Below are 72,089 nucleotides of genomic sequence, written 5' to 3' on the forward strand. Positions count from 1 at the left end.
ATAGGCGCTGCAATGTAGATTACAGTACAAAAATGCTCATTTTTTTAAAAATAAAAACGTTACTGTAATCTACATTGCAGCGCCGATCTGCTGCAATAGCAGATAGGGGCTGCAAAATCTGGTGACAGAGCCTCTTTAAGCCAGGAAAACAACAGATATACTATTGGAGGTCTATGCATTGAAGGGATTCCCTAGCCAAAGGAGAATCCCGAGTCTTACCCTGCCTGTTGAATGCAGACGCTGATACAGTTGCCTGGCAGTTGACTACACTGCAGGAGCTTTAAAAAACAGCGATGGCCATACCGAAAAGTAGTACCCTGCTCAAGCCCAGAGTGACGTGAAGAGATCCCTCATTGCAGATTTACAGCAAGGCAAGCGTAATCTCGTTTTAAATGACAGTTTACAGCGTAATCTCGTGAGATTACGCTTGCCTTGCTGTAAATCTCACACAAACGTTACTGAGGTGTCGGGATTCTGAATAGACATCACGTCCTGGCTGGTAGTGATGTATATTCACTGTCAGGACACTTGAGTAACGATAATTTGTGTGTGTATGTGGCTGCATATAGTGATCTAGTAAGTGAATGGGGAGAAGTGTATGACACTGATTGGTCAGCGTCATGTACTTCTCTCCACAACACACACTTGGTCAAAAAGTAAAACACGCCCAGTTGTCCATCAAGAAAGTAATTAGCAAAAAGCTAATATAGGTCATAACTCCGTCAAAAATGATTGTTTTTCTAAATAAAAAAACTGCTGTAATCTACATTACAGCGCCGATCACATTATGTACAAGATAGGGCACTTATAAAGTGGTGACAGAGCCTCTTTAAAGGGGTTCTCCATTTTAGACTATCCCTATTTGTTATAAGTGTCCCTTGACAATATGCTGGTCACAATTGTCCCCCTACTGGGACCCCCAGCGGGCAGATGTAATCTGTTGGGAAACCAGTCAGTAAGTGCTCAGTTTCCCCGTAGCGCCACCACAGGGGAAATAAAGCATTACACAGTGCTCATTCAAATCAATGGGTGGTCTGTGTAATGCAGCTCAGGACAGGTCCTCCAGAGTGAGAGACACTTTTTAACTGCTTTCCACCCTGGCCAAGAGATGAGGATCCTGAACAGAGGACCCCCCTCTATTAACTCACGACCTTCGAATAGAGAGTTATGAAAAGCGGTTTTATAAGCCAGTCAACCACTTTAAATGTTTTCTTTTTCCTGATAGGACGGCCCTTACAGAGGATCTAAGTGATCGCATCCTTGTTATTCATACATACACATATATATATATATATATATATATTTACATAAGCTGCCGTCACTAATCCTTAGCAAGGCAGGTCTAACCAGAGAAAGCTGGGGCAGCACCACACTCATACATACAGCAAACTCAATCTAGTTCTGCTCATGAGTCAGTTGTATTTTTGGGCCAAATATTTTTTTCTGTAAGAAACGGCAGTTTTTATTAAGGTGACGGATCCACTTTAAGACAAATGTATCAAAAAAAGTTATTACGCAGATTTTAAAAAGTGATTAAAATAAATACTTGTTCAAATTAACACAGCTGTGATTCACTGTGCAATCACAAAACAACATGGCATGTAGACAAAAGAAGGAAATTTTATTTCCCCTGAAGCTAGGGTAAAACAGAAATCCATGGGATCAAAATGTATCTACACAGGAGAATAAAGATGAAACATATTAAAAGAAAAAAAAATATATAACAGAAATTGTTACTATAAAGAAGCGTCAGGTGATCTAGAACATCTTCCTTTCCGGTGCAGCGTCAGCAAGTCTGGCTTGTCTTGAAATTGATAAGGTCACATCTATTTTCTCATTCTTCACACAAGGCTTTTCTTCAGTTGAACCTTTAAAAGTGATGGCCAAAATGAAACAGAAAAAGTAATACAATTGTGTGAAGGGCAATAACAGTCCAAAATAGAGTAAACTAACTGCCCAACATTACCCTAAATTCAACAAAAAAAATGACTAATATAAAAATAGAAAGGGGATTTTGTATCCAGTGACACGCAGCAGAGAACATGATTTTAAAGTGTAAGTTCAGACTCAATGAGATTGGATGAAAGCCGTCTCCATGGCAACAACTACAAACTGACACTATTCCTATTGCAATGTACAGATGTAGCAATCCTAATATTGACTAAGTTATCACGCTGAGGCAAGTTATCACTTAAAGAGGCTCCGTCACCATATTTTGAAAAACGATGTGTTTTCACCACTTCATTAGCGATGTTAGATTTATGCTAATGAGTGTCTTAATGCCCAAGTGGGCGTGTTTTTACTTTAAACCCAGTGGGCGTTGTACAGAGGAGTGTATGACGCTGACCAATCAGCATCATGCACTCCTCTCCATTCATTTAGTCTGCGCATAGGGATCCTTTTAGATCACTGTGCTGTCTTATACTAACACATTAACGATACTGAAGTGTTTAGACAGTGAATAGACATTCCACGGGATGTCTATTCACAATCTCTGCACTTCGTTACTGTTTCTGTGGTAGTTACAGCAGAGCAAGCATAATCTCGCAAGATTACGCTGTAAATGACAGGTTACACCGAGATCACGCTTTGCTCTGCTGTAACTACCATAGAAACAGTAACGAAGTGCAGAGATTGTGAATAGACATCCCGTGGAGTGTCTATTCACTGTCTAAACACTTCAGTATCGTTAATGTGTTAGTATAAGACAGTGCATAGCGATCTAAAAGGATCCCTATGCGCTGCCTAAATTAATGGAGAGGAGTGTATAACCCTGATTGGTCAGCGTCATACACTCCTCTGTACAACGCCCACTTGGTCTGAAGTAAAAATATGCCCACTTGGGCATTAAGACACTCATTAGAATAAATCTAAAAATCACTAATAAAGTGGTGAAAATAGATTGTTTTTTTTAAATAAAAAGCACTGCTGTCAGCTACATTATAGCGCCGATCTCCTTATGTAGGAGATAGGGCACTTATAATGTGGTGACAGGGCCTCTATAAGCCATTGAAAAAGTCAAGTTAAAGCTTCTTGCCGCTGTGTATAATGAATGATCGCTTGTAGTCTGTTGCTAAGGAGGAATCTGCTTCCAGAAGTATCAAAGCTCCACAAGACTGCACTGACGATTTAAAAAAAAAAAAACTAAATCTATATATTTAAATAGAATGATCACTGGCCAATTCCACAAAACTTCTGCAAGATTCACAAATATGTCTCTTATTTAAAATAAAGCAAGATAAATGGATGGGGGGGGGGGGGGGAGACATGATATGTCCAATAAAAAAATAAATATTCCATGATGTCACTGGACAGGACCATATCAATTAAAAGTCTGTTGGATTCTCCTTAATGGCAAGTTGGAGAAGGGTCCAGAACCAAAGCGTCTTCTCATAACAGCTCAGAGATAACACCTCCACCTAAAAGATAAACAACATGGAAGTAGAAAGTGACAATTGAAGGTGCGCCTCCGTCTTTTTATTAACATTGGCGGTGAAGTCTTCAAATGTAAAATCGTAGGTCCATATAATATACGCTCATTCCATTTTCGTTCTCACTATTTTAGTTTGTTTTTACGAAGGTGGTAGATTTTACACTTGAAAACGATACAACCAGTGTTAATCGAAGATGGAGCATCGCTTTAAATTAAAGGAGTGAGCAGGAGGGATAAAGCAGCAAAGCACAGAAGCATCTGGATCCCACTGATGATCACAAACACTGAATGTGGACACGCGTCTATGAAGTCTAGTGACAAGTCTACATCGGTAACGTTTGTGTGAGATTTACAGTTCCGAAGTGTCAGGATTCTGAATAGACATCCTCGAGAAAGAAAAATACAGTTTGTTTAAATTAAAAAAAAAAAAAGAAGAAAGGACAATGGGTTTTCCCAGTCTCTACATTGGAGAATAGCACGGACCCTGCTGTACTACAGAACGGGTAAGGAGGGGTCCATAACCCTAGAAACATCAATACCCAAGTTTGAGTGTCCTGGGAAAATACCTGCCTTTTTTGTATTAAATCAATACTATTTTGGAGCATTGTATTTACCCTGTGAACGAATCTAGGGGTTATTTGCATAACTATATCCATTGATTGCGCAGTTTACCAATACAGAAAAACGAAATAGGGAGAAATGTTCCTGCAATAAGGAGAAATAGGTGTTGTGAAACGTCTTCATTAGTGGGCTTTTGTCTGCACACTTTTCTTTTTATAAGATTTTAGTAAAAGTTATATTTTATCTAAACTCTAGTGCTACCGCAGTAGATGAAATATAGAATGATTTCAAATATCTATGGTGGCCAGTGTCGCGCTGATGCCCGATCTTATACCCCTTATGGAACACACACTGCACATTTTGTGTCGCCAAATTCGGAGAGCCAGAACTTTTTGTGACGGAGCGGTTATTATTGGTACAATTTTGGGGTACATGCAAATTTTTGATCACTTTTTATTCTATTTCTTGAGAGACGTGGTGAACGAGAAACAGAAATTCCGCTATTGTTTTTTTAGGACGTTCACTGTGCACTATAATTGACATTTATTTAATTCTGCAGGTCGATGCTATTACGGCGATACCATGTGTATGTTCTTTTTTTTATATATTTTATGGTGTTTGCACAATAAAATCACTTTTTTTCAAAAAATCATTTTGTTTTTGTGTTGCCATATTCTAAGAGCAATAACTTTTTTATTTTTCCATCAAGAAAGCTGTGTGAGGGCTTGTTTTTTGCAGAACGAACTGTACGTTTTATTGATAGCATTTGGGTAAATGCGACTTTTTGATTCCTTTGTTGGGAGGTATAGTAACAAAAAAATAGCGACTCTGGTATGATTTTTTTTTACAGCATTCACCGCGTGGGATAAATAAGATATTTTTATAGTTCAGGCCGTTACGGTCGTGGCGATACCAATTATGTATAATTTATTTTTTTCTAATAATGATGGATTTGGTAAGCGATAAAGGGCGATTTTTAATTGCCTTTTTTTTTTTAGTCCCACTAGACTGGACTTATGTATGGCAGTGTATTATACCAGTCAGTTTCACACTGAGAGGCAGCGCATTAGGTCCTGCCTCTGGGGCCTAATCACATGCCGTAGATGGCAGACCCAGAGGCCAATTTTTGGTCTACGGTTTCCATAGCAACCATCGGCGCATCGCAAGGGTGCCGGTGTTTTAACCCCTTAGATGCGGCGGGGACCACGGTGAACCGATCCCGATGTCTTCTCTAAGTACTAAAGCTGCTAGTAGCAGCCCGTGCTGAGATATCCCGGGCTGCGGGGAATCGCTGTGCGCAATGTAAGGAGAACACTTGAATTAACAGGCTGCAGGCACATGCCCCAGCGCTGCAGCCCGTTAATTTACGCGGGCTGGTCGGGAAGGGGTTAAACTGATGCCTACAATCAGGACAGGGAGGAGAAAGGAAGCTGAATTATCAGTTTTAATTTCCTGTCAAGCGCTAATGCTGGAGCGTGGAGAATTGAGTAATACACTAGAGACTGGGGAAGATTTATAAAGAGTTTCCATGCAAATTGCGACTTTTCTACACCAGACAAGAGTGGCATAGAGTGCTTAATAAATGGCACTCTAGGTAGAATATTAAATAGTTTAAAAGGGATGCTGACATTAACCCTGTCTCAGCTCTAGACCATCAGGGGTGCTGTCTATTGTATGAAGAGCCGATGCCAGCGAGGAAGTTAATCATTGCATTCAGGTGTTTCAGTCCGTCCCATTACCACAGGTCTTATAAAATCAAGCATCTCGCCATGCTGTCTGAATTTAGAACTACGAATTCTTTCACAAATGTTTGTAGAGCTCACTGAATTAGAGCGTGGTACTGTAATAAGATGCCACCGTTGCAACCAGTCCGTTCGCCTTTCCTCCTAGATATTCCACGATCAACTGTAAGTGGTTTTATTGCAAAGTGGAACCACAGGAACTCAGTCACGAAGTGGCAGACCACATAAAGTTACATAGCGGGTCACCGAGTGCGTAGGCGCATAAGTAGGCATGGGCGATTATGACCTAAATCAAAATCACAATTAATTTAACCTCGATTACTGAACACTTATTTAGACCACACCCCTTCTTGCATGCAACGCCCCCTATTTGCATGCTATTCCATTAAATTAATACTTATCCCTGCTGTATGCTACGGTATATAATATACCCCCTGACACTGCCCCAACAGTACTCCCCAGACATTAGAATGCCTCATAGCTGCCCCCAGACATTATAATGCCCCTATAACTGACTCCACAGCAGAATGCCCCATAGCTGCCCCCACACATTATGATGCGCATATAACTGCCTCCACGCAGTATAATGCCCCTATAGTTGGCCTCCACACATTATGCCCCCCATAGCAGCCACCACATAGTATAATGCCCCCATACATGTTCTCCACACAGTATAATGAATCTTAACTGCCCTCCACCCAGTTTAATGCACCCCCATAACTGCCAGTCACACAGTATAATGCACCCATAACTGCCCTGCCCACATTATAATGCCCCCATACATGACTTCCACGCAGTATAATGCCCTTTTAAGTACCCTCACACAGTATACTGTCCGCATAGCTGCACCTCACAGTATAAAGTCCCCCAAAGCTGCCCCCACTCTGTATAATGCCCCCACAGCTGCCCCAATAGTGCGTTATAAAAATAATAATATACATACTTATCCTAACCCCGTTTCAATGATGAGTGGAGGAGATCCCTCTGCTTCTCTGGTTCGCGCAGCTCGGCGCAGACAGGGGAGATAACGTCACTGCTCGCGTCCAGCAATAAATAGTGAATGGTAGAGCAGCGACCTTTTGGTCCCCTCCTCTACCATTGGATTCAACTGTATCTGCGTCCTAAATATGCAGATACAGTTTAAACCGGGAGAAAATAATTGATAAAACCAAAATCTGCAAGATGACGATTACGCTGAATTTTGATTAATTGCCCAGCCCTAGCGCATAATGCATAAAAGTCGCCAACGCTCTGCTGAGTCAATAACTGGAGTTCCAAACCTTCTCTGGCATTAACATCAGCACAAAAACTGTGCGCCAGGAGCTTCATGGCATGGTCTAGTATCTGCATGCAAGCCTTACATCACCAAGCATCGGATGGAGTGGTGTAAAACACGCAGCCACTGGACTCTGGAGCAGTGGAAATGTGCTCTGTGGAGTGAGAAATCAGCCTTCTCGATTTGGTAGTCTGATGTACAATTTTGGGTTTGGCAAATACCAGGAGAACATTACCGGATTGCATTGTGCCAACTGTAAAGTTTGGTAGAGGAGGGATAATGCTATGGGGTTGTTTTTCAGGGATTGGCCTAGGCCCCTTCGTTCCAGTGAAGGGAAATGGTATGCTGCAGAATTAAGGATTCATTTTGGACAATAGTACACTTCCAACTTTGTGGGAACAGTTTGTAGAAGGCCCTTTTCTGTTCCAGCATGACTATGTCACAAAGGCAATGTCCATAAAGTCATGGTTGGGTGAGTTTGATGTGGAAGAACTTGACTGGCCCGCACAGAGCCCGGACCTCAACCCCATCCAACACCTTAGGGATAAACGAGAACGGTGATTGCAAGCCGGGCCCTCTCATCCAGCGTCAATGTCTAACCTCACAAATGCTTCTGGATAAATGGGGAAAAATTCCCACACACTTGCACAAAATCTTGAGGAAAACCTTCCCAGAATAGTGGAAGCAGTTTTAGCTGCAAAGGGCGACAAACTTCATATCTATGGATTTAGAATGGGATGTCTCAAAAGCTGGTGTACTTTTGCCCATATAGTGTATATATATATATATATATATATATATATATATATATATATATATATATATATATATATATATGAACATATACACACATATATTGTATTAACCACGAAGCATAAAATGTCCTACAGGTCATAAATAAACTGACCACAAATTGTATTAATGTGTGCTACAAGCACAAATCCCTGTGCAGTTTCTAGTTGCGGTTTTGTGTTTTCCAAACTATGGGAAAGGTGAAATTAATAATTTAAGTGATTAAGGAAGGTTTTCTTTGTGCGGTTGGCTGCATGCAGTTTGTGTACAGCCACATACATTTTTATAAAAATGATTTAAAAGAAAAAGCACAGGGGAAGCAACGTGTGTCCTAATGTAACTAATACCAATGCAATTTTAAAGACGTAATGAACACCAGCTTAAATACCGCATGTTTAAAATTGGAAAAACCGCCTGAAGTGTGCTGCATGCATTTTTTTTGCAGCGGAAAAAATTGCATACAGCAGACATGTTGGCTGCAATGTGTGGCCTTACCCATAAGGCTATTAAATTGTTTGCATCTTTTTCTCCCTCTCCGCCCCCGTTTGCACTCCTTTTACACACCATACACATTTGTTCTTAAATACAAGGTAGTAGAAAGAGAGGAGATATTCTGGGGGTATATAGATAGAAAGAAGCGACCAATTATGGCTGTCTAATATTTAAAAATACTGCTGAAAAATAAAAGTTAGATAATAGGCAAATAGGAAGATTTTCTATATAAAAAGATTATACTAACGCCTCTGCGGTTCATTACGCTGGTTACCTATTACTTCAAAAATAAAAAGTTTAGTTACTATTCCACAAAGCTCTCCACAATGTTGGACCCTCCTACATGACCATTTTTCTCTGTCTAGTACCCTACCTGCGCTCATTATTCAGCCAGTGACCCAACGCTACAGTCCCGTCCCCCCCCCCCCCGCCCCGCCCATTTCTGGGATTTCACCCATGCTGAACCTGTATTCTGGGTCAGAAAGTCTCATATAGTCTTACATTAACGGTTTAAAACGCACATTCTCTTAATGTCAGGTTCTAAACCGATTGCAAACGGACATATTTAGCAGTAATCTGCATATTGACTTTTTTTGGCACAGAGCTTGACATTCCCTGCCTCATTAATTATATTTCCTCTCTGTGTGTAGAGGCATCATGGTGGCTTAGTGGTTAGCACGGTCGCCTTGTAGCAATAGGGACCTAAATTCAAATCCAACCAAGGGTTTGATTTTCTCCAAATACTCAAGATTCCACCTACATTCCGAAAACATACTGGTAGGTTAATTGGTCTTTTTTATTAAATTGGCCATAGCGTGCGAGTAAGATTAGGAAATTAAACTGGGGGCGAATGCAATCTGGGTACAATGACACCTCCCTATTCTTTTTTTGTAAGATGCTTCTCAATATTTGTCATTTTACAGGATTCCTGTTCCCTTGATTGTTAAGCCAATTTAGTGCTACATCAATAAAAGGCTATTACATTAGCAGCTTTTTTTTTAAATAAGATTTACTTTAATAAGATTGAAACTTTAGGTTTACTCCTCTGTTAAGAAAACCATTGAATAAAAACCATCTCCCATTCCTATAATATATATGTGTACAAAAAGCAAGGCAACAGGATCCAGAAGGGTTTTCAGCCACTTTCTACAAATAGAACTGATTTAGTGCAGTCAAGGATGATACTTGAGTCTTAAACCAATCATTAACAGGGGAACATGTGATTGGAGAGATTTACAGGCTATAGATAATGTGTGCTCCTTGCTGAAAATTAAATTTTTGTACTCACCGCAATATATTTTTCTCGTTGTATTAATAGGGGAAACACAGCACCATGGGTATAAGCCCTTGCCAGGAGTCGTCTGACACTTGGTAGAAAGAAGTCTTGGCACTGCCCAGGCCGGCCATACCCTGTTCACAGACACTGGCTTAATCATTTTGTGCAAAAATAAGTAGAACAAGACAAAGAACAAGCAACATGTCCACGGTCCCAGGGGGAAAACCAACCAGAACAGCAAGTACTACAGGTCCCAGGCCTTAAACAAACCAAAGAGAGGGCAGATTCTGTGTCACCAATGAATACAACAAGAAAAAGATTTTACGGTGAGTACAAATATCCAATTTTCTTGTTTATATCATTTAGGGGAAACCGTATCATGGGACGTCCTTAAGTAGTCCCAGAGGGTGAGAAGAAATTAAACGAAAATCACAGGAATGCAACCGGCCTAACATACAGCTGCCTCTTGAACCCAGACTTGAACCCAAAGAATGAATCTGGTAAAATTTGGTGAAGATGTGCACCGAAGCCCAGGTAGCTGCCTTGCAGACCTGAGCAACTGAAGCTTGATGCCTGACTTTATCCTGGGCCGATTGTCTTCCGAAATCACAGATTAGATCCAATGTGCAGCCGGATCGACGCAATTTGCTCTTACCACGTCAAAGCCCGTTGTCTCAAATGAGATGGGGAAGGGTAGAAAGAAGAGAGGACAATCTCTTTAATAATATGAAATCCAAGACAACCTTTGGGAGGAAGGATGGCCAGCAAACTACCTTCCACAATGGAGGACAGTGTCTGGTCCTGGTTGGAAGTAGTTTCTCCATTGATGACTAACAGGGGACCCTAGAAGGGAACCTGAAGATGAGCAGGACTTGTGCCTGGTACTTTTGCGTCCCTTATGCGATCTACCACGACAGGTAGACAGAGAAGTATGCACAGGGATAAGAAATTGGGGTATTAAGCTTGGCTGCTGGGAAGGCAGGCGCTCCAAAGACTCAACCATGGTTTGTGAGGTCTGGAAATCACCTAAGGCCTGAGTAAAAAGACCTGGCCCATTCAGGGTTACCACAGTCTAGTGTGGGTACTGGGTTGTAGGGCACTGCGGACAGAACGGGGCAGAATCTAGCAGGCAGAATTGGGTAGACTGGCCGCGTGTAAACTTGTTATTACACCTGCCACATTTAAGTAAGCAGGGCCGCCTGTGCCAGCTGCCTGGCGGAATCCTCTAGAGATGAGGACATGTCACAAGGCAGCAGGGAACAGACAACTCACAACAACAAAAAATGTCAGTGTCAATGAGAGAGAGTGACCCCTGGGCAGAGCTGCAATGATCATAAAATGACACATTTAGAGGAAAATCAGCATAAAAAAAGCCCTAAGGCTGCCCATCAGACCACTGGTTAGGGGTCCTTTGGCAGAGGAATAAAGGCTGAGAAGCAGAAGCTCCGGTCAGTGGCGCTGATGCAATGGAGCCGGAACAAAGGAACGACACAGGAAAAATAAACCTAATCCTCAGCAAAGCTCGCTCTGGAGATTAAACCGCCTCTAGGAAAAGACTCCCTCTCAGCAGCTAATGAGATGTTGTCGGCTGGCTGATCGGCCCGTCTGGGACACATGACAAAAAAAATGTGGCTTAGCGCTGAAACAGACCAGGGGCTTAAGTTGAAAACCCAGCCTGCAGCGCTGAGGGTAGGAGTGGAACGACAACGCAGGAGAAGCATGGAGCTCATTCCCACATCGATTTAAAAAAAAAACACTATCCAAGGCTCCTAGGATAGCAACGGACAAGCAGCTCATCTAGAAGTGTTCACAGGGTCACCTCTTTAATACCTCACACATATAGTGGGATTCTTGGCACTCCATCTACGGATGCAGATTAGTCTAAGTAACCAGCGGTGAAGGAAGACCGTGCAAAGAACTACCTGGTTACTGGCAACCGCAGGGGGGTTGACTAGGTTGGTGATCAAGATGGCAACCCACCTGCAGCAAAAGTGGAAAAATAATGAATAAAACTCAAATAAAAAATAGCAGCAGATCTGAATATCAGGTCATGTCTGTCTCCTAAAGACACTAGGCTAAAACAAATTAAGCAAGTGTCTGTGGAAAGGGTATGGCCTGCCTGGGCGGTGCCAAGACTTCTTCCTATCTTCAGCCTTCTAGTGGCAGGGGCCTATACCTATGTTGCGGTGTCCCCCAATGATATAAATGAGGAATGGGAAATATCAACAATTGTGGAAATTTAAATGTATATATTTTTTTTTTTCTACACATAATATCCAACCTTTCTACTTTCCCAATGAGCATCTCAACAAATATATCATTCTATTATTTGTTTACTTAGTCTTGTGACGTTGCAAATGGTTTCCACCTGGTGTGAAAGGTTTAAGACGAGCGTGCGACGAGACAACGGCTGCAAGAAGCCAGAGCCACAGGAAGCGGAGGGGAGGATCTGCACCTATTTGTACAGTGCTTACCTGTCAGCACTTGTGGCAGCTCACTCTGAGCTTTGCCCTTCATTGCTGAATCCAAAGGCATGCCCCTGTCTACCTTGAAGTTTTTCGATTTAAATGGAGAGTCTCCCTCTTTACCTTTAGCTCCTTTTGGTCGTCCGGATTGCTTCTTCTTGGATTTACTGTCCCCCTTAACTCCCAGTAGCGGGTGAACTTCTGTCAGGGATAAATTTGGAGAAATTAAGAGAATTGTAACACGTAAAAAAAAAAGAAAAAAAAAAAAAGTTTCAAAAAAAGGGACACGGTCACCTCCGAAAACCACTAAATTACAGTAATTCGTAAATTGTTTTAAAGACACTGATTCCGAATCTGTAATTTTCGTCTGACTACTTGCTTGCATTCCTCCGATGTAAGCCCACATGATTAGGAGTCCTAATAGCCCTCTCCATTATATCGCCGAGCTTAGGAGTCCTCTCTATGCATCATAATGTAGCGCACGGCATGTTTGCGGGATTACAGCAGGGGAATGTAATTACTAGTTACTGTAGTTTAGGGGTTTTCGGAGGTGACCGTCTCTTTAAAGGGTAAATAAACTTTCAAACTTCTGACATGTCATAGTGACGTCAGAAGTTTTGATCGGTGGGGTCTGAGCACAGAGACCGCCGCGGATCGCTAAAGTGAAGATGCAGAAGCTCTCCGGTAAGCGATGAGCCGTTTAGTTTCTGATCGGCTTTTCTCGGAAAGCCGATCAGAAACCAAGCGGAGGGGGTCTCAGTGCTCGGACCCTTACCGATCAAACCTTTTGACATGTTACTATGACACGTCAGAAGTTTGTTAAAAGCTTAGTTACCCTTTAAAATTAGGGCTGGGCGATTATGATCTAAATCACGATTAATTGAACATCTAACATCATTACTAAAGGATTTTAGGCCACACCCCTTTTTGCATGCCACGCCATTAATATAGATCCCCTGTGCCTGCTGTATACTACTATATATAATATTCTCCCAGATACTGCCCCTCATACAGTATGTCCTTATAGCTGCCCCAAACAGTATAATGTCCCTATAGCTGCACCCATGCAGTATAATGACCCCATGCAGTAGAATGCCCTCATACAGCCCCAATAGTGCCTAATAAAATACATACTCATCTAACCCTGTTCCAACGCATATTTTCAGGTTCCACTACACTTCTGGCATATACCGGCGTTTCAGGCATCCTATTGGTTCACTGTGTCCTCATTGCCCACCCCAATTACCTTTTGTTTCGTCCCAATGCCCACGCAAAAAAGGCGAGAAGACAGTGCCCGCCCTAATGGAATATACACGGGATGATGCGGTTTATATACAGGAATGATGGTGGACAGGTATGATGGGGGTCCATGTATCGAACCCCTATCATCCCTATACATTACCTTCATCATTCCTGTATATTACCCCCATCATTTCCGTATATAACCCCCCAGCATCCCTGTATAGTACCCTCATCATTCCTGTATACAGGATTGATGGGGCTAATATACAGTGATGATAGGGGATATACATAAGGATGATGGGGGTTATATACAGGGACTCCCATCATCCCTGTACTGACTTTCCCCTGCCCTACTATTGGATTGAACTGTATCTGCATCCTGAGGACGTAGATACAGCTCAAACCGGGAAAAAAACAAACGGAAATGCGCAAGATAACCTCGGTTATATGCGCTGAATTCCCGTATCGTTTTTTTTCCGAATAATTGCCCAGTTCTACTTTAAAGCATCTTTACAAGCAAATAACCCCTTAAATAGCCCTTTAAAGAAAGATAATTTTGGCCTTAATACGAACCTCGGGTGCACAGTAAAAATTTCACTATACATGCAGAATGTAAAGTGAACATTACTGCTGCGCCCTCCTTTTCAATATTGCTGCCGCAGTTTAACCCATTCCCAGTTACCTCTTCATGTATGTAAAATGGCCGCCAGCTTCTCAGACTACTCTATGCACAGTGTGCATCAGTAGGCTGAGATACAATCCTGCAATCGGAGCACTGATAATGACAAGGAATAAAGTGAACCACAGCAGCAGCATTAAAAAGTATGGCACCGGGTACGTGAACTATACATTCTGCATGTATAGTGCAATTTTTTTCTGTGAACTGGAGGGTTGCTTTAAAGGGGTTTTCCCCATGAGAGACATTTATGACATTTACACAGGATATGTCATAAATGTCAGATAGATGCGGGTCCCAGCTCTGGGATTGTCACCTAACTCCAGAACGGGGCCCCCTAAACCCCGTTCAGCCATTGTGTGTTGCGGCTGAATGTGTTTTTTTCCGACCATGAAAAACATTATATGGTCGTGAGTTACGTAAACAGCGTAACTCGCTGAGCTACGCTGTTTCCGTAACTCCAATAGTAGTGAATGGCAGTTACAGAAGCAGCATAGCATGCGAGCTATGCTGTTTCCGTAACTACCATTAAGTTCTATGCGACTTCTGTAAACAGCGTATCTCCGCGAGTTACGCTGTTTACGTAACTCATGACCATATAATGTTTTTCATGGTCGGAAAAAACCACATTCAGCCACAACACACAATGGCTGAACGGGGTTTAGGGGGCCCCGTTCTGGAGATAGGTGACAATCCCAGAGCTGGGACCCGCATCTATCTGACATTTATGACATATCCTGTGGATGTGTCATAAATGTCTCTTGTGGGAAAGCCCCTTTAAGGCTCTGTTCACACTAACGTCATGGGTTCCATTATAAACTTAAAATTAGTCTACTATGTTTACAATTGTTATTTAACAGGAAAAAATAGTGCAGCAAACTACAATATTCATGCTGTAAAAAAAAATGCAATAAAAAAATGGTCACATTTTTTGACAATAGTGTAAACAGTGTTAAAAAAATAAATAAAAGAATCGCATGTTAAAAATTTTATATAGAAAAAAATAAATATTGCCTAATGCCAACAATGCTAACAGCTTACCTCTAGAATACCTTCTCAATTACCACTTTTTAGTAGGCATCAAGTATTTCAGATTTTCAAAATTCTGCTAGCTGCTGTCAGAATTTTGAGAACCAACAGGATTTATTTATTATTTTTTACACATATACGAACAGGGATATGAACAGCACGCCAACATTGTATATGCTGCCAGATTTAGCAAAATCTCAGAACTGCTGCAACGGAACATGGACGGAAAATGTTATTTATAGCTGTAAATTTTCCACATTCTTCATTAAAGAAGACCTCCAGTGGAAACACAAAACTTTCCATGTCTGCATTCCCCACCTGACCGTATACCACACTCTACACTTCTTTTATGTATCCTGTAGTAACTTTTTGAACTGCTGTCTTGTCTGTGCTTTAAAAAAAGTCTCCATCTTGATTCTTACATTTCCCCAACTTTCTCTTCCTCTCTGCTTTGCTATCAATCACACGATGCTTCAGAACAGCATCACATGACCAGCTAAGGGCCATACCATTTCTGCATGCTGGGGGACACAGATTATCATTCTCTATATTCTCCTAAATAATCTGAGAAACTATAAGTATACAGACAGGGAGGCTGCACTATATTCTTCTACATTATACCTGTGATGGGTAACACATAGATCTCCATAGACTCAAGTAGAGAAAGCGTCTCACCAAACCTGATTCACACAGTCTGATATATAGAGATAGAAGCAGCAAGACAAATTACAGGTGAGAGACTGACACATGGAATAGCATAATAGGACACATGGGAAAGTTCAGTTTTGGCTGTAGTGTCCCTTTAACCTATTGTGCCCTGCTTTGTAAAGAGGACCGGTCACTAAGCCATATAAGTTGAACTGGTTAAATGACCTAAATAGTGCTTTCTCCCTCATTACAGCACGGTTTTTATTTTTTTAGAGCATTCAGTCTCACAGAAATAATCTGCACAAAGATTAGACTGTAAAACCGCACTGCAGTATGACAGAACCTTTCACTTACCATCACTGGGCACACCTTGTAACTCAACCATTGTGGTCTTTGGTTTCTTCTTTGGGGGCTGTACACCATCTGATGAGGCTTGTCTCTTCTTCTCTGTTCCCGCCCCATCCTCCGTCAGTGACATTTGACCTGCCTCTGGAGGTGGCCCATAGGGATTTTCCTCTGGATCTTCTACTTCAGGAGCAATGGGAAGGTATAAAAGTGCTTTTATATCTTCTAATTCTTCATCACTACAAAAAAACCAGAATTGAATTATTAACATCTGCTTTTTAGTCTATAAATGTTCTATATGTATCAATGCAATTATGCCAGTTCTCCGGTGTAACTGCATTGAATAGAATGATTCAGGCAAGAAAAACCAGACTCCCTTAGCAAATCCCACCACTTAAGTCTTTCAAAGAAGAACAAAAATGATATCTGATGGGCCTTGCAAATAATCATCAATATTTGCTGACTGAAAGAGATCCATAGAAAAGTTTTTAAAAAAAACCTTAAAAAAATAGACTGTACTAGATTGTAAAATTCCTCAGAACACTTAAAATCAACATAGCATTAAATACTAAACCACTATAGTTACACCAAGTTACAAGCCTATTTCACTAGGAATGAATGCAACTTGTGGTAGACAACCAACATGTGGAACACCAGAGTTTATAGCCCCCTCAATTGATACCTTATCAGTTTGCTACAAAGGTGATGTACCTGCTTAGGTAAGGCCACATGCACACGACCGTAAAAAATCCCGTAATTACGGGCCCATAGACTTCTATTGGCCACGGGTACCTCCCTGTATGCTTACGGGAAGGTGCCCGTGCCGTTGAAAAATATAGAACATGTCCTATTTCAGGCCGTAATTACGGCACGGGCAGGCCCATAGAAGTCTATGGGGCTCCCGTAATTACGGGTGACTACGTGTGTGCACCCGTAATTACGGGAGCGTTGCTAGGCGACGTCAGTAAATAGTCACTGTCCAGGGTGCTGAAAGAGTTAAACGATCGGCAGTAACTGTTTCAGAATCCTGGACAGTGACTACCGATCACAATATAGATAAAGCTGTAAAAAAAAAAAAAAAAGGAAGTTCATACTTTCCCAGAACTCCCTGCTTCTTCCTCCAGTCCGGCCTCCTGGGATGACGTTACAGCCCATGTGATCGCTGCAGCCAGTCACAGGCCAATCACTGGCTGCTGCGGTCACATGGACTGCTGCGTCATCCAGGGAGGTCGGGCTGGATGTCAAGAGAGGGACGCGTCACCAAGACAACGGCCGGGTAAGTATGAATTTCTTTTACTTTTATTACGGAAAGGGCTGCCCCTTCTCTCTATCCTGCACTGATCGAGAGAAGGGCTGCCGATTAGTGCAGTGCAATTTTGCAGCCAAAAACGTGCCCGTAAATATGGGTGGAATACGGGTGACACCGGACCCGTATTTACGGGCACGGGTCCGTAAATACTAGTGCAATACGGGTCGAATAAGTGTGACCAAGGACCCGTATTTACGGGTGGACAAAACTACGGTCGTGTGCATGGGGCCTTAGGCCTCATGCACACGACCGTAAAAACACCCGTTATTACGGGTTGTAATTACGACCTGAAATAACGGGCCCATAGACTTCTGTTGGCCACGAGTACCTTCCCGTTTTCTCACGGGAAGGTGCCCGTGCCGTTGAAAAAGATAGAACATGTTCTATTTTTTTCTTTTACGGGCCGTGCTACTATACTTTATAATGGGAGCACGGCTCGGAATAACGGCGTTATGGAGTTTACGCACAGTTGCAGATAAACCACTTCTCATATGAAATCTGGCCTGACAAAACAGCAGATTGCCATTAGTCTGGCTGCTCAAACAATGAGCTGTTGTCGCCATTGCAGATGGCAAGTTGCCTCAAATTTCCCATGCAATCTGAAATGAATACACGTTAGTGCCAAATCTTTCAAAGTGGGAGCTGCTCTTCAGTGGCTCCCCATTCTAGCTGATAGAGGGAGATCCCAACTGGGTTACCCCCCGATATAATGTAAATATGCATATAGAAAGGAGTCAGTCTGCTGTTATCATAAGGGCAAGCTGTGAGCGGCCACATTTCTGATAACTTACGCCATATTCTTTTATGTAGTTACTAGCAATCTGGTGTGAATACACCAGTTCTAAAAAGATTTTCTAAAACCAATTTCTCTTTTAAACCTGTGGCCCAAAATCTTTTTTTCTTTTTTTTTTTAGTTTTCTAATATGCACTGTGTCAAAATGTTGCCATCACTGGCTCTAAGGCACCGGCACCTGACTAAGTGAGAAAGAGAAGGCTCATAGCCTTGACCCTTCCTTGAAGGAGCTGCTTACAAAGAAATCAGAGTACATATTAGAAAATGCAAAAAACAGGATTGTAAAATTATTTTCTCGTCCAGTTCATTGTGGGGCACAGACCGTGAGTATATGCTGTTGCCACTAGGAGGCTTGATACTAAGAAAAAAAAAATAGTGGCCCCTCCTACAGGCATTACCCTGCCCACAGACACGGAGATATTGTCTGTCCGCAAGCAGTAGGAGAAGCAAAAGGTAAAAGGTAGATCAATTAGGGGCAAATCCCTCAAACTATCAACCAGGAACAAAAAAAACACTTGAAAACACAATGGGTGGGAGCTGTGTCCCGAATGACCTGGACGAGAAAAGGATTTTACGGCGAGTACTCAAAAAAAAAAAAAATCCGGTTTTCTCGTTCGTTACACTGGAGGACAGAGACCGTAGGACGTGCAAAAGCCGTCCCCAGGTGTGGGAACAGAACATAGGACATGGTCATCTGTATCACATATGCCTGTAAGACCTTGCGACCCAGGGAAGGGTCTGCAGAAGCAAAAAAGGTGTACACCTGGTAGAACTTGACAAAAAAAAAGTGTGCAAAGAAGATCACGTGGCCTCCTTCCACAACTGAAGGGCAGAGGCCTGATGACGCACAGCCCAGGAAGCTTCAACCGTTTTGGCAAAGTGGGCCGCGACCCAAAAAGGGGGAACCACTTTAGACAGAGAAAAAAGCAAGGGGGGAAGCTTGCGATTCTCACACCAAACGAAGGTAGGCCCTTCAGGTGTGGTGGTAAATGCAGGCTGAAGAAGGCTTCCTAGCCTTAAGCAGAACAATCTTCGAGAGACCACGAGCCCTCAGACCGGCGGCCTCAACAGCAACGCCGTTAAACATAGCGACCTTAAATTCTGGTGGAAGAGTGGTCCCTGAGAGAGATTAGGACGGAGAAGTAAGGAGGGCCATAGGATGTCCGCCAACAGGGACACGAGGTCCGCGTAGCATCAACGGCGCAATCTGGGGCTATCAAAATGGTTGGAATCCCCTCTAAGTTGAGCCATCAGAGGAATCGCAGCAGGAAAGGCAGAGAAGGTAAAACGTTTAAGAGACTGAAGTCGGACCATGGCGCCAGGCCTTTGGATCTCAGCCCGGTCCGATTTACACAACTCAAGCTGCTGGGTAAGTTGTATTGGTATATGTTGAGGTTCGATGGGGTCACTTAACCGTTTGTCCTGGAATGTTCGAGGACTGCGTGAATCCAGGAAACGTCATTCTGTTTTTTAATTTATTAGGCAACAGGATGCGCGGGTGATTGGGTTGCAGGAGACGCATATGACCAGAGACACGGTGTCCTTGATACACAGGGCCTGGATAGGACATAGTTTTCATTCCTCTCACACCATTTATTTCAGGGGGGTGAGTCTTCTGATACATAGGGCGGTACCATTTATTTGTCATTCTTCCTTTCTGGATGGAGAGGGGCGGTATGTGGGTGTACATTGCTCCTTATATAATTGAGAATGTGTGTTGGTGGTGCTGTATATTCCTCCTCCCTTTTCCAGTGTGTGTATTAGAAAAGTTGTTAAAGAACTATCTAGATTTCCGGAGGTGCCACTTACTGCAGTTAAAACCAAGTCTGGGGCAAACTTTATTAGAGAGGGTGGCAGAGACGGAACGGCAGCATGTTGCTGATAATACGCCAGATACTTTGCGGACTTGGGAGGAGGAACAGAGGTTGCTAAAACAGGATCAGTTGGAGAGGGCAGATAAGAGGATATTTCTTAAACAACAATATTATGAAGAAGGGGAAACTACAGGAAGGTTTTTAGCCAAAATGGCCCAGGCGGAGAATAATTATATACATACAATAAGGGGGAGGGGGGTAGGCAAGAGACAGATATGGGAAAGATACTACAAGTATTTCAGAAGTTTTACTCTGATTTATATGATTCTAAAGCAAGGTACACACCTCAACAGTTAGAGGAGTATCTAGGGGAGGTTCGCCTTCCCAGATTGGGCTACTGGCGAACGAAAAGGCTCCAGGGCCGGATGGCCTTCCGGTAGAGGTTTTTAAGCAATATGGGGAGGAGCTTACCCCTCTGTTACTGGCTACTCTGCTGGAAAGTTTTGATAGGTGACGGATTCCAGTTTCAATGTATGAGGCCACCATAGTGGTTCTGCCTAAAGAGGGAAAAGATATTCAACTGCTTGAATCCTATAGATCAGTGTCCCTGTTGACGGCAGATATTAAAATGATGGCAAAGGTCTTGGCACTCTGGCTCTCTAGAGTAGTGGATGGGGTGGTACTTGGAGACAAGTCCGGCTTCATGCCGTCTAAATCGACGGCGGTGAATCGGAGACGATTGTTTTTGAACTTACAGGTAATTCCGGATAATCCTATAGGAAGAGCCATTCTTTCGTTGGATGCTGCTAAGGCTTTCGACTGTGTGGAGTGGGGATATTTGTGGTCCGTCCTGGACAAACTGGGGTTCGGTCCTACCTATGTAAAATGGATTAAGCTGTTATATGTGGCCCCAACTGCAAGGATACGGGCGAATGGTGCGTTCTCTGATCGGTTTGCGTTGGCTAGGGGAATGCGTTAGGGCTGTCCCTTGTCACCGTTATTATTTGCTCTAGCAGTGGAACTGTTGGCAAGCGCGGTCTGACAACATGGGGACATACAGGGGTTGAGATATGGGGTGGTGGAGGAGCGTATTGCATTATATGCTGTTGTTTATGGCGGATACCGATCACACACTGCCGTTAGTTATGGCTCTTATTAAACGCTTTGGTACTATTCCGGATTAACAATAAACTGGTCGAAATCTGCTCTTATGTTAATAGATCCGGTGGTTATCCAGACTGGGGATGATGAGGTAACGATACCAGTTGTCATAGAATACCTGGGGGTTCGGGTGACTGTGAGAGTGCCGGATTACATGTCCCTTCATATTGTACCAATGTTGCCAAAGATAAAGGCCAAAGTGGAGGCTTGGAACAAGCTCCCACTTTCTGCCTTGGGTAGAACTAATTTGATCAAAATGATCCTTATTCCTCAGGTGCTATAGGTCATCCATAACTCCCCTATGTGGATCCCCAAACACTGGTTTAGGAGGCTGCATTACCTTTTTCGAGATCTAGTGTGGAAGCGGGGAGTGCCTAGAATAAAACTGGAGAAGCTGCAATTGCCTAAGAACAAGGGGGGCCTAGCTCTGCCCAATGCTTGGGTGTATTACTTGGCTGCTCAATGCCAGCATTTTTTGGGGGTGGGAACAGATGGAAAAATGGGTGTCCTGTGCACATATTTTATCATATTTGGGGGGAGGGGACAATCCGCTGGCGGGACTGGAAGCACACACATATAAGAGGCTAGCGAGTAATAAACCAACATTGCTTCTCATGCATAAAGTGTGGTGGCAATGTAAGCAATTGTTGGTGATAGGGGACTGTAATAAATATACTCCACTTTGGAGAAATCCGTATATGTGGGAATTGTACCAATTGGAAGGGATGCAGGGGTGGGAACAACAGGGCATTGTACGACTGAGTCAGCTGTAGGAGGGGGGATACCCTCAAATCATTCCAGCAACTAAGCGATGGGTTTCAGTTGGATCCACATATGTTTTATCAGTATCTGCAGATTCGTCATGCTTTACAGACGCAAGCTACTACGGTAGACCTGAAGATATACGCACTGGGAGTGTTGGAATATATTGCAAAAGCAGTTACGTCGAGGGGGTTGATCTCTTTGCTATATCGCAGGTTGTCGTCTGAACATCTGGGGGATCTTATGGCGCCTGTTAAAGCTAAATGAGAACGTGAAGTGGAACCTATTCCCAAAGATCACTGGGGGGGAGGGGGTGTACTGGCGTCACCAAGTCTTCTGTCAATTAATGCAGTGCAATGGAGATCCCAACTCTTTTTGATACACAGGGTATATAGGACCCCCTGAGTTCTGAAATGTATGGGATTACGAACAGATGCCAGGTGTCCTTGGTGTCCGGAAGACAAGGCGGACATTTATCACATGTTTTGGTCCTGCAGGGTTCTGTGGAACTTGTAGAGGGAGATGTCAGAGTTAATGAGGTGCAGATTCTAATAGACCCAATAGTGATGCTTCTGGGATATGTTGGAGATTTGGATGGAATGTTTGGCTGTTGCCAAAATGTTGTACCAAGTCAGGAAGGGGATAGCTAAGCATTGGTTGGCTGTGGAGCCGCCTTCGATGCAGGAAATCATTGGTACAAATCAATTACAAGGTTTTGATGGAGTATCGGATATATTCAAAGAGGGGGTCTATTAAGAAATTCGAGAAACAATGGGCTAGGTGGATTAATCATTCTGGATGGGCCTCATCGGAACTCCTGGCACTTCGCTCGTCTCTTTCAGATTAACATGGCAGGAAGGACTAATGTGTGTACTGAGGTCTCAGAGGGTAATACTGTGGTAATGGGCAATGCAGCTTCTCCGTAGGGGTGGAGGTGGTATACAGAGACTGGTAGGAGAAAGGCAATAGTAGGTATGGAGAGGATTCTCTTGTGAGGTTTGTAATTTTTGGCTCTGCAGGTATGACGCTGGCATGCACATGACAGGATTGAGAGAGAAAATGGGCTGGAATAAGTAGAAGCAGGGGATAACCTATTGAAACCTTTTGCAAGATGGACGGCTGAGGGGTTGCGGGGGGGGGGGGGGGGTCAGGGATGGGTGTAATTGTTATGTTGGTGATACATATTGGGTCTTTGATGTACCGATTTCATTGCACTTAAGATCGTATGATGACCTGTAACGCTGTTGTTATTTGTTGAATAAACTTGAACGGATTTTAAAAAAATAATAATTTGAGACTAAATATGTGATCCGCTGCACTAGCAGCAAAACCTTCTACGTGATATACTTGCATCCCCTACTATTAAGCACACAGAACCTCTTGGCTTTTTTTAAAAACATAGATCAGTGCCCCCACCACCTCCAACAGGATATATATATATATATATATATACATATATATACATATATACACACACACACACACACACACACACACACGGTACAAGCAGTGAGATACCTGCTGCAGAAAGCAGCAATACGGTCCACGCTAGTTACATCCACTTCTTCGTCTTCCGCTGCATCACCACCTGAGAATTAGGAAAACAGATATAATCATAACTTGGAACAGTGTGAATCTCCACTTTGTGACCATCTCTAAAGTGAAGCTATGGGCAAATTTTCATAATTAGAAAAATAGTCTTTCGTTTTTCTTGGACGTTAAAAAAAATGGATGAATTTTATTAGTTTGGTGTTTTCAGGTGGAAGGGACAAAAAAAAACCTCAGTGCCAATATAGTGACGCAATACCACTGCAGATAGTGCCACAGTTTCCACTGTAGATAGTGCCCACATAGATAGCACCACTGTGTCCCCGTAAGTAGCGCCCATATAATGCCGCAGTGCTCATGTAGATAGTGCCACACCCCCCCTGTAGATGATAGACCCCCCCCCCCGTAAATGGCACCCCCTTCCTGCAAATAGAGGCACTGTAGCTCCCTGTAGGAGCGGAGTCCCTCTGGCCGGGGATTCAGCTCCTGATGTATCTGTCCATATCTGTGACAGTGACGACAGGGGCACTCTCTAAAAGCAGAATCCCCAGCCTGAGCGTCGTCAGCGCTGTGGCCGGGGATTCCGCTCCAGCAGTAGCCCCTGTAGTCACGGTCCATATATAGCCAGGGGCTTCTCCAGTAGCGGAATCCCTGGTCAGAATGTCGGCCGGGGATTCCACACCTAGAGAGAGCCCTAGAGAGAGCCCTGACGTGACCGTCCATATATGGATAGCGACGCCAGGGGCTTTTCCAGTAGCGGAATCCTCGGTCGGAGTATCGGCCTGGGACTCCTAGAGCCCCTGACTGTGGACAGTGACGTCAGGGGCTCTCTTTAGAAACGAAATCCCGGCACAGAGCTCCTAGCGGGAGTTTAGGTGGCGCTATGGGGGGGGGGTTCGATGCCATCTACAACAGGGGGGGTTGTTATCTACAGGGTGGTGGCACTATTTACAGCTGGGATGTTGAGACGTCGGGGGCTCCCTCTAGGAGGGGAATCCGCGGCCACAGCACTGGCCGGGGATTCCGCTCCTAGAGGGAGCTTAGGTGGCGCTATCCACAGGGGGTTTTGCGGGGTTGTGTGTGGTGCTATGTACAGTGGGGGGGGGGGTGTATTCCGGGGCTCTTAAAGCCCCAGCAGATGTGAGAGTGCAGAGCTGCTCACACTGAAGCAGCACTGCACTCATTAAACCCCGTTCCAGGCTGCCAACGTTTATATACGAGACAACTGCACAGTTGGAACGTGTATAGCCGTATGGCAGTCGTGAAGGGGTTAAAGAGGTTGTCCCAGAATCAACAATAATCACCTATCCAGATGATAGGTGAGTTGTCTGATTGCTGAGGGTCCTATCGCTGGGATCTCCACCAATCGCGAGAATAGGGTCCCACCCCCCCCATTCCTTCTCACTGTACCCCCTGCAGTGAAGAGGAACATGAATGGCATGGCCGTCGAGCACGCGCCCGTTGCTCTATTCAAGGTCTATGGGACTGACTGAAAACAGCCGAGCATTGTACTCAGTGGTTTCCGTTATTCACATAGACTTTAGATGGAGCGGCAGTGAGCATGCGCGACCACCGCTCCATTCAAAGTCCTCCTCATGGCGGGCCTCATTTCTCGCGATCGGTGAGGGTCCTAGCGGTGGAGCCCCCAGCATTCAAACAATTATCACCTATCCACACCATATTTAACACCATCGGAACAAATAAAATGGCTGCATGTTACTGGACTGTACAAGTTGCCAAAATGACGCCCCCCCTCTCAGACATTTCTAAATGCTCTGCAGCGCTTTCCTAAAGCTGCACCTCAGAAACTTTCTGCTTTGCCCGCCGCGTGGATGCACTATGCATATAATACTGCTACTGAGAACTCTTTTACATTTTACCTGCATTTGGACAAAAAAAAAAAAGAGTAAATCACCTGAAATGGAGCAGAGATCTCTCACTATTATGTAAAGAGTGGATGCAGAGAAGGGGGGCATCATTTTATTAACTTTTCTAGTACATGCCAGTACTGTGCAGCCATTTTGTTATTAACTGTGGTATGAAGGACCGGCAGTGTATATAGAACTTGTATTTGAAGTACCAGTGTGAAAGATATAATGGCTGTTGTATGCTAAATGACTCTAGTAATTCTATTTACCTAATTACGGCCCAGCTCGGTACGATTGCCAGTTCTCTCCCTAATTGTGAATAGGCAGAGACCCGTCAATCATATTGGGCTGGTTGGGGGGAGCCAATTGCATAAACACATCTTTAGGAAAATGCCATAACTAAAAAAAAAAAATATTACAATTTAAAGGGAAATTCCTACCACAGGATAGCACATGTCGGATAGGTGGGGGTAGATCCCTAGACATAAGATTACCAACTATCAGAAGAACAGGAGTGCTGTTACTCTGTTACACCCGTTTTTCAAATCCAAGATAGCTGGTATGCATGTGAATCTACTCCTCCCAAGCGCCCGTGATGCTTGCAGACACGAAGAGGGCCCTTCTATTCTTATTTAGACACAGAGATATCCATACGAGTGTGGCTCAGCCCTGTCCGCTAATCATACATTGATAGCCTATTCTAACGGCAGTCCATCAATTCATAATCCGGGAAAGTTAAGGTAATAGCAAAGCAACCATGCTGACTAGACTTAAAGTGGCTCTGTCACCAGATTTTCAAACCCCTATCTCGTATTGCAGCAGATCGGCGCTGCAATGTAGATTACAGCAACGTTTTTTTTCTTTAAAAAATGAGCATTTTTGGCCAAGTTATGACCATTTTTATATTTATGCAAATGAGCCTTTCTTAAGTACAACTGGGCGTGTTTAAAGTTATGTACAACTGGGCGTGTATTGTGTGTGTACATCTGGGCGTTTTTACTTGTTTTACTAGCTGGGCGTTGTGAATGGAAGTGTATGATGCTGACGAATCGGCATCATCCACTTCTCTTCGTTAACACCCAGCTTCTGGCAGTGCACAGACACACAGCGTGTCCTCGCGAGATCACGCTGTGACGTCACTTCCTGCCCCAGGTCCTGCATCGTGTCGGACGAGCGAGGACACATCGGCACCAGAGGCTACAGTTGATTCTGCAGCAGCATCGGCGTTTGCAGGTAAGTCGATGTAGCCTCTGTCGCCTGGTGCCGATGTGTCCTCGCTCGTCCGACACGATGCAGGACCTGGGGCAGGAAGTGACGTCACAGCGGGATCTCTCGAGGACACGCTGTGTGTCTGTGCACTGCCAGAAGCTGGGTGTTAACGAAGAGAAGTGGATGATGCCGATTCGTCAGAATCATACTCTTCTATTCACAACGGCCAGATGTACACACACAATATACGCCCACTTGTACTTAAAGGACCAGTGTCACGGAAAAAATATTTTTTAGATCAATTTGACTTTAGTGTGTTATTAAACATTTTTTTATTTATTTGTGTGTTTGTGTTTTACTTTTTTTTATTTTTTCACTTTTTCTTCCCTATGGGGGTTGCCATTTTTTTTTCCATTTCTGTATGTGTCGATTAACGACACATACAGACATGGAATACGGCACATACAGTCCCATAGTGAATGCGAACGGCGCATGCGGCGCTCCCACACAGTCCAAGTTGAACTGCGCGACGTCCGGCGCCATTTTCCTGTGGACCGGAAGTCGCGGCCGGACAGTAAGATTACTACTTCCGGTCGCGGCTTCCGGACTTGTGCACTTGGAGCGGCGGTAGCAGACGGAGCGGACGGACCGGAGGGAACGGCGGCGACTGGAGAAGGTAAGTTATTTCTATGTATGTTCGTGTTTTAGTGTGTGTTTACTACTGTATGTTAACCTACTACACTGTGTGTTAGCGCAAAAAATGGCGACACAGTGTAGGAGGTTTGACCGTTCAATCCCCTCATTTCTCCCGGCACTAGCCATTATAAAGGAGGGGGGATTCTGAGAGCTCACTAGAGCGAGTGAGTTTTCTAAAATTTTGCAGCATAAAGCAATGTGGTTGCTTTACCACATGCAATGCTGCAATTTTGGGAATTGCTCCATCTAGTGACCAGCGCTGGGAAATATTATAAATTAGAATCTAATTTATAATATTTCCTGACTCGTGAAAAAAATTAGAACAATGTTTAATCACCTATACACTAATTGTTTAACCCCTTCATGACCACCCCACGTAGATTAACGGGCTACAAAGCTGGTCGTTGTGCCTGCAGCCCGTTAATCCACGTGTGCTCCTAACAGAGCACACAGACGCTCCCCGCAGCCCGGCATCTCCCAGTACAGGCTGCTACTAGCAGCCTTAGTACTGGGGGAAAACATCGGGTCAGATCACAGCGTTGATCCGAACCGATTAACCCCTTAATTGCGGCAGTCAATAGTGACCGCCGCATTTAAGTTGTTATAGCAACATCGGCATCTCGCTACGCGATTGCAGGGGCCGATTGTTGCGGGGGGGGGGGGGGGTGGCGATTGCTATGGCAACCGGAAGCCTAACAAAGGCTTCCGATCTGCCATTACGTTAGCCGATTAGGCCCCGCCCAGAGGCGGAGCCTGATCGGCTTGCTGTCAGTGAACAACTGACAGCTCTAATACATTGCACTACATGGGTAGTGCAATGTATTAGAACATCAAACAAACAGTTGGACCTTCAAGTCCCCTAGTGGGACTAAAGAAAAGTGTAAAAAAAAGTGTAAAAAAAGTAAAAATAAAAGTTGTAAAAATACAATAATAGTTTCAAATAATAACACAAAACACAATCGCCCTTTCTCCTTTATCAAGTCATTTATTATTGAAAAAAATAATAAAGCCATACATATTTAGTATCGCTGCGACCGTAACGACCTGAACTATAAAAATATTATGTTATTTATTCTGCACAGTGAACGCCGTAAAAAAAAAATAAAAAAAAAATACTGACATAATTGCTATTTTTTGGTCACTTTGTCTTCCAAAAATTGAAATAAAAAGTGATCAAAAAGTCGCATGTATCCAAAAATGGTACCTATAAAAACTATAACTCGTCTCGCTAAAAATAAGCCCTCATACAGCTCCGTCAACGGAAAAATTAAAACCGTTATGGCTCTCACAACATGGCGACAGAAAAAATCTATTCTCTTTACAAAAGTTATTTTATTGTGCAAAAAGTTCTATAAATTAGGTATCGTCGGAATCGGACTGACCCGCAGAATAAAGGTAACATGTAATTTATAACGATTGGTGAACGCTGTATAAAAAGAATTAAAAAAAATAATGCCAGAATTGCTGTTTTTTGGTCACCTTGCCTCCCAAAAAAAAGGATAAACAAGTGATCAAAAAGTCGCATGTACCCCAAAATGGTACCAATAAAAACTACAGCTCGTCCCGCAAAAAAAACAGCCCTCATACCACTACGTCTATGAAAAAATAAAATTAGTTAAGGCTCCAATAAGCCAGGAAATAAAAATATGCAGTTGTGCCGGCCCGAGGGGAACATTTCTTCTGTTTCAAGTGGCGAATTATCAAGGTCCCTAAAATTAGGGAACCAGGAAGGGGAGAGCCCAAACATATCTGCTGGAAGCGAGGGTGCCCGTATTATACCAGGAAAACACTTCTCAGCAAAATTCCTCAAACTGCAAAGGTGCGGAGTGTGGACCAAAAGGGGCATAAGAATGGACGCCATATATCAGTGCGACACCGGCCTGTGCAGAAAGGATTGTGTCACAGCGTAACACACATCTATGGATTATTTTATTGTTTTTGTTTACCCTATTATTATACCACCTGACTATGCCCCTTATATACTCCGCCCGGCTTACATGTACCCGCACATTATAAACGGAAACACCAGTAAGACTCAATACAAAACTACTACAAGCAAAATCCATGCTCCAAAAGCCAAATGGCACTACCTCCCTACAGTGTGCCCAAACAGCAGTTTACTTCCACATATATGGCATCGCCATACCCGGGAGAACCCTTTTAACAATTTTTGGGGGGTGTGTCTCCAGTGGCAAAAAGCTGGGCGCCACATATTGGCATATCTATAGAAAAAAATCCCATTTTCACTCTGCAACATCGAGTGCACACCAATTTCTGCCAATCACCTGTGGTGTTAATATGCTCACTACACCCCTAAGTGAATACCTTGAGGGGTGTAGTTTGAAAAATGGGGTCACTTCTGGGGGGGATCCACTGTTTTGTTCCCACAGGGACTTTGCAAATGCGACATAGCGCCCAGAAACCAATCCAGCAAAATCTGTACTCCAAAAGCCAAATGGCGCTCCTTCCATTCTGAGCCCTACTCTGTGCCCAAACAGCCGTTTATGACCACATATGTGGTATTGCCATACACAGGAGAAGTTGCTTTACAAGTGTTGTGGTGTTTTTTTTTTCATTTATTTGTTGAGAAAATGAAACATTTTCAGCTAAAACTACGTCTTATTGAAGAAAAAGGATTTTTTTTTATTTTCACTGCCCAATTCTAATAAAATCTATGAAACCCCTGTGGGTTCAAAATGCTCACTACACCCCTAGATGGATTCTTCAAGGGGTGTAGTTTCCTATATGGAGTCACTTTTTTGGTGTTTTCACTGTTTTGGTCCCTTAGGGGCTTTGCAAATGCGACGTGGTCTCCGCAAACCATTCCTGCTAAATTTGAGCTGCAAAAGCCAAATGGCGCTCTTTCCCTTCTAAGCCCTGCCGTGTGTCCAAACAGCCGTTTATTACCACATGTGGGGTATTGTTTTACTCGGGAGAAATTGCTTTACAAATGTAGTGGTGCATTTTCTCCTTTTAGTCCTTGTGGAAATGAGAAAAAATTAGCTAAACCTACATTTTCTTTGAAAGAATGTAGATTTTCATTTTCACGGCCTACTTCCAATAATTTCTCCCAAAAACCTGCGGGGTCAAAATGCTCACTATACCCCTAGATAATTTCCTCAGGGGGTATAGTTTCAGAAATGGGGTCACTTTTGGGGGATTTCCACTGTTTTGGCGCCGCAAGAGCCTTTCAGACCCGACATGGTGACTAAAATATTTTCTAATAAAAAAGGGGGCCCCAAAATCCTCTAGGTGTTCCTTTGTTTCTGAGGCCTGTGCTGCAGTCAATAAGTGCACTAGGGCCACATGTGGGGTATTTCTAAAACCTGCAGAATCTGGGCAATAGATATTGAGTTGCGTTTCTCTGGTAAAACTTTCTGTATTACAAAAAAAATAGATGAAAAATTAATTTCTGCAAAAAAAAAAAAGAAATTTGAAAATTTCACATCTACTTTGCCTTAATTCCTGTGAAACATCTAAAGGGTTAAGAAACTTTCTAACTGCTGTTTTGAATACTTTGAGGGGATAAGTTTTTAAAATGGGGTGACTTATCGAGGGTTTCTAATATATAAGGCCCTAAAATCCACTTCACAACTGAACTGGCCCCTGTAAAAAATGCCTTTTGAAATGTTCTTGAAAATGTGAGAAATTGCTGCTAAAGTTCTAAGCCTTGTGATGTCATAGAAAAATAAAAGGATGTTAAAAAAAACAATGCCAATCTAAAGTAGACATATGGGGGATGTTAATTAGCAACAATTTTGTGTGGTATAACTGCCTGTCTTACAAGCAGATACATATAAATTTAGAAAAATGCTAATTTTTGCAATTTTCCGCTAAATTTTGGTGTTTTTCACAATTAAATACTTAATGTATCGAGCAAATTTTGCCAGTAACATAATGTCCAATGTGTCACGAGAAAACAATCTCAGAATCGCTTGGACAGGTAAAAGCATTCCGAAGTTATTACCACATAAAGTGAAACATGTCAGATTTGAAAAAAATTGGCTGTGTCCTGAAGGCGTTAACTAAAAAAAAAAAAAAAAAAAAAAAATTTTCTAGCGACACATTCCCTTTAACTTTAAACACGTCCAGTTGTACTTAAGAAAGGCTCATTTGCATAAATATAAAAATGCTCATAACTTGGCCAAAAATGCTCGTTTTTGAAAAAAAAAACTTTACTGTAACCTACATTGCAGCGCCAATCTGCTGCAATACGAGATAGGGGTTTGAAAATCTGGTGACAGAGCCTCTTTAAGTGAAGAGAAAGATGCACACTGGATCCTCAGAGGTCAGATCCCCAGATATCATAAATTTATGGCATATTCCGTGGATGTCACACACATCTTTGGTAAAATTATCCCTTTGGCTGCTCCATTTACCACAATGGTTTTTAGTGTCATTTAGATATGATATCACCCCTTACACAGAAAAGAGTTGAACTGTGTGAGGCCCCATGCACACGACCGTGCCCGCAATCACGGCCCGCGATTGCGGGCACGGCCGGCCGCTGACTGACAGCCGCATTTTCGGGCCGTGCTCCCATTCAAAGTATGGGAGCACGGCCCGCAAAATGCGAAAGAACGGACATGTTCCATAATTCCCGGAACATTTCCACGGCACTGACACCCTTCCGTAGTGCTACGGAAAGGTGTCAGTGTTCAATTAAAGTGAATGGGTCCGTTTTTGCGGACCGCAATTGCGGTCCGCAAATACGGAGGTTTTTTACGGTCGTGTGCATGGGGCCTGACATAGTAGAAGTAGCTAAACAAATCAAGAACATTGTCTATCACCCATTACCAGTCTGTTCAGGTTCACTCTTATCTTCATCTTCAATATCAAACTCTGATTCCCGTTCCTCATACTCCACATTCTCATCTAACTCCTTGAAGTCTGGAGCAAAGGCACTCCAATTTTCCTGAAGCACAAAAATACAGATCAGGAAACACATCTATATTGAATTGTCTGCTAAGCACATTTACCTGTACACTAGTATCTCCATTTCTAATGCTTTCACTTGTCTGTTTTCTTAAAGAGGCAGTTCATTCTAAAAGCTTAATAATTATGCTATGAAATGAAATGCAACTTTCTAATATATTTTGTTTCAACTCCTCACCATTTTCAAGATCTTTGTTCAGTGTTAGTGAATACTTGATTACATTTAGAGCCAGAAAACTTGCACTGCCCTTGTTCTACTCAGAGCCGAGGGATTCTCCAGGACTCCATGATGTGAAGACCTGATTCACATCACGTTTGTGCCCTATGTTTACCGTATACGTCGGGAAAGCTCCCGACGTACACAATAATCGTGTCCATAGGGCTCCATTAGCCCAACAGAGGCCAAAAGAGTGTCCTTTTGGCCTCAGTCAGGCTGGTATTCTTCTGAATAGGTTTTTTTTGGAGGGGGGGGGGGATCTCCCTTAAAAAATATACACTGTGCGGTATATGTTCTTTTTTTAACATTGGAGCCTATGCAAGACAGATGCCACTGTATCGCATTTGTCAGAGGTATACATTAAATGTCTACGTTAATGGGCATCCCCGGGGTTGGAGTCCCCGAACAGAGAATCATGTGACGCTCGGACCGGGCATTCCAGTCCTGGGGAAGCACCTGACATCCCTGTCCATATATGGATGTCAGGGGCTTTCAACTATGGAATTCTATGGAATTCCCAGCCAGAGCATTGGTAGCACTCTGGCCGGGTACTACAGTATTGGAGAAGCCCTTGGCATCACTGTCCATATATGAACATTCACGTCAGGTGCTCCTCCAGGAGCGGAATCCACGGCCAGAGCGTTGCCGAAGCTCTGACCGGGAATTCCTCAATCTTAAAGCTACTAGCATCACTGTCCATATATCGACAGTGACGCCAAGGGCTTTCCCAAGACAGGAATCACAGGCCAGAGCGCTTGTGATGCTTTGGCCAGGGACTCCATAGTTGAAAGCCCATGACATCACCGTCCATATATGGAGAGTGACGTCCGGGTCATCCCTGAGCACATCGCTTAATGTAGCCATATGCCGGGGGAGTTCAGGCAATGTATACCTCCAACTGTTGGGTTTAAACGCAATGTGAATCGGGCCTAATTCTCACATACATTGGTACACTGTACCAAACAGCAGCTGTGTGAGGGGTGCAATTTATTACAAAAAAAAAAAAGAGCCAATTTTAAATAACATATTTAAAGGGAAGGGGTCATGATTTTTTTTTTTTTTTATCATATTGCTTTTACTATGATATTAACATCAATTTTATTTATTTGTGTTCTCATGTTCTACTTTTTACTTTGTTCTTACTTTTACTTCTCTATGGGGGCTGCCATTTATTTTTCATCTCTGTATGTGAATACGGCACATACAACCCCATAGAGAATGCGAACGGGAGCCGTTCCATTTTCTGGAGCGTTCGCTGTCTGTGTGGGAACGGCGCATAAGCCGCTCCCACAGACCAAAACGAAGCTCGTTCGCAGAGCGAAATCCGGCGCCATTTTCATGTGGACCGGAAGCCGCTGCCGGAAAGTAAGAGGACGACTTCCGGCCGCGGCTTCCGGCCATATGTTCAAGGAAGCGAAGGCGCATGGAATAGGAGCGGAGGCAGGAGCAGGTAAGTTATGTTTGTGTATGTGATGTGTGTATTATGTTCGTGTTCTACTGTGCACTGTATCTAATCCTCCTACACTGTGCAGTCGCTCAGAAAATGGCGGCACACAGTGTAGGAGGTTTGAAGATTCTAAACCCTCCTTCTCCTGGCACTAGCCAGAATAAGGGAGGGAGGATTGTGTGAGGACACTAGAGCGAGTGTGTCTACCCCAAATTTGCAGCATAAAGCAATGAGGTTGCTTTGCCACATTTACCATGCTGCAATTTTGGGAACTGCTCCCTCTAGTGGCCAGCACATGGAAATGTTATAAATTAGAATCGAATTTATAATATTTCCTGACTTGTGAAAAAATTAAAACAATGTGTAATCACTTAAATAATAATTGTTTAGCTAAAAAAAAAAAAAAAAAAATTCTAGCGACACATTCCCTTTAAGCAATTTCATAATATATTATTTGAATAGGGCTGCCAGATAGAGACTCTATAAAAAATAAATGTTTACACTTCTAATTTGGCAAAACACAATCATAACACATACCACTTGGTTTTGTGCCCATATGGAAACGACACCGCTTGAAATTGAGGCAATGATTGGTCGAACTGGATGCCACTGGTAAGTTTAAGAATGTAAAAAAAAAAAAACATACGAAAGAAAAAGCAATTATTGTTACATCTTCAGAGATCAAAAGGAGAATTAAAATGAAATGTAAATGAACATTGCTTCTAACAATGCTACCAGAAACTTACAGCAACATCTAGTAAGAGTTCACCACGAGTTCCATGCAGAATTTTCACCAGGTTTCCAATGCTTTTCTCCCAGATGTAGAGCGCATGTTGCCTTGCAGAACCTGCCACAATGTACTCACCATCCCCAGAAAAGCAACACTTCTTCCAAGGAGTTCTAACAGAGGGAGAGCAAAAGAAAAACATAAGTTTGCTACAATTGTATTGAGTTATGAGCAGCACAAATCTCTTTCCAGTCCTGAACAATTGATCAAATATTACAGTGTAGGCAAAATGTATCAGCCTGGAGTCCTGAAGTTTGCCAAGACTGGATAAAACTACAGCAAACTCTCAGCTGTGAGAAATATTAGGTCTGTACAGTCCTTGCTTCCGATAAGTACCTGTTCACCAAATCTTGAAGTTTCTGCATGGGTTCAGGCTCGCCATCCCTGCCACATGTCAATATTTCCCGTCCGTCATATACTCGAATGATTCTATCAGCTGTGTTTATCAAGAAACAGCTAAAAAAGAAAAATCAAAAACTCTGTAATAAATATACTGCATACCATAAAATAAAAAAGCATGCATTTAGAATTTCAACAATAAAAGACATTTATATAAGCACTTCTGCGGCCTTGTTCACACGGTACTAAAAAAAAAACACAACAACGTGTAAGCGCGTCGAAAACGCATTTTTTTGCACAGCGCGTTTTAATGTACCAGAGTTTTTTTACGCTTTTTTTGCCGCGTAATTAATTCTCCCATTGACCATGGGAATTAGCCGAGATTTTGGTGCGTTTTACGCGCCAGGAAGTGACCTGATGCTGCTTTTTTTACACTACGCATTTTTTAAACACGTCCGCGTAAATAAAACACGTCAAAAACAAGCCGTGTAAACAATGCCTTAAGCGGGCAACTCATTTAACCCCTTCGGGACAAAGCCATTTTTGGATTTTTCATTTTCGTTTTTCACTCCCCACATTCCAAAAGCCATAACTTTTTTATTTTTCTGTCAATAGAGTGGTGTGAGGGCTTATTTTTCGCGGGACGAGCTGTCGTCTTTAATCGGTACAATTTTTTGGGTACGTAGAACTTTTTGATCACTTTTTATTAAAACAAATTTTTACAGCGAAGTTGACCAAAAAAAACTGCGATTTCGGGGTTTTATGTATTTGATTTTTTACGGCATTCACCGTGCGCATTTAATAACGCTATATTGTAATAGTTCAGACTTTTACGGACGAAGCTATACCAATTTTGTTTACATTACTTTAGGGGGAAAATGGGAAAAGGGGGGTTATTCAAACATTTTTTTTGGTTTTTTTTCACTACTAAAAACTTTTTATACGTATTAAAGTAGATCGCCATTTTTACAGGCTTCTGGTAAGCCCCCGTTTTCAACGCCTCAGATGCTGTGGTTGCGACTGACCACAGCATTTGAGGGGTTAAACAGCCAGGAACAGCGCGATCGCTGCTCCCAGCTGTTAGTCCCGGGTGTCTGCTGTAAAATACAGCAGACACTCGCAGCATATAGAGCGCGCTCAGCACGTGAGCGCACAACAAACATCACTCCCCGCACCCGGACGTAATTGCACTGGTGAGCGAAGGGGTTAAAGGTGTGATCCTACTTTGTGTATCGATTCCTCACCATTTTCAGGATCTGGTCTTGCGGTCATTAACCCCTTAGTGACCAGCCCATTTTAGGCCCTAATGACCAAGCTATTTTATTCGTTTTTCTATAGTCGCATTCAAAGAGCTATAACGTTTTTATTTTATCGTCTACATAGCTGTATGAGGACTTGTTTTTTGCGGGATTAGTTGTGCTTTTTAATAGCACCATTTTTGGGTACATCTAATTTTTATATTAACCTTTTTGGGGTGGGATTATAAAAAAAACTGAAATTCCGCCATTGTTCTATGAGTTTTTAAATTGACGCCGTTCACTATGCAACGTAAATAACATGTTACCTTTATTCTATGGGTCGGTACGATTACGGCGATACCACATATGTAGAGTTTTTTTTATGTTTTACGACTTTTGCACAATAAAAACACTTTTGAACTAAAATTATTTGCTTTTGCATCGTCGCTTTCCAAGAGCCGTAATTTTTTTATTTTTCCATCAATGTAGTGATTTTTTGGGCTTGTTTTTTTGCGGGACGAGACGTAGTTTTGAATGGTACTGTTTTGGGGTGCATGGGACTTATTGATTCATTTTTATTATGACTTTTGGGGAGCAATGGAAAAAAATTGTATACCAGAGCATTATTGCCTGTCAGTGTAAATCTGACAGGCAATCTGTTAGGACATGCCTCCGGCGCGTCCTAACAGGCATATGCCCAGGGCAGACCTGGGGGCTTTTATCAGGCCCCCGGCTGCCATGACACCCCATCGGAGACCCGCGATTTCATTCGCGGGCCGCCGATGGGTGACAGAGGGAGCGCACTCCCTTTGTAAACAAAGTTAAATGCCGCGGTCGCTATTGACGGCGGCATTTAACGGGTTAAACGGCCGCGATCGAAGTAAACTTCGATCGCGCGCGTTGGAGCAGGAGCTCAGCTGTCATCAGACAGCAGAGCCCCGGCTCCTGCCTGCACGGGAGACCCGTGCAGGACTTAGACTAGGCTGACGTGAAAAGGCGTCAGCCTAGCCTAAAGCCCATTAGTGACCGACGTAAAAAGGCGTATTAGTGGTCACTAAGGGGTTAAATGGAATCATTTTATTGTTGACTTCCAGAGGATAGAAATTTAGTCCAACCTCTTACCTGTCACACATAGAAAGCCTCCAAATCTGATTTACTTTCATTGTAGGTCTTCTACGGTCTCTTTTAAAAGCCTCATGAACACGACCGTAGTGGTTTTGCGGGTTGCAAAACCACGGATCCGTTACGGTCCATTTGTCCACAAAAAACTTCCGTTGTGAATCCGTGGGTCATCGGCATCCACAAAAAATAATAATAAAATTGATGTCACCAGTTTGTGCAGCCACAAATCCAGACCAAAAAAATGACTTGCCCAGAGTTTTTGTGGCCTGGATTCACAGCCCCCACACGGATCAGTAAAAACCACGGTTGTGTGCAAGGGGCCATAGAAAGTATTGGGTCCGCAATTTATCCGCAAAAATGCATATAAATTGTGGACACGAAAGAACAATCGTGTGCACAAGGTCTAAGTGTGCTCTCTGGAATTCTCGGTCCGTGTGCAACAAATTTCCCTTTATTCAACGACTTATTCTTTTCTAACTGTCTCAACATACTGCCTTGTACAGTAACATGGCTACACCTGTCTGACACGGCTTCCCCTGCTGCTCTATGGTGGTCTCCACTTCTCTCACACCCCCAGACCTGAGAACAGGCAGGGTGGAGGAGTTGGTATACTTCTTTCCCACACTGCACTTTCCAGGTCATTTCCCTGGTACCCTTACTCACATTCCTCTCCTTTGAGGTCCACACCCGGACTTTTCCACCCATTCTTCCTACTCATCACACATACAGAAATCTACATTCCATTAACATTCAGCAACTTAAGGCCCTTTTATACGGGCCAATTATCTGGCTAATGAGCGTTCATATGACCGCTAGTTCACAATCATTGCCTTGTGTAAACAGGGCAACCATCAGTAGATGAGCAAACACTCGTTCATTGGCTTTATGTGTCATTTCCGCAGCAATAAACATCATTGTTGTCGGCAGCACATCTCCCTGTGAAAACAGGTCATATTGGGCCGTGTAACAGGACAATTACAGACAGTCTACAGTCCTCATTGTCCCCTATTTCTACGCTCTCCTGTCCCAATCTATCTGACAAACATTTCAATGAAACTCTCACAAGTGCCCTGGTAGAAGCAGCACCCCCCATATACTCTGAACTTTTTGCCATAGACAGTGGCACACGCCTCCAACTCGTTTTCTTCAGCGTTGCTCGGGATGTGCGGTTTTCTCCACTGACAATCGGCACGTCAGCAGATTTCATCCTTTACAAATTCATGCTCAAAACTTACAACTATGCCCTCCACCTTGCCAAACAGGCCTATTTCACCTCTCTTCTCCACACGATCTAATAAAATTAAAACGACTGATACTTTTCACTCCCTCCTTCGTCCTAAAGTGCAGACGCCAACCACAGATCCCAATGCTGAAGACCTGGCCACTATTTCAAAGTTAAAGGAAGGGTGTCGCGAAAAAATTTTTTTTTATATCAATTTGCTTTTAGTGTTTTATTAAAAAATGTTGTATTTATTTGTGTGTTTGTGTTTTACTTTTTTTTATTTTTGAACTTTTTCTTGTCTATGGGGGCTGCCATTTTTTTTTTCATCTCTGTATGTGTCGATTAACGACACATACAGCCATGGAATAGGGCACATACAGCCCCATAGTGAATGCGAACGGGGCCCATTCCATTCACTATGCTGTACGCCGTCTGTGTGGGAACACAGTCCAAATTGAAGGTCTTCGGCCGAGCGACGTCCGGCCATTTTCTTGTGGACCGGAAGCCGCGGCCGGACAGTGAGATTACTACTTCCGGTCGCGGCTTCCGGACTTGTGTTCTAATGCAAGCACTTGGAGCGGAGGGAGCAGACGGACCGGAGAGAGCGGCGGCGGCAGGTAAGTTATTTCTGTGTATGTACGTGTTTTAGTGTGTGATTACCACTGTATGTAAACCTACTACACTGTGTGTTAGCTCAAAAAAAATGGCGGCACACAGTGTAGGAGGTTTGAACGTTCAATCCCCTCGTTTCTCCCGGCACTAGCCAGGATAAGGGAGGGGGGATTCTGAGAGCTCACTAGAGCGAGTGTGTCTTCTCAAATTTTGCAGCATAAAGCAATGTGGTTGCTTTACCACATGCCAATGCTGCAATTTTGGGAATTGCTCCATCTAGTGACCAGCACTGGGAAATGTTATAAATTAGAATCTAATTTATAATATTTCCTGACTCGTGAAAAAAAATTAGAACAATGTTTAATCATTTATACACTAACTGTTTAACTAAAAAAAAAAAAAAATAATAATTTCTAGCGACACATTCCCTTTAAAATGGAGTCCCCAAGTAGCATAGATACCCTTTCCTCCAACACTTCCTCTTCTACACTTTCAACATTTGACCCAATAACCTCGTCCAGTCTCTCTCCTCGTCTTATTAATGACTAACAGTAGTCAAGCAGTAAATGAATCGGTGCAACAATAAGAGTTTTGCCTTTTTCCATAGTATGAAAAGCGCCGATTCTGGAGAGGTTTTTGAGGCGCCGGTGACACGAGCGTGCAAGTGATTGAAAATACGGAGTAAAGGAAAGATCTTAGTCAAAAATAAACTCAAGACAGCGGGCATGCAGCCTAGTCACCTATTTAACCTCTTTCGTCTAGAATAAATATAACATAACTCCTTTTATTTATTTTTTTTAAACTGCTATTTTCTTCTTACCTCTCTGACTACTTTTTAAGATGATCATTTACTGCCTCTGGTTCTTCTCCTCATCCCCTCGCTGTGTGGTTCCGCAGGGGTCGGTTCTAGGTCCGCTCCTCTTTTCTCTCTATACAGCCCCTATTGGACAAACCATCAGCAGAATTGGCTTCCAGTACCATCTCTACGCTGATGACACCCAATTATATGCCTCTTCCCATGACATCACCCCTGCTCTAATACAGAACACCATTGATCGTCCGTTATCTACAACATCATGTGCTCGCTCTATTTGAATCTTTCTAAAAGTGAGCTCCTTGTGTTCCCACCATCTATTAACCTCCCTAAACCTGATGTCTCCATCTCATTATGTGGCACTACCATAACTCCCAGGCACCACACCCACTGTCTTGGGGTTATTTCTGACCCAGATCTTTCCTTTACTTCTCACATACAATCACTTACACGCTCATGTCACCAGCACCTCAAGAACATCTTCACAACCTGCGCATTTCATACTGTGGAAACAGCCTAATCTCTTATTGCTACTCCAGGTAATTTTTGTCTTGATCATCGTAACTCATTAATAATCGGTCTTCCCCCTCAATAGGCTCTCCCCTCTCCAATCTTCTAAATGCAGCAGCCAGGATCATCTTTCTGATCCACCGCTACACCAACACCTCTACCCGGAGCTAGTCCCTGCACTGCTTGCCCATACCCATCAGAATTAAATTCAAACTTATTACTCTCACCCACAAATCTATCCACAGTGCTGCACCTCCTTACATCTCCTCCCCCATCTCTGTCTACCACTCTACCCGTGCTCTACATTCTGCCAATAATCTAGGACTAAAATCCTCCATAATCCAAATCTCCCACTCCCGTCTCCAAGATCTTTCTCGTGCTGCACCAGTGCTCTAGAATGCGCTACCCCAGACCATCAGATTAATTCCCAACATCCACAGTTTTAAGTGTAAGCTGAAAACACATCTTTTTATACAGGCCTATAACATTCCCTAATCTAACCTTTCCTCCCCCACCCCCTATCAGAACTGGATTCCTTTATTCCAAAGTATCTCCCACACCCTACTGTACTTTATATCGGTGCATACAAAGATACTGGGTGGTTATTGGCACATGCAGCTTTATGTGTACTACCCCATATGTATAAAAGATGGCTGGACCATTGTACAAAACAAGCACTTCTTCATTTAGTGTCGCCACTATTTCCTCATAGATTGTCAGCTCTTGTGAGCAGGATCTTCACTCCTGTTTACATTTTTTATTAGAATTTGTCACTACAGTCTATAAAGTCTGAGGTCTTGAAAATAGTGAGATTTTGATACACAAAATATATTGGAAAAATGGTAAACCCCTTTAACCGCATAATCTGAACTTTAATGTTTAGGTCTAAGTTTTCTTCTGTTAACATACTTTGTGGTACTGGCTTTTGTATTATATTGAAATTAGTTTTAACTAGACAGACATATGGACAGATGATTGGTCAACAAATCTAAAAATGGAAATCCAACTCTCCCATAATGACAACTGCTAGCGCAAACATACTAGTAAAGCGTTAACTATTTATTTCCAGGTAGTTAGTCTTACCTGCCCTTGCGTGCAAATTCTATGGATTTGATTGCAGTTGTATTGCTGGTCCCAGTTGTAACCCGGAAAGATGCTACTAATGCCTGAGTGTTCGTTTTCAACACCAGGATCTGAGAAGAATTAGAAAAAAAAAAAATAATAATAATTACACACTTGTAACCTTGTGAGGATTTTTTTTTCTTATATTATTTATAAAATACATTCTAGCTCTTACTTTTCCCTTTGCATTCCCTGTATATATATATTCACCACGTCGATCAAAAGATGCAACTACGTTAAGATCAGAGTCGTCATCCACTGGCAAGACTACATGGCTGGAGTCTGACAGTGTTAGCATGACAGGTGCAGACTTCATGGGGCACACCAGAACTTTGTCCCTGTTGAGAAACACACAAGCAAATAAGAAAGTGATTACTTTTCTAAATTCCATAATATACCAATCTGCCTTTTTGGAACTATTACTTATTATACGACTTCTCAATTGCGGTCTTCGCTGCAGTAGGCCCCTTTCACAATGCATTTAAGGTCCCTGTTTGACATACACATCGGGAAGAACTCCCGACTTATACATTAAACGAAGAATATGACAGATGCCCAACAGTGCCATCCGTCACCCATGAACTATTATGGGATCAGTAAACGGATACGTCATGACGTATCCGTTAAACAGATGACGGGTGCCACTGTATCTATCAGGGCATTTTCACATCAGCGTCGGGCTTCCGTTCAACCTTTCCGTCGGAGGAACCGATGAACGGAGAGCCAAACGAAAACCATAGCTTCCGTTTGCGTTACCATTGATATCAATGGTAATGCTTCTGTTGCAGTTGGTTTCCGTTCCGTAACAGACAACTGCTGCAAAACTTGACAGCGGACAATACCCAGTGGGATCTGAAGGCTTCTGATCTATTCTAAGAATACCATTTGTGTTCTCAATGCCTTCTATTGTTTTAATACTGGAAGTAACAGACACAGTGAGTGAAAGAACACGACTACACATCAGTCTAGCAGAGAACTTTAGTACACAAAGTGCTACTGATGATAACTACACACTCCCTCATCGCTATCAATAACAGGCCTGGAAAAATGGGGATTTAAGAAATCCACCTTCACATCAGATATTTACTTCAGCATGAATGCTTAGAAGCAAATTGCGCTGGCTATCCCATCCTCAACAGGAAAAAGCCATGGTTACAACAGTCACCCGACATGGTTTTCCACATGGCAGCATCACACCACGGCCTTAAAGATTTCCGCCCGGTGTTTGAAAAACGTCATTAAGTTAAAGGTATTGAGGTGTATTGGCTTACCGGGCACTTTATATGACAGTTACCCGCTCTATTCCAGGCAGTCGTTGGGTCACATTATCCCCACTCTGACTCCCTGAATCCAACAGCGTGCCTGCTGTAGGGACCGGGCAGTCTCTCAATGCAAGTCTTTGAGACACATTGAGGCACTCACAGACTTACATTTAAAAACCGACTACTGACACCTACAGCAGAAGGATTCTGGGAATCAGAGTGTGGATCCCGTGACCCAAAGGAAGCCCGGATCGGACAGGCTAACTGTCAAATAAAGTGCCCGGTAAGCCAATACACCTAACTGCCTTTCACTTTTTCAAATGGAGGGCAGAAAAAAAAAATTGCACATCTATCGGTCAGGAGTTGGGTTGTCCCTATATGCACGGCAAAACCATGCATGCGCTGTCTCTCTGCACAGGAGAGAAAGAAATAAGCTCTACACAGAGCGTTGAAGACAATTGCGCATGCTCATCCTGTGAAATAAAGAGCTACAAAGGTAACCAATAGCACGCGGTAATGTAGGGGGAACTGCCAAAAAACCTGTATATTTTGCAAATTGATTATATTTTATATCATTGTTTATTTTACAAACAGGGGACAATGAGCCATGTTTTTAATTCTGGGAATACCCCTTTAAAAACAAGCAGAATAAAAGTATACCAACCCAACTACAAGTAATAAAACTGTGCAAAAAAAAAAAAAGAGAAGGGCGAAATACGATTGGTTGCTATAGACCACAGACAGTTTTAAGCATGGGGGCCAAAGTCTTGACTTTCATCAATGACAACGTCTCGACATCTATATCTGTTCGACAGAGTCAATTCCTATGTTTTTGTACTATAGTGTGTCGAAGTGAAACAAGTCAAACACACAACAATAAAATGAAAAATAACAGTGGAACACATGTCCTTCAAAGAAAAATATATGTTACTTACTGATCACGCGGGTGGAACTGGACTTTCAGGATGGGGGAAGGGAATCTGAAGCGTTGGTCGCAGTCTCCAGAGAGGACATCCCACAAGGATACAATGTTGTCAGTGGAAGCACTTACAAGCTTATGCCCATCTCTACTCCAGCTGGAAGGTAGAAAGCAAATATGGATAAACTTGCACAGGTTTTCCTAACCTCAATCTACTACAAAGGTGAGTAACAGCAAAAACAAACCCCCTGAACATTCACAAAATTGGTAGGGATCCCAGCTGCTGGACAACACAGACTGGACTTCTGTGACTTGTCCAAACCAGTTGTCAAAAAATATTTTGTATGTAAATCCCTTCAAACAGCAAACTTTGTTGCTGATATTTAAAAGGGGTTTTGTGGGATTAAAAAAAAATAAATTAAATTTGGCCTAAAAAAAATAAAATTAAAAATAAACTTCACAATATACTTACCTACCTGTTTTCCATTTGCGCACACCACAATGACGTCTATAACCGCAACATGTCAAATGGCTGTGGCGACCAATCTCTGTCCATGGTGACGTCACCACGGAGGCCAGCAATTGGTCATCCATGTCAACTGACACGTCGCCACTACGGACATCACGTAAACGTGCACAAAGAGACAAGAGTTACAAAAGATTGGCAGATGGGGTCTGCAATCGGTAAGGCCCCTTTCACACTGGCTTTTATCTACACGTTTGAAATATGGGTTGGGAAAGCTCCTGGCGCATACGTTAAAGAGAACCTGTCACCAGCATTTCACCTATTGAGCTTTACTTATCCCTCACTGGCCGCTGCTATCAAAAGTTCATTGCCGTTATCCCCTCTCCTAAACTCCTCCTCCGACTGTAAATAACGGTCTTTTATCGTAATAATCCGGTGTCCCTTTGTGCACATACACCAGAAGAGGACATCAATGCACAAGCGCAGGATTGTGTGTGCTGGGGGAAGGCGAGGAGCTGTCAATCAAGTGTAAGGAGGCGGGGTAAACTCGGAAATACTTGAGGAATGAAGATTTGATGCTTTTCAAACGAAGATTGGACTCTTCTGCTCATTAGCATACGGTGTGGGAACACTAAAAAACTGAATACTAAAGCTACACAACCGACTAAGAAGACAATTCTAAGATATATAGAAATGATTTTTCACTACCACCTGGTATTGCTGGTTTAACAGGTGAAATGCTGGTGACAGGTTCCCTTTAAGCATACCCAAAAGCTTCTATTATACTAATGGAGGCCAAAAGAGAATCCTTTTGGTCTCTGTCAGGCTGTATACGTCAGGATTACAGTTTTTTCTTTGTACTGGATATAATGGCGTAGTCAACTAAGCTTTTCTATACAGAGGCCCCCAGTAAAAAAAAAAAACAACGTATAGAGTGCGTTGTATACATTTTTTTATACATGGGAGCCTATGGATGACATATGCTACTATAAAATATATAATCGTGAGCTTTACAATCACGTATCTGTTAAACGGATGCCATTATTGCCTATAGATGATGAACGGGTTAAAGGATGCCTAACAGTGGCATCTGTTACCCATAAATTAAAATGGTATCCGGTTACCTCATGAAAAGAGGTTATGAGTGTTCATTACATATCTGTTTAATGTATACCTTTATAGCCTCCGTTTAACGTGTATGTCAGGAGTGGTCAAACGGAGACCACTAAACACAGTCTGAAAATGGCCTAAGGCAAACATATAGAAAGTTTGTGGATTTTTGATTTTGAGGCAAAATGTTGTGACAATAATTTATTCTATTGACATTAATACTTTTTTTTACGGTATAATCACAGGTTATATCTTGTTTTGTTCCAAGAAAGTCTAATCTGTTAAATATTTACAGTAAAAAAAATAATAATTAAAAGTTAGGAATAAAATAATTGATCACATATACACTATTATTTCATCATTTCATAATATTTAATACCAGATATGAGTACCCAACTGCTTGATCATCATTTTGAGGGTTGAAGGGGTTTTCCCACCGTTAGAAGTAAAGGCAGTGAACATTTTGCCAGCAATGCAGGTGAACGTAGTATTTTATGCTTCATTCACACGGTCAGGAAAATATTTGCGCAGAATAATGACTGCGCGGTTGGTTTTAAAAACCACCTGTTTAATATTGCCAAGCTGCAGATTAGCTCCATTGAATCACAATAGGACTAATCCACGTGTGGATCGGCTGGCCGATCCAAGGCAGAGATCTGAGTTTAAGCTGCAGATTTTCTAAATGGCTGTGTGACCATGGCCTAAAGGGGTTTTCAGTTTTGTGTTAATAAAGCTTCATTGTATAATGAAAGCTTATTTAACTAACTAATATATTTTGTGTTTCAATATCTCAACATTTTCAAGATCTCTGTAGCTGTAAGAGAATGGGAATATTCTTGCTGTAAAAAAAGATGAGGAAGCCAAAACACACATTATATCACAACGTAGCTTACATTTTTGTTCTACAATTAAAGTTTTATTCACAGAACACCATAATACGTACATTTATATAGGTTTGAAACAAATTTAAAAAATGTCCATAATCTTAATTTAAGATCAGTAGACAGATTTTTTTCTTTATGACGGAATTATGACCTATATTAGCTTTATGTTAATGAGTTTCTTAATGCCCAAGTGGGCGTGTTTTACTTTAGACCAAGTGGGCGTTGTACAGAGGAGTGCATGACGCTGACCAATCGGCATCATGCACTCCTCTCCATTCATTTACACTGCACTAGCGATATAGTTATATCGCTATGTGCAGCCTCATACACAAACCCTAACATTACTACAGTGTCCTGATAATGAATACACATGACCATCCAGCCTGGACGTCATGTGTACTCAGAATCCTGACATTTCTGTAGCGTCTGTGTGATATTTACAGCAAGGCAAGCGTAATCTCATTTTAAATGACAGTTTACAGCGTAATCTTGCGAGATTTACAGCAAGGCAAGCGTAATCTCGCAAGATTACGCTGTAAACTGTCATTTAAAATGAGATTACGCTTGCCTTGCTGTAAATCTCACAGAAACATTAGCGAAGTGTCAGGATTGTGAATACACATCACGTACTGGCTGGAGGTGATGTATATTCATTGTCAGGACACTGCAGTAACGTTATAGTGTGTTTATGTGACTGCACATAGCGATATAGCTATATCGCTATGTGCTGTGTAAATGAATGGGGAGAAGTGTATGACGCTGATTGGTCAGCGTCATACACTTCTCTCCACAACGCCCACTTGGCCAAAAAGTAAAACACGCCCAGTTGTTCATTAAGAAACTCATTAGCATAAAGCTAATATAGGTCATAACTCCGTCAAAAATGATCGTTTTTCTAAATAAAAAAGCACTGCTGTAATCTGCATTACAGCGCCGATCATATCATGTACAAGACACTTATAATGTGGTGACAGTCTCTTTAAAACAAATCATAAGAGGAAATAACACAAATCTTTAAATTAAAAAAAATGACATAGTTAACCGGTTAAGGACTAGGCTGTTTTACAGCTAAATGACCAGAGCAAATGTCACAATTTTGCTATGCGCTTCTTTAGATGACTATAACTCAGCAGGTGAATAAAGTTCATCTTTGAATTTTACACTCTTTTTAAAGGACAGATAGGGCTTTGTTTTAGTGGCATTTGTCAGTATATATCATTTTTTTTTTTTTCTCTAAAGTGGGCAAAATTGGAAAAAAATGCAAGAATTTAACAATTGCGTCGGTTTATGCTAGCATTTTTCACACACGGTATGGACCACGGCCAAAATTCATCTCCTTTCACATTCTTCCACTTCTCCCGTGCATGGGGATACCAAATATGTGTGCCTTATTCGCTGTGCGGGCATGTGCCAGGGCTTGGCATAAAAGGAGGCTTTTTGGTCCAGGAATTCTGCACTTGATTTTAGAGCCGCATACTGTTTTCTGGGGGGCCTAATGCTGCTGAAACATTAGAAACACCCCATAAATGACTTCATTCACACAAGTAGACCCCACAAGGTTTCCTTCAAGGGGTTTATCATATTTTTAGACAGTCCAGTTTTCTTCTGAAAGTTTCTTGAATAAGATGGATCAAAATAAAATTAGCAATTTTTTAGCAAATGCGTCAGTTTATACCAGCATTTTTCACACACGGTATAGACCACGGTCAAAATTAATCTCCATTCACATTCTGCCACTTCTCCCGTGCACGGGGATACCAAATATGTGGCCTTATTTATCACATAGAGATGTAGGAGGGCGGAGGATAGAAGAAGATTATTTCACAAATCGCTTTTTTTCAAAGCTGGTTTTACAAAACTCAACAGAGTTTCTATAACACTTCCAAAATATCTGCTCTTGAAGCAGAAATCCCAAAATATTAATCTAGGGGTATAACGGGAAATTATTTTTTGGGGTTTTCTAAAATAAGAAATTGCAGGTTAATGCAAATGGAGCTCTCCAGCAGATGAACTTTAGAAAACATCAAACATGACATCCACTCCCCACCCATTCCCTCCCTCACCCTTGGAGTAAAATCAGGGGAAAAATAAAAACGTAATGTAGGGCAAATATATTTTCAACAAATTAACTAAAATCTAGTAATTCAGAACAGTGTGGTATTTTTTAAAACATGGCTCAATGCACAGGCCTGGTTGCGAGGGACATGAGGGACAGAAATATCAGGAATCTTTGCGGTGCCCGTCTTTTCTGCAGACGCGGCACTTTTTCTGGGGGTTGCTTCTGGTTGCTGTTGGGGGAATCCGACTGATGAAGTGTCTTTCAGTCAGTCGCGTGACATCCTCAGACTGGGGGCATTCTCGGGTGTCCTGAACATCAAAAATGAGGCCTTCAATAATTTTCTCCTGGAAATCCAGGTATGTGTCTCTGCCTCTGTTTTTTTTGTAGAGCACAAATGAGTTGTGGATGGCCACCTGTAACAAATAAATGGCCACCTTTTTGTACCAGGTTTTAGTTTTGCGTTTTACTAAATAGGGCTGTAAAACCTGGTCGCTTAAATCCACCCCCCCCCATGTACTTGTTATATTCGGACACGCTCACTGGTTTGTGCTTGTCCGATGTTGCCCCCCTTTCCCTCACTGCCACTGTTCCTGCGGTATGAATCGTGCTTAGCACATACACATCTTTGCGATCCCTGAACTTGACCGCCAGCATTTCTTCAGATGCATAAGCACAGGAGTCCCCCTTTACCATGCGCTTCCCCACTAATTGCTGTGGAAAACCAATTCTGTTTTTGCGCATGGTACCACATGCCCCAGTCCTTGCAGCATGCAAATGCCTAAACAGGGGCACACTGGAATAAAAATGATCACAGTACAGGTGGTACCCCTTGTGAAGCAGAGGCTGCATTATCTCCCACACGATCTTACTGCTGGTGGAAAGATCAGGGGGGCATCCAGGAACATTTATTGTGCGGTCCCGCCCTTCATAAATCCTGAAGGCGGTGGTATATCCTGACCCGCTTTCACACAATTTGTAGAGCTTAACGCCATATCTTGCCCTTTTAGAAGGTAGATATTGGCGAAAGCTAAGTCTGCCATGAAAGTTGAGGAGGGATTCGTCCACACTTACATTCTGCTCAGGGGTGTAGAGTTGCAGAAATAAATTATTCAGGGAATTTATTAGCGGTCTTATTTTGAACAACCGATCCCGGTTTGCATCGGTACTTGGGGGGGCCTGTGCGTTGTCATTGAAGTGGAGGAACCTCATTATTGTCTCATAACGAGACCTGGGCATTACTGCAGAATATACTGGGGTGGCTTGGGCGGGTCTTGTTGACCAGTAAGACCTAATGGAGGGCTTTTTGACAATAACCATATTTAAGGTGAGCCCCAAAAAATTTTTTAATTCCTGCAAATTGGTGGGCGTCCAATCTCTGGCATGGGTGGATGAAGGTTTCTGCCTTATATATTGCGTGGCATATAAATTTGTTTCGTGGACAATCTGATTTAGGATGTCGTCCGTTATAAATAAATGGAAGTAATCCATTTGGACAAAATTTGTATTGTCCACGGTTATGCCAGGAGTGGCCGTAAATCCGTGGATTCTAGGCCCAAAAGATGGGGCAGGTGCCCATACAAGAGCCTGGACTGGAGGGACCAGGCTGTCCCGTGCTACAGCGCTACTTGGCCCTGCGCTTTCATGTTCTGCAGTTTCGACTGCATCAGGGACAACGTCCCCTGAAGATGAACCTGAAGTGACGCTGTCATCGTCACTGCCCAAAACAGGTTCCATCTCGGACGCCATCTCTGATGCGGTCTCCGACTCAGACCACAGCATGGCGTATGCCTCCTCGGCGCTAAACAACTTCCTCGCCATAACGTAACTAACACTAACACTAACTAAACAAATTTTTTTATTTTTTTTTATAAAACACACAAACTAACTGCTATATATATCTACACTACCGCTAACAAAAAAATAAACCGCTATTGCTAAATATATTATATATATATGTGGATATATATATAATTATATACTCCCTACCTGCCTATTCTAATAGAATAAAAGAAAGAAAGGTAGATAGATAGAAAAAAAGATAGATGGATAGATAGATTGTATAGATAGATAGAAATCTATCTATACAGAGAATGTTTTATGAGTGTAACTGTATTTTTTTGTAACTGTAACTGTAATCTTCTGGCAGCAATTCTCCCGAGTCTCTTCTTCTCCTCAAACTGAAACAATGTTTGAGGAGAAGAAAAGAGGCAGGAGATTTACTGCCAGAAAAGTCAAAATAAAACAAATGTGGTCGCTGTGATAGGTTTTCACAGCGACCACATGATCAGGGACCATCAGATTGGTCCCTGATACTCTGCCCAGTGCCCAGAGCTGTTGGTAACAGCGAGGGCACAGGGCTGTGTGCACGCGATCGCGTGCACACTGTTTTCTATGCAGAAATGCATGTGATCGCTGTGATTGGTTGTCACAGTGATCACATGTTCAGGGGCCAAAAGATTGACCCCTGACATTCTGCCCAGTGCCCATGGCTGTTAGCAACAGCCAGGGCACAGAGCTGTGTGCACGCGATCGCGCGTGCACAGTCTCTGAAGTGCGGCCGTATATATACTATACGCCGGACTTTAGAGACCCTGACCGCTGGCCGTATATTTACGGCCAGCGGTCGGGAACCTGTTAATGATGCGAATATATATATATATATAATTTACAGCAAATCTAATAAAATTGCACTGTATATGGCCAACATATCTCTTCATACAAGTTATTTTTCCTATCTACATCTGTAATGCAAGCGCTACCTGTGTCAGAACAAATTCACACAGTTTACTTTATAATACAACAGAATTACTAAAGTTGCATCTACTCATCACAAACGATTGGTGGTCTGAAAACTTTCTACAAGCATTGGAAAGACATTCCCATCATACTGCTATTTTCACACACATATACAATACACAATTTAATAGGAAAACTCAATAGATGACAAACAGTTACATAGAACATCTTCACAAATGACCATGATCACAATATCTTGTTGATCCTTTTTTTCTTATACACTGACCAATCATCATTATGATTTCTGGAAGGCGTACAAATAGTATTGATTATTAATACCTATAAATGGGCCACATCAAATAAAACAGTAGACATCTAATGAAGCCGTCTAAACTAGAATTTCTAGGCTGATCGATGTAACGGTTTATATGTAGTTCCTTTATATCAGTTGCCACCGTTTTTAATACATTAAAGGGAACCTGTTACCTCCGAAACCCCCTAAATTACAATAATATGTAAATAGCTATTAAAGATGCGGATTCCGAACACACATTTTTTTTTTTTTAAATCTTTCTACTCAGTTGCATTCCCTTGCTGTAAGCCCGCAAACGTGCGGTGTGCTGCATGCGGATGATGAGTCTAAGTGGTCCTCTCCATTATATCACCGAGAATAGGAGTGCTCTCTATGTATTAGCATGCAGCGCACGGCCTGTTTGTAGTCTTACAGTGGGGGAATGCAAGTGAGTAAAAGAATCAAAAAAATTTTTTTTTAAAAAATGTACAAAAAAATGGCAGATTCGGAATCGCTTTTCAAGCAATTTCGGGAATACTATAGTTTAGGGGGCGTTTCTGAGGTGACAGAGTTTCTTTAACACCAGCAGGACTTGTATTGCCCAGCTTCTCTAGAGAACTCAAAGTCAGTGTAGACAGGAAAATAACGCAAGACAGACAAAATCTAATCTAATTTTAACAGCACTGTGTTATAACCTTTCATAAAACAAAAAAAACACCCACCAGAGAGAGCACACAGGATGAATATGCGCGCTTAAAATCTTAGCGATTCCCCTGGTTAGAAAGTCCCAGATGACAATACGACCATCATTGCAGCCTACAGCGAGCAGCGTTCCCCACCTATTAAACGTGCAGGTGAGGGCCATGCTGATACAGTCCAGCGTGCCATCTGCTTCCTACAACAGAAAAAAATGTACATCTCACAATAAGTACACGGCTAGCATACAAGGCTGAGTCATTGTAAGTATGTGAAAAGTACCAAAGCAGAAAACATACACAGACGAAGTATTATAGAATTATCTTTACATTAAAAACTTCAACGACAATGTTACGATCAGTTTTATGTTATGTTCACATGGGACAGATTTGCTGCAGATTTTCCAAGTGCATTCTATAGTGCAATGCAAGGGAATGTTGTTTGTGTGTTTTTTGTTTTTTTTTTAAATTGTAGTATTCTCTATTCTTCTGCAAGTTGGTGGCATCCTCTGCAGATTTCACCCTTGCCTTTACAAAGGGTGAAATTCACAATCAAAACCACTTCAAAATCATCACATTGCGGATTTTTCTTTTGTGATCATAGCATTCGAGGCTCTTCTATGTCAAACAAAACTGCCAACTGAGCACTAGTTATAACCACCACAAACTTGTCTAAGCTGGATTGCATCCTTTATGCCTCCATAAACCGGTCGTTTGTCGGCAGCACATCCAACAGGATGTGTTGCCAATAACACGCAAAGAGCATGGGGATGAACAATCGTATATATCCCCGTACTCCCGATCATTGCTGTTATTGTCCATCGGCACTCGTTACCAGGCAAAAAATTCTGCCCGTGTAAAACCACCCTAAGGTTTCATTAAAACATTGCGGCTGAGGTGCAGTTAGAACTGCATCGAAAAACTAAATGCATTTTTTCTTGCAGCTTGTTAAATATTTTGATGCAGTTGCAATTTTTACAGCAATGAAAAAGACAAATTTAATTCGTTTTTTGGGTGTGGTTCTAACCGCACCTCAACTGCAACGCATAAATGGACACCCAAGACTAGATTGGCAGAACAGTAAGGTGTATGCAACTTTAAACACAAAGCAAACACACTAAGTAAAAAATAAATTGGATGGATGGATGGATGGATTAGATAGATAGGAGAGACAGGAGAGACAGACAGGAGTAAACTAACTTGCACACAACACTACGCACTTACCTCTGGGTAATTCTGGCCAAAGGATTCTACAGCGAGAAAAAAAAACCAAAAAAACATACGTTACATATTTAATAGAGACAGGACAAGAACACCACGTACACCCCATACATTTTAATTTAAAAAAAAATTACCCTCCAAAGAAAAACAAATAACTTTCTCTATATAAAACCTATTTAAAGAAAAAAAAAATATTTACATGTGGCACGGACTTATGCAAATGAACCGACTCTACGCAGGAGTCAAGTCCAAACTTCTGGGCAAGGGGCTCCTGGTATTTCCCACTGTGCTCCCATTACTCCTGACAGCAGAGTGTCAGGCTCAATGCACACGATGCGTATTGCTGCAACGTGTGCATGTAGCCTTAGGCTATGTTCACACGGAGTATTTTGGGGGAGGAATATCTGCCTCAAAGTTCCAAACGGAATTTTGAGGCAGATATTCCTCCCCCAAAATACTCCGTGTGAACAGCAATTATCGCGCCGTTTTTCGCCCGCGGCCATTGAGCGCCGCGGGCATAAAACAGCGAGATATACGCTTTCTCCTGCCTCCCATTGAAGTCAATGGGAGGTCGGAGGCGGAAGCGCCCGAAGATAGGGCATGTCGCTTCTTTTTCCCGCGAGGCAGTTTTACTGCTCGCGGGAAAAAGACGCCGACGCATCCCATTGAAATCAATGGGAGGCGTTCTCAGGCCGTTTCTGCCGGGTTTTGCGACGCGGTTTCCGCGTCAAAAAACTCGGCAAAAGACCCCGTGTGAAAGGCCCTGTTCACACGGAGTTTTTTGATGAGTTTTTTGGGGCAGAAACCACACCAAAAAACTCCTCAAAAACCGCCTGAAAATGCCTCCCATTCATTTCAATGGGAGGCAGACGAGTTTTTTTTCCACGAGTAAAAAAAACTCGTCGTGGTAAAAAGAAGCAACATGACCCATCTTGAGGCGGTTTCCTCCTCCAAAACCCCATTTCAATGAGTCAGAAAGAGGAAAAAAAACCCTCGACGAGTGTTTTGACGAGTTTTTGTCAAACCACTGTGCAAAAACCTACTGGAGCAGTTTTTGCAGGAGGAATTTTCCTCCTGCAAAAAACTCCGTGTGAACACAGATTAGGTTGGGTTCACACAGAGTTTTTTGCAGGAGGAAAATCTGCCTCAAAATTCAGTTTGGAACTTTGTGGCAGATTTTCCTCTGTCTGAACGCCGATTTTTGCAGTGTTTTTCGCCCGCGGCCATTGAGCGCCACAGACATAAAACGCTGCGAAATATGCTTTCTCTGCCTCCCAAAGAGGTGAATGGGGGCTCAGAGGCGTAAACGCCCGAAGATAGGGCATGTCCCTTCTTTTTCCCGCGAACTGGTTTTTCTGCTCGCGGGAAAAGAAACGCCTCCGCCTCGCATGGAAATCAATGGGAGGCATTTTCAGTCGTTTTTCAACGCGGTTTACGCTTCAAAAAAAATGTGCCAAGAAACTCAGTGTGAACTGGCCCTTATCGAGAAAATGTGCCATCAGGGAAAGGGGACTGTAGGCTGTAGGAGACACCTTTCTCCTAATAACATATACTGCAAGTTACATGTTACAATTTAGTAGCCAAAATTTACACTAAACAATTATCAATATGTACTAAAGAAATGTCAAATTGTAGCGATAATAGTTATGTATAAACAGGCTTTGCTGTATTTATGGGTTGCTAGTTTTTTGCTAAATAGTGGGGGGAGATTTAATAAAACTATTGAAAAGAAAAAAGGTGGAGGAGTGCTCATAAAAACCCATCAGATTCCAGCTCTTATTTTTCTAAGTCCCTTTTGAAGATAAAAGCAGCAAATCCATTGGTTGCCATGGGCAACTCCGTCATTGATCCTCGGAACTTAATATTTTTAACAGAAAAACATACAAACACATCTATAGAAAATTCAATGCTAATTTTGGCATCAGGACTGACATTAAATTTTAATTGCATTCAATGGACTTCTAATTGAAAAAAAATGTTTTTGTGCAAGTGACGACATACAAGTGGGCACATATATAACCTGTAGAAACAAAAGGCTTCTTAGCCTCTGTTCACACAAAACTCGGGCTCTACGCTAATAGCAAAACATATGCCTAGCATTTTAAACTTGGGCATATAATTGCACACATTTGCAACACACCAAGCATGTATGCCGAAAAACATCCCAACTGCAGTGAACAGCCCTAACCATAATAACTGTTATATCAATGTGTCAGTGTTGCCCATAGCAACCAATCAGATAATCTGTCAGAAAAAAAAAACCTATGGAAAAATTATAACACAAATCTAACTGGTTGCTATGGGTAACATGAAGGCTTTTTCTTAGAACTCTTTATGTCTGAGGCCCAACATGTACAATGTGGAATTAAATCTCAGATTCATGTAACAATACACAGAAATGTTAGTTGCTTAACCATTTATAGAGATTCTAAGGTACCATGGTGGATTAGTGACAAGGTGAACACAATCATCATCTTATATTCCTGGAGCTATGATCTGTACATGTCCATAGCAACCCATTAGGGTCCTGCTCCATCTGCCAGTCTGTCTATGTTACATCTGAACTCTGGTGGCTCTTGGCAGGAACCTGCTTTTGGGTACATCTCCATTCAGTGCTTCTTGTATTCACTCATTTAACACTAAACTGGCCAAAAAGAAACAATAGTCCTCCAATGTTCCCACTGCGAAATGGACGATCTGAAATGACTTTAACACGTTATGTTGCATTGCCCGACATGGGGAAATCTAGGCTGATGGCTGGATAAACCGAAACTAGACACACAGCTGACGATCGCTGGGCCTTCCAAGCCCATTCCATCGTTCATACATCCCGCTCCTTTCCTCTCCCATTGTTGCTCTTACCCAGTAACTCCAAATTCATGGCTCCGGTTTTGACCTAACGTTCTGTAGCTTCACACCCGCCCCTGAAACGGGGCCGACGCCTCCTGCCCCTGTTGCCGGTAACGTCAGTCACTGGGGATAAAAAAGGACTGCTGTAGACAGCCTCCAAACGTTAGCCCAAAATGAGATTTCAATATGGCAAACGCAGGGGCAGCTATAGATCTGAAAACAGGCATCTACAGCGGCCAGCCCGGGGCCTCCAAATATGTACATCGCATATTATTGTCCGTACCACAACATTACCCCTGACAGAAAGGTTCCTCGTGCATGTACGCCTTCCTACCCAAGTCCTCCCAACCGGCCCAAAACACAATATGCAGCATCGGATAAGCAGAGCAACTGTTATCATTCATTCATTCACTCACTCACTCACTCATTCTTTCTTTTTTTTTCTTTCTATCTATCTATCTATCTATCTATCTATCTATCTATCTATCTATCTATCTATCTATCTATCTATCTATCTATCATCTATCTCTATCTATCTATCTATCTATCTATCTATCTATCTATCTATCTATCTATCTATCTATCTATCTATCTATCTATCTATCTATCTATCTATCTATCTATCTCATATCTATCTCATATCTATCTCATATCTATCTCATATCTATCTATCTATCTATCTATCTATCTATCTATCTATCTATCTATCTATCTATCTATCTATCTATCTATCTATCTCATATCTATCTATCTATCTATCTATCTAATAAAATAATTTTATATATATATATATATATATATATATATATATATATATATATATATAAAATATTTGTTTTCATGTGTCCTTGTAGATGCATTTCAACACGAAACGTAAAATTGACCATATATTATTAAATCAGAAGTTATATTTAGTTTTAAAAACGTATACATGACCAGTAGTACTGCAGTCAAGGAAAATTGTTATTATATATATATTCTCTTATGCACTGGACACTTTACATTTACAGGCAGACGAGTTTATACGAAAACTCGTTCCTGAACATCGACCTGTGTAAACAGGGCAAATATCAGCCAATCTTTTAAATTGCCAAAAAATTTTCGCTGGTTGCCAACACATTTCCCAGTGTAAGCGAAGATGTGCTGCCAACATGATGCGAATGCATGGGGATGATTTATCGTATTAACAATCGGTCGTTCCCATACATTAACGATCATTGTTCTTTGTGAATGGAGATAACAAGCGTCGCTCTGGGTGCTGTATCCTCGATCGGTGCACTTTTTTCCGGCCAGTATCGGGCTGCGTAATAGCACCCTTTCTTATTCTATTGAATGCATTTATATTTATACATTTGTTTAGGAACAATATATTTTTTCTGACTATATAAATTTCGTCACATGCATTTGTTGATATGGTTTATTATTTCTTATATACTATATAGATACTTTTGATTATTGGTATAGCGTTAAAAATAGTTTAGGATTTTGACTGTAGCAGATCCATTATTATTGTTAATGGATCTTGATTCTGTTTGTTTTTTAAATGCTTTTAATCAGTTTGTAGAATATTGTATTTAATAAAATTTACATAACTACTATGATAGACTGGTGCACACATTTTTCTAAAGTGTTCTTTTCCAAAAAATGATGTATCATATATTACATACAGTACCATACATTGAGGGAAGAATATATAAACTTTTCTACACCATTTTTCCGGCATAGAAAGGTCGCAAACGGCTCAAAAATCACGTAAATTGCAACTTGTTGGCCATTTCAGCCCCTCTTGCCACTTTTCTTTAAAAAGTGGGCTGAGCTTAGTGGAAGGGTTACCCGCAGCCCGATGTACTTACTATAACTTGTGGCAGAAGCTGGGAGAGGGACTTGGGCCTAACATTTACCCCAGAACATAAAGACCATTTGTTCACAATGACACATAAATCCTCCATGGCTAGCAGGTTTCAGGAGGCGGGATTTAAGATCTTATCGCGATGGTATAGAGTGCCTTCCAGATTGCATGCAATGATTCCGGCGGTCTCACCGCTGTGTTGGAGATGTGGGGACCAGGTAAGCAAATATCTTCTGGGAGTGCCCGCTGCTGACAGATTTCTGGTCGGAGGTGTGGCGCATCTCCAAATTCACGGATTTCCTCCTCTCACGTACGCCGGACTTTTTCCTGCTCCATCTGTGCGAGGCTCCACTATCTATGTACTGATGCTGTGGTTCGCCATCTGGTGAACGCAGCTAGAGCGTGTATTCCTGCGCTGTGGAGACAAACTTGCCCTCCATCGATTGGTATGTGGTTTGGTAAGATCCAGGAGATTATGAGAATGGAGGATCTCACAGCATCCATGAGAGGGTCCCATGCTAAATTCCTCAAAACTTGGTAGCACTGGGTCAGATTCCAATCTTCTGTTGAGTTCAGGAACATTGTGGCTTCATGAATATAATCCTGAGGCATAGGGGGCATTGTTAGTTTTCTTCCCTCCCTTTCCTCTCTCTGTCTCATCTCCTCTTTTGCTTTACTCTCTCTCTCTCTCTCTCTCTCTCTCTCTCTCTCTCTCTCTCTCTCTCTCTCTCTGATATGTCTACCCACTGGCCTTTGTGCATGGCTGCGGGTTCAGGATGCATAGGTCGTCCATTTCAATTACTGTATCAGATGTGCGTTACTTTTTTTTTTGCACTTATTGTGGAAACTTATACTGGCCTGCGAGCTGATGTTTGTGCTGCAGATGTTTGCACTATCGTGTCTTGTGTTGTGGAAAACGGAAAATAAAAGAATTTTAAAAAAATTATAGCGGAAATCTATACCAGCTCATGCCTGGCATAGGCAGCCACAGATGCAACAAATTTATTAAGAGGCCTGCACCTTAATCATATCTTACTTAGCTTATTTTTATTAAGACTGGCGTATGATACCTCATTCTTAAATATTTCCCCCAGTATGTTATCGCATTTGTGATATCTACCCTTTGGATAGATTTAGGTATCTGATGTTTTCTAATGTCATCCTCAGCATCCCAGATTTAAAGGGGTTATGTAGGGACCGAAAAGTATTAGCAGTATGTGAGTACAGTCACTCATATACATTCCGGTCCCCCGTTCTGATGATTATTAGATTTTAATAGATTTTTATAGCGCTGGCGAGGGACCGGAAGTCTGGTTGCAGTCTTCCTTTATGACGACACGACTCTTCGTCATGTGACCAGCCCCCCTGTACTCTATGTACAAGCAATACAGCGATTACATAGAGTACATAGAGTCCCCCGGCAGCGCTATAAAAATCTCATAATCAGCGTGCCGGGGGACCGGAATGTATATTAGCGAGTGTATCATTGCATAACTACCTAAATTTGTCATTCAGGATAGATAAGCCGGGTGACAACTTCTGTGGGAGCTGTGATGGTGGCCATGTTAATTGCGACCCAGCTTTTCCAGAAAGACATATGACTGAAAGACAACTAAGGATATAACTGAAAGACAACTAAGGACTTATACTTACTGCTTAATTTTTGAAAAACCTTTTTTTACGAAAGCTCTTTCTCCCTAAGCCACAAAAGTAACTTCTAGTAGTAGTAAATTTAAAAGTTGTGAGCGATCTAAGGCACTTTCTAGGCATTTTGAGGGTATGTTCACACTACCTATTTTCAGACGTAATTCAAGCGTTTTACGCCTCGAATTACGCCTGAAAAGACGGCTCCATTACGTATGCAAACATCTGCCCATTGCTTGCTATGGGTTTTACGATGTTCTGTTCCCACGAGGTGTAATTTTACACGTCGCTGTCAAAAGACGGCGCGTAAAATACGTCCGCGTCAAAGAAGTGCAGGACACTTCTTGGGACGTTTTTGGTGCCGTTTTTCATTGACTCCATTGAAAAACAGATTAAATTACATCCGTAATGGACGCCGCAAAAAACGCGGGCACTCGCAAAAACGTCTGAAATTCAGGAGCTGTTTTCGCTTGAAAACAGCTCCGTAATTTCAGATGTAAATTGTTAAGACATGTGAACATACCCTAAGTATAGTTTAAGTCAGACCTGTAGTGTTCTGCCGTTATTAAATGGGTGTTCCCTCTTATAACATTTAGCACCTATCCACAGGATATACAGAATAAAAATAAATTACAAAGTAAAATAAAAAGCAGCCTTGGAAGGGAATTGATTGTAAATGTTTACTAAAAGGGTATGTGCGCACACAAACTCAAAAACGTCTGACAATACGGAGCTATTTTCAAGGGAAAACAGCTCCTGATTTTCAGACGTTTTTTAAGCCACTCACGATTTTCGCTGCATTTTTTACGCCCGTTTTTGTATAGTCTATGAAAAACGGCTCAAAAACGGCTGATGAAGTGACATGCAAATATAAATATACGGAAAGATGTCCGTGGGCAATAGAAATGAATGGGTCCATAGTTACGGAAGAATTCTACGGTCGTGTGCATGGGGCCTCAGAGAAAAGAGGCAAGGAAATCCATAGGAAACTCCAGCATTCTAAGGATGGTTTTATATAACTAGTTTTCCTAGCAATGAGCGCCGATATGATATAAAGCACATCAATCGGCGCTCGTATAGCTCCATTTACATATAGCAATGGTTGGAGTGTATGGGGACGAAGTATTGTTAATACGATAGTTTGTCTCCATACGTTTTGAATCTTGTTGGCAGCACAACCCCTGCTTACACTGGGAAATGTTCTGCCGACAATCAACCATGTTTTTGGATGCATAAAAGATGTGATCAGACTACGAACGAGCGTTTGCTCCTTCATCAGCTGTTTGCTGCAATGTTTACACAGTGCAATGATCGGGAACGACTGATCGTACAAGAGCTCACACACCAGATCATTGGCCCATGTGAAAGGGCCTTTAATGTGCCAGATCGTCTGTGCCTCCAGTTTCTTGAGATGTAAATCCAGTACTGCACGTGCTTTTTATTTTCTTTTGAAATATCTATTTATTGAAGTTTCCAAAATTGTCACAACAGAAGTAACCACTTGTGCACACTACAAGAAACAATTTCAAGCAGAGATAGAGCAAAAGTAGGCAGAAAGAATTACATAACAGAATACAGTAAAACATTTCTAGGTCTGGAAAGCCAAACTCAAACGGCATTCTTACAAAAATCGAACCAGGGCTGTCAGAGACTCTTACATTTTGAATGGTTACGTAGCTCTAAGCACGACACTCTGCACGTTTATTTTAAGGATATGTGCACACACAAAATCAAAAACGTCTGAAAATACGGAGCTGTTTTCAAGGGAAAACAACTCCTGATTTTCAGACTTTTTGGAGCAACTTGCGCTTGTCGCAGCATTTTTTTTACGGTTGATTTTGGAGCTGTTTTTCTATAGAGTCAATGAAAAACGGCTCCAAAAACGGCTCAAGAAGTGACATGCACTTCTTTTTTAAAATGAGGCGTAAAAAAACGCCCCGTCGGAACAGAAAGCCGTATTTCCCATTAAAATCAATAGGCCGATGTTTGTAGGTGTTCTGCTTCCGATTTTTCAGCCATTTTTTAGGACGTTTACGGCCCGAAAAACGGCCGAAAACACTACGTGTGCACATACCCTAATAGTTTACTGCAGCATTCAGGTGTAATGTTTTCCACCTGTTTTTAAGGGTACCCTTCTTTTTTTTATCGTAGCATGCCCTTCTCTATTGTTGCAGTATTGCTGTGGTTCTTCCTCACGGAATTCCAGGAACATTTAGTACAACAGTTTTTTTAATCTTACCGACACAAAATGGTGCCTGAAACTGCATGCATTTGCATTGAATCAGTGTTTGCAATGTGGTTGTGTCACTACCTCTAAGGCCTTATTCACACGAACGTGTTATAGGTCCGTGCAACGAACGTGATTTTCATGTGCGTCGCACGGACCTATGTTAGTGAATGGGTCCGTTCAGACTGTCAGTATGTGCCAGGGGCGTAACTAGGAAAGACTGGGCCCCATAGCAAACTTTTGACTAGGGCCCCCCCTCCGCTGGGTATCACACAACCCTCCCCTTGTAGATAGTGCCTCCCTATAGATTCCACCACACAGCGCCCTCTATAGATAGCACCATACACAGCCCCCTGTAGATAACGCCATACAGACCCCCCTGTAGATAACGCCATACAGACCCCCCCTTTAGATAACGCCATACATACAGACCCCCCCTGTAGATAACGCCATACAGACCCCCCCCTGTAGATAACGCCATACAGACCCGCCTGTAGATAACGCCATATAGCCCTCCCCCCAAAAAAAACGCAGAATAGGGGATACATGTGTCACCGCTGGCAGCGATAAGGAGAACGGGGGACCGAAAGTCCCCCGAAGTTCTCCATGACAAACCTCGGACTTACGGCGTCTGCGCAGTTCAATAAAAATTAAAGGAGCGCTGGTCACGCATGCGCACAAGCGCGACCGGTGAGCAAGTCATTTCTATGGAGCTGCAGACAGAGCCCGGAAGTCTGAGGTTTGTCATGGAGAACTTTCGGTCCCCCGTTCTCCTTATCGCTGGGCGTCCCAGCGATCCCACGTGTATCCCCTATCCTGTGGATAGGGGATGCATGTCTTTTGTAGGAACCCCTTCAGTGGCGTCGCGCTGTAGCAGCCACAGCGGCTGCTAGCGGAGCCTCCGGCCATGGGAAGGGGGGCCCATGCTGCGGGCCCCGTAGCAGCCGCTACGGCTGCTATAGCAGTAGTTACGCCACTGGTATGTGCGCTGCGTGAAACTCATGACATGTCCTATACTTGCCCGTGTTTCGCGCAACACGCACCCATTGAAGTCAATGGGTGCGTGCAAATCGCGCAGGGCACACGGAAGCACTTCCGGGTGCCGCGCGTGATGCGCGCTACAGTAGTAAAATAAATGAATGAAAACAGAAAAGCACCCTATGCTTTTCTGTTTCTAAACATAAAAACAGAGTGTCATAATGATGCCGGCTGCGCGAAAATCACGCAGCCACGCATCATATGCTGATGCCACACAGACCTCTTGCGCGTGCAAAAAACGCTGTGTTTTGCGCGCGCAAAAGGTCTGTGTGGCATCAGCATATGATGCGTGGCTGCGTGATTTTCGCGCAGCCGGCATCATTATGACACTCTGTTTTTATGTTTACAATGGGTGCGTGTTGAGCGAAACACGGGCAAGTATATGCCACACAGACCTTTTGCGCGCGCAAAACACAGCGTTTTTTGCACGCGCAAAACGGACACGTCCGTCTGAATAAGGCCTAAGTGTGAATAAAGTGGTTAATACTTCCATTGTAAGGCTGGGTTCACATGACCTATTTTCAGACGTAAACTAGGCGTATTATGCCTCGTTTTACGTCTGAAAATAAGGCTACAATACGTCGGCAAACATCTGCCCATTCATTTGAATGGGTTTGCCGACGTACGGTGCAGACGTGTCATTTACGCGTCGTCGTTTGACAGCTGTCAAACAACGACGCGTAAAAATACAGCCTCGTCAAAGAAGTGCAGGACACTTCTTTCAGACGTAATTTGAGCCGTTCTTCATTGAACTCAATGAAGCACAGCTCAAAATTTACGGCTGTCAGAGAAGCCTCGCAAAATGCGAGGAGGAGCTTTTACGTCTGAAACGAGGCAGCTGTTTTCTCCTGAAAACAGTCTGTCTTTTCAGACGTAAAAGCCTCCTACCGTGTGCACATACCCTAATTATTACACACACGACTAATTAATAATTTTGATGTGGTCAGAAGAAAATAGGTGAAAACGGAAGTGTGTTACATCTTTATAACCATTATAACAAGCCAATTTGGGGAATCCCTGTTGAGGAATAATAATACCGCCTACACACAAGATGAAAGAATGACTGATGGTACCAAGTAAGCACAGGTAGGGCTGGTAGGAAACATTCAATTGGATCTCATATTTTCAAACCTGTTTAGACAATACTCCGGACACTACTCTATAAAGGTGCCACACTGTGGATGTGCTGTATGTACACTATAGTTTGAATAGTACATTTCATAGAAACAACTTTGTTACTTTCTTGTGTTGGTAATACACTAGTATGTAGTGTAGCAGTGAAGTTTTGAGAACAGTAATTTGTGTAGGATTTAGGGCTTTGCTATGTGAGACCACTGTGTAGTGACAAATAATTTAGTGACAGATATTATGCAGCCCTCCTGTATAGGCACATATTTTCTGTGGCGGCATAGGTACAATTGAATTTTCCTCCACATTTTTCCAGTATGTAAACATTTTTACAGGTAGGGTTCTAGGGCATATGAAATGTTTTTTATAGCATGGAAAACCGTTCTGTTATGAATAATACAAATAAATGTTTACGTCAAAACATTTATATAGTAGCAAGACATAATACTGTTCTTTTATAGTGAGCTATACAATGGGGAGATTTATCAAGACTGGTCCAAAGGAAAAGTGGAGAAGTTGCCCATAGAAACCAATCGGATTCAAAATCTCATTTTACAGAGGCCATTTTGAAAATAACTGAAGAAATTTGCTATGCACAAACTCCACTTTTCCAATGCACCAATTCTGCACCATAAATACTTTGCAATGTCTACAATATTATATATTTTTTTATATAATGCAGATTGTACTTAATGTCTAGTAATAACTATTCACAGATGTTTGTAGCTTCACTGCATGAAAAATAAGTAAATAACCATGCAACAGAGCTTTGGGCTTTTAACAATTCATTCAGTCATCCCTATGTTTTCCATTGGAGTGCACATTACTAGCAGCAAAGTCTCTTAAAGTGCAGACATCCTGCAATATATACGTCTGCGGAAGTCAAGGGGTTTGAAGCACCTAAACCGTTATACCATTTGCCTACAATTTTTAAAGACCGGAAGACCCCTTTAACATCTGAGCATGTTTTCTGAAATACTAATATTTATTGCTCAGTTCTGTCTCAATTATGGCTTAAAGGAGATCTAACAAAGAATAAGTTGATCTGGTTTACCGACCTGAATAGCGCTGTCTCCCTGATTCCAGCGCTGTTTTTCTTTTTTTCCTGGACCACTGGTTTGTTGGCTCCCTCTATGCTAATTTGCTGCAGTTAGCCAACAGTGTGTAAATTACCACGAGCTGCCTTGCACTAATTGGTCAGCATCAGAGGCAGGGAAGTTAGCTCCAACTCCTTGGCTAACTACAGGAAATTAGCATATAGGGAGCCAACACAACAGTGGGTCATATCTCTGGAACAAGAGACCATTTGGAATAACCGACGTGGAAACTGCAGAGCACCACGTGTCATTGATGTGGGAGGTGAACGTCGGCTACGAAGGTGCGTGAGGTACCGAACGACACACTACAGAGGAGCAGCTTACCGTGAAAATCAACCAGGGTGCTACCAGATGTGTGTCTAAAACAACAGTTCAGCGAACCCTACTCCGTATGGGGCTCCGAAGCAGACGGATGGTCACTGCTCCTATGCTAACAAAGGTGCATCGGAAAAAAAGGCTTCAATCTGCACGGCCGTATCAGAATTGGACCACCGATAAATGGCAAAGGGTTGCCTTCTCCGATGAGTCACATTTTCTGCTTCATCGAATGGATGGACGTTGGCGTGTCAGGCGAGAAACATCAGAGAACAAACACCCTGCAACCATTGCTGGAAGAACACAAGCTGGTGGCGGAAGCGTTATGGTCTGGGGATTTTTTTCATGACATTCTCCGGGCCGACTCATCCATGTGGAAGGCACTCTGAATCGATTTGGGTATGAATCAATCTTTGCAGATCACGTTTACCCATACATGCTGTTGGTCTTCCCTGCTAGAATCTTCGAGCAAGACAACGCGACACGTCACATGTCTAGAAATGTCCGACAGTGGCTGGAAGAGCACAACCAAGATTTCCAAGTACTTCCCTGGTCCCCTAATTCGCCAGACTTGAACCCAATTGAGCATCTGTGGGATCACCTCGATCGTCTTGTTCGCTCTATGGATTATCCCGCACGCATCTTCCAGCAAACGTGGGATGCACTACAGTCAGCATGGCTCCAGATACTTGAGACAACCTACCAGCACCTTATTGAGTCACTCCCAGCCCGTCTAGCTGCTGTCCGTCCTGCACACAGCGGTTACTCTGAATATTAGATGGTGGTCATAATAATGGGACTCCACTATGTATAATGTCAGGGAACTGATGTATGAAGATTTTTATTATATGTAACAGCTTTGTATTTCGATTCATTTTTATTTGAAGAAAAATTATATTTTTCCAGAAGTGTACATATTATGCATTGTCATACAATCAGGAAGCAATTTTCAAGCCATGTAAGATACAACATAACACTCCTTCATGACAAAATGTAAAAGAAAAGGGGGGATAGGAACAAAATAATAAACACAAACGAATGAATAAGTGCGCTCATCCTCTAAGCAGAAGTTGTAACTAACAGCTCCTGCTCTTAGAAAAGCCTCCTGAATACAGCTGGGGTCGGAAAACATTCGGACCCCAGTTGTTTAACCCTTTGATCGCCGCGGCCCGTGACCGCGGCAAGATCAAAGGGAACTCCCCGCTTTGATCTGGTCATCGGAAACCGGGTGACGTGATCAAACACCGGGGAATCCCTCTGCAGTCAGCCCTGAGGACCTACAAAGGACCCCAGGGCTGTCTGTTCAGTAAGCCTGCTGTTCGGGCACACTATGTGCTGCCCTAACAGCAGCATGTGTCATAGTGACACAGTATGATGTATTAGCATCAATTAAGTTATAAATAAAGCTATCCCTTAATGGGTTAAAAGAAAAGTAACATAAAAATAAATGTAAATAAAAGACGTCATTATTTTGCATCAAATATATTTTATTGCCCCTACACTAATTAAAAACAAAAAACCTACACATATTAGGTATCTAAACGACCGTAATAACCTGAAGAATTAATCTAACGGGTTATTTAGCAAGAAATGTGAACGGGATAAAAAATAAACAAGAAAAACGATGCAGAGAATCGCTTTTTCTTTTATTCACGCCGTAAAAATATATTTTTTCTACCACCAAACTATGAAAAAAATAATACAATTTCTCCCGTAATAAAACAAGGCTGAATACGGCCACGTCAATGAAAAAATAAAAAAGTTATGGCTGCTGAAATGCAGAGAGGTAAAAACTGAAAAATGTAGCTGGTCATTGAGCCAGTGCAGGTTTCTCGTTGAGTACTGTTCCCATCATTTAAGAGATATATTGAAAGAGTCTCTTCCAATATGATTGTGCCACCTTACAAGTCCACCGTAAATGCAGATTCTTTTCAACACAATGGGGAAGAAGAAGAAAAGATGTACTGAAGTCACACTGGAGTTAAGTATAGCAGCACTGAACCTTTAAAATAGCTTCAACCTGGTTTACTCCAGGGGTCTCAAACACACGGCTCCTCAGACGGTCTTCTGCAGCCCACGGGGCACCGTAGCTCCCTCGGTAGAGGAGAGAGCAGGCTGAAGGAGGAATGCGCCGGCGCTCTTTCATGACGTCATGAAGGAGCGAAGTCCGTTGGAAGTAGGTGAGCAATGGCCACACAGCACCCTGTAGAAAGTGCAAACCCACCCTATAAATATTTCCCTACACACCCGCCCCTGTAGAAAGCACTACATTCCCCCCCCCCCCCGGGCCATACCTCCCAACCGTTCCGGATTCAGCGGGACATTCCCGGATTCTGGGCGGTGTCCCGCTGTCCCAGGCGGCCGGCAGTATGTCCCACTGTCAACTGAATCTGCGTCCTCAGGACACAGTTGAACCCAATGTTGAAGTAAGGAACCATTATCACCCTGCTTCAGCATTAGTTCAGAGCGGGAGGAGCAGAGGGAGATCCTATATGGACAGTGACGTCAGTGGCTACTCCTGGAGCGGAATCCCCGTTGCCGACGCTCTGGAGTAGACCCTGATGTTACTGTCCATATATAGACAGTGACATCAGGGGTTCCCTCCAGGAGCAGAATCGCCGGCCTATGCTCTGGCTGGGGATTCCAGTCCTAGATGGAGTCCCAATGGCGCTATGTACGAAGGAGGGGGTATAGCGCTATCTATGGGTCGGGAGGTGGCGCTATCCACAGAGGGCACTGTGGCATTATCTACAGAGGGCACTGTGGCAGTATCTAGAAGAGGACACTGTGACAATATCTACAGAGGGCAATGTGGCAAGATCTACAGAAAGCACTGTGGCATTATCTAAGAAGGGGCTGCACAATCTTGACATTCTTGTGTCTGCCAAATGCTGCCAACTGAGCCGCCAGGCTGCATTTAGCAACACTTAAACTGGATTGTTAAAATAAGCACGTGGAGTAAACTCTTAATAGATAGCTTCATCAACACTCCCAATAAAAGCAGATTTAACATAGAAAGGAGTGGAAGAGCATTGTTTAACACTAAACAAGGAGGCAGACAAATAAAATAGTGGTATATATTGGGTACTCCCATTCCCCCTCATAAGGCATGAGCCGTTATTAAGCCCTTCGAAATGTGTGCTCTTTTGTTAGACCACATAAATTTGAGAAGTAGATTTTGTAACTCTGCTATATAAGATTGTGAAATATGCAGAGCTACCGTTGTAAGAAAATACAGCAATCTGTGCAGTAGCCACATTTAATAAAAGTTAATTCATCCAGTCCAAAACCAATATGTATCTTAAACATCTTGAATTTGTGATTTTATGTTTTTTTTATTATAAAGGATTGAGCCAATATCGGCCTTGAGGATCAGAACAATTTCTTACATTTTTTCGTCTTAGAATCACGATGCTCATAACTTTTTTTTGTTTGCGTAACTGTATGAGACTTGTTTTTTTGCCCGACGAGTTGTACTTCTTAACCCCTTAACGCCCTATTACGTACTATTATGTCACGGGCATTGGCCTGTTAACGCGATCTCGTTAACAGGCTCCTGTGTCTACACACACAGTTTTAGAGCAGTGGTAGCTTAATGCTATCCACTGCTGCAAGGCCAGGACTGGAGCTAGCCTCCGATCCGGCCGATTAACACCTTAGATGCAGCGCTTAAAAGCGAGGACTGTATCTATGGGGTTACTGGCCGATCGGCACTCCAGTGATGCAATCGCGGGTTTACCGATGGCTGCTTTGGCAACCGGAAGTCTAAGAATGGCCTCTTGTCTGCCAAGTATGGAAGCCTGTTAGGCCCCGCCCAAACGCAGAGCCTAAAAGGCTTCCGGTCGCAAAAAGATGGTGCGGCCATCAGCCGCGGGTGTCATCTGTACGTTACCCAGCTAGCTCAGATCCAGGCCATTAACCGCTTGGATGCCACGATCAAGAGCGATTGCGGCATCTCAATGGTTTGTAGCCGATTGGCATCAACGCGATGCAATCGCACGGGTGCCAATGGTTGCTATGGCAACCGGAGGCCTAACAATGGCCTCCTGGTCTGCCCCATATAGAAGCCCATTAGGCACCACCCGGAGGTGTAGCCTAATAGGCTTGCTGTCAGTGCATGACTGACAGCTCTAATGTATGGCACTGCATGGGTAGTTCAATGTATTTGAATCAACTTCAGAGGTGTAGGCCTTCAAGTCCCCTAGTGGGACCAAAAAAAAAAAAACTTACAAAAAGTTAATAAAAAGGTTGTACAAAAGCATAAAAATAAAAGTTATGAGTTGAAAAAACTAAAACTGCCTTTTTTCCTATAAGTCATTTATTATAGGAGAAAAATGAAAACGTTAAAAAAAAGTACACATATTTAGTATCACCGCATTCGTAACGACCCAAACTAAAAGTCTAAAATTTTATTTTTCCCGCACGGTGAACACTGGAAAAATAAAAATTAAAAAAAATGCCAGAATCGCTATTTATTTATAGGTCACCACCACTGCCAAAACATAGAATAAATAGTGATCAAAAAGTCGCATGTACTCCAAAAATGTACTAATGAAAACTACAACTCATCCCGCAAAAACCAAGCCCTTACACAGCTTTTTTGACTGAAAATTAAAAAAAAAGTTAAGGATCTCAGAACATGACGACAAAAAATAAATGGTTTAAAAATACATAAATAGGGATTTTATTATGCAAACACTGCAAAACATAAAAAGACTATATTACATATGGTATCGCCGTAATCTTATCGACGCGCAGGATTAAAAAAAACGTCATTCATAGCTCACTGTGAACACTGTATAAAAAACACATTTTCAGAATTGCTGGTTTCTGGTCACCTTTTCTTGCAAAAAAATTGAATAAAAATTTATCAAAAAATAGAATTTACCCCAAAATAGTACCAATGAAAATAAATTGTCATGCAACAAATAAGCCCTCAGACAGCTCCGTTGGCGAAAAAATAAAAAAGCTCAGGCTCTCAGAATATGGCGATGCAAAATGTGCATGTGTATGTTCCAAAAGCAGATAAGATTGGGCACCATTAATCAGTTTGACACTGGCCACACATCTGCGGATTATTTATTTACTGCATTATTATACCCTTTTATTATGCCCTGATGTACTCCGCCCAGCTTACATATGCCCCCACATTATAAACTGAAATACTAGTAAAACCCCAAACAGAACTACTACCAAGCTAAATCTGCTCTCCAAAAGCGAAATGGCGCTCCCTCCCTTCTGAACCCTAGTGTGCCCAATCAGCAGTTTACGTCCACATATATAGCATCGCCATACCCGGGAGAACCCGCTTAACAGTGGAAAATTGCAATTTTCTCCTTGAACCATCAACAGCACATTAATTTCTTATGAAAAAACAACTGGGGGGGGGCAAAATGCTCACTACACCCCTTAAAATGCCTTAAGGGGTGTTGTTTCCAAAATGGGTGTCACTACTTGGGGGTTTGTTTTACTCTTCGAACCCTGCAATTGTGGGGCCAATGCTGTGAAAATCACCAAAATAGGCCTCAAATGCGCATGGTGCTCTTCACTTCTGAGCCCTGTAATATGTCCTGGCAAATGATAAATGTCTTGAGGGGTGTAGTTAGAAAAATAGGGTCACTTTTCTTTGGGCTTTCACTGTACTCTCGTACCTCAGGGGTTTTGCAAATGCGACATGGCACCCAGAAACCAATCCTGCAAAATCTGTATGCCAAATAGCCTGCATTTCGGAGTCCTGCCGTTTGTCCAAACAACAGTTTATGACCGTACTCGGGAGAAAATGCTTTACAAATATTGGGGTGCTTTTTCTCCTTTATTCCTAGTAAAAATTTAAAATGTACACGTTTTATCAGAAAAAAAATCTTTATATTCATTTTCTCGGCAACTTTGCAAATGTGACATGGCGACTCAAATCATTCCAGCAAAATTTAAGCTCCAAAAGACAAATGGTGCTCCTTCCATTCGAAGCACTGCCTTGTTTCCAAATAGCAGTTTATTACCACATATGGGGTATTGCCGTCCTCAGAAGACTTTGCTTTACAAATGTTGGGGTGGTTCTTCTGCTTTATATATTGTGAAAATGGAAACATTTTAGCTAAAACTATATTTTATTAGAAAAAACTTAGATTTTCATTTTCACGGCCCAATTCCACTAAGTTCAGCAAAAAAGCTGTGGGGTCAAAATGCTCAATATACCCCTAGATAAATTCCTTGAAGTGTGTGGTTTTCCAAATGGGGTCATTTTTGGGGGGTTTCCACTGTTTTGGTCGCTCAGTGGCTTTGCAAATGCAACATGGTACCCGAAAACCATTCCAGAAAAACTTGAGCTCCAAAAGCCAAATGAGCTCTTCTGAGTTCCGCGCGGTGTCCAAACAGCAGTTTATTACCACATATGGGGTATTGCCATAATTGGGGGAAATTGCTTTTCAAATGTTGGGGTGCTTTTTCTCCTTTATGACTTGTAAAAATTTTACATTTCTACGTTTTATTGAACAAAATGTAGATTTTAATTTTTACGGCCTCATTCCACTAAATTCAGCAAAAAACCTGCGGGGTTAAAATTCTCACTATACCCCTTGATAAATTCTTTGAGGGTTGTAGTTTGCCAAATGGTGACATTTTGGGGATGTTTTTACTGTTTTGGCACCATAAGACCTCTTCAAACCTGACATGGTGCCTAAAATATATTCTAGTAAAAAAAAGGCCCCAAAATCCACAAGGTCCTACTTTAAGCTGGGTTCACACAACCTATTTTCAGGCGTAAACGAGGCGTATTATGCCTCGATTTACGCCTGA

At 42.4% G+C, this 72,089-nt stretch overlaps 1 protein-coding gene across 3 annotated transcripts; it reads right to left on the reverse strand.

The window, feature by feature from the left end:
- Positions 1 to 1,602: 1,602 nt before the first annotated feature.
- Positions 1,603 to 56,226, reverse strand: RBBP5 (RB binding protein 5, histone lysine methyltransferase complex subunit). Of its 3 annotated transcripts, none has more exons than XM_075853779.1 (14): positions 56,009 to 56,224; positions 53,150 to 53,175; positions 51,953 to 52,125; positions 43,700 to 43,840; positions 41,678 to 41,840; positions 41,464 to 41,573; positions 34,860 to 34,979; positions 34,483 to 34,636; positions 34,274 to 34,345; positions 31,935 to 32,052; positions 23,335 to 23,404; positions 15,987 to 16,216; positions 12,161 to 12,238; positions 1,603 to 1,868 (listed from the first exon to the last, which is right to left on the reverse strand). In XM_075853779.1, the coding sequence occupies exons 1-14, from the start codon at positions 56,025 to 56,027 to the stop codon at positions 1,759 to 1,761; spliced, it is 1,584 nt and encodes a 527-aa protein (XP_075709894.1). In that variant the 5' UTR covers positions 56,028 to 56,224; the 3' UTR covers positions 1,603 to 1,758. The 3 variants fall into 3 exon arrangements, with proteins under 3 accessions (XP_075709894.1, XP_075709893.1, XP_075709895.1); XM_075853778.1 differs by lacking the exon at positions 1,603 to 1,868 and adding an exon at positions 2,856 to 3,419 and having other exon boundaries at positions 12,047 to 12,238; positions 56,009 to 56,226; XM_075853780.1 differs by lacking the exon at positions 1,603 to 1,868 and adding an exon at positions 2,856 to 3,419 and having other exon boundaries at positions 56,009 to 56,225.
- Positions 56,227 to 72,089: the final 15,863 nt, after the last annotated feature.

The sequence above is a fragment of the Rhinoderma darwinii genome, chromosome 2 (assembly GCF_050947455.1).
Source record: "Rhinoderma darwinii isolate aRhiDar2 chromosome 2, aRhiDar2.hap1, whole genome shotgun sequence".
NCBI lineage: Eukaryota > Metazoa > Chordata > Amphibia > Anura > Rhinodermatidae > Rhinoderma > Rhinoderma darwinii.

Coding starts and splice junctions, on each gene's coding strand:
- RBBP5 (XM_075853778.1), bottom strand. Junction 43,841..51,952: donor CATCCTGTGTGCTCTCTCTG/GTGGGTGTTTTT, acceptor TCTACCTTCCAG/CTGGAGTAGAGATGGGCATA. Junction 23,405..31,934: donor GAGTGAACCTGAACAGACTG/GTAATGGGTGAT, acceptor CCTAATTCTCAG/GTGGTGATGCAGCGGAAGAC.